Consider the following 72,089-nt stretch of genomic DNA (forward strand, 5'->3'; position numbering starts at 1 on the left):
TGGTTACAAAATGATTCAACGCATGGGGTACTCAAGTACTAGTCCTTTGGGCAAACAAAAAGAAGGTATTACTAAACCAATTCAGCTACAAACCAAATCCACACATGATAAAGCTGGACTGGGATACAATCCTAAAAAGACATCAGAACAAAAACATGTTTCTAAATCTAAAGGTTTGAAAAAAATATTGCCTTTAATATTACATGAAGCAAATGCTAAACAAACGAAAGAAGAGTGTAGAAAAGAGAGAGAGGAATCAACAGTCAAGAAAGAAGAAATAGTCAGTGCTCAAGCTTCGACGATATCAGCTACGATAATACAAGAAGTTGAGGTTCCTGAAGATATAAGAGGTGAATTTGTAAGAATCAGAGAATTGTTTGCACCATTAAAAGTTCCAATCACATATACTAGCAGGGAACAGGTAGATGATTCAGAGACTGATTCAAATGAGTATGAATGGGGTCTTGACTATCTTTTAGACACATCCGCTACAGAAACTCCAGAAGAATCTAGTGGTGTCATAGATGATACTCAAGAGTTGATGCGCCTAAAACTAGAGAAGGAAATACAAGAAATTAGACAAAAGAGGCAAGCAAATTATGAACAAGCATTGAAAGAAGGAACAATACCAGAAAGCTTCTCATCTATGTGTCTTTATCCTGAAACAAAACAAATCAGTTATAGCACTACACAGGCAGAGTTAGAAGCCGCAGAACAAGAACCAGTTGTCAGTCCAGAAGAAGCTGAATGGAGTAGACGACAGAAAGTCACAGAAACAATGAGACCATGTCAACAGGTGTGTCAGATACAAATGACAAATGAACTACAATATGAAGGAATTTGTAGCATTAAAGATGTTAGCATTGATACCATACATATGCTTACTAAATCACCTGAAAGAGACTTGGAAACTTCATCCGATAACTCTGATGATTCTGATGACTCTAATGACAGTCCTAATCATGATGATACCCACTCATCCTCAAATTCTAAATCATCTGATACAAACAATGAAAAATTGCCTACTAGTCTTATTGTTGTTAAACCACGACATGACGTCCAGTCTGACTTAGTCAATGATGTTATAAGTATGCCTATTGGATTAGATCGATTAAATATTAACGTGAACTTTAATAATCATGATCTAACTCTTCCTGGTCTCGAGATACTTACGCAAGGTATCATTTTGGAACTCGACTTTTTGATCCGCAGCTGTGATAACAATACCGTGAACGCTCTTGAACCTAGCCAAAATTTGTCCCTAATACATCCCGAATTGATTGACTGTACTTTACAGAATCAACCCATGGATATACCTATTTTTGTCAATGACTATACATTATCCTATTATCTCAATGCAGTTGAACCTATTAACTCTTCCACCAGTGAATGGAGTGAAAATATGACTGAAAAGGATATCAAGTATCTTAGTCGCAAAAATAGGAAAGATAAAAATAAAAGATCTGATGGCGAAAACCACATTGTGGCGGTGTCAGAATCTAAAAAAGAGAAAATAAAGGAAGTACCTAAAGGTGAAAACCTCTCTGAGGCACCTGAAGGTGAGATACTTGGTATACTGCTTAGTCATTTTCAAGAGCGGTCTTCCATATTGATCAAGCCAACTCAACCAGTGAATATCAGGAATCAAGACACACCACAAATTATTCACGTAGCTCAATCACTATCAGTAGAGGAATTGAAGGATTTCACTCAGCTATTCTTAGAGAAGAAAATAAATTTTGCATGGACATACTCTGATATGCCAAGCTTGGATCCTGATCTCATTATGCACCATCTCTCAATCACACCAAGAGTAAAACCAGTTAAACAAAAACTTTGTAAGATGCACCCGCATGTCACACTATTGGTCAAAGTTGAACTAGAGAAACTACTCAAAGCTGGATTTATCAGAGCAATAGATTATGCTGAATGGATTTCCAACATAGTACCTGTGTCAAAGGCAGATAAATCTATCAAAGTTTGTACATATTTTAGAGATCTCAATAAAGCATGTCCAAAAGATGACTTTCCATTGCCAAATATTGATATGATAGTTGACATGACAGCTAGCTATGAGATGTACTCACTAATGGATGGATTCTCCGGCTACAATCAGATTAAAATCGCTCCTGGAGATCAAGAAAAGACAGCTTTCACCTATGCATGAGGAACCTTTTGCTAGAACGTTATGCCATTTGGGTTAAAGAACGCAGGAGCGACCTATCAAAGAGCAGTTACAACTATCTTTCATGACAAGATGCATAAGAATATGGAAGATTATGTTGATGACACCTTAGTGAAGACTATGAAAAGATCAACACATATTCAAGAGTTAGGTCCTATACTTGACATAATGGAAAAGTTCAAGCTCTGATTAAATCTAAAGAAGTGTGCATTCGGAGTGACATCTGGTAAACTACTTGGCTACATCATTTCAAAGAAGGGCGTCGAGGTTGATCCTGAGAAGGTCTAGGCTATAATGGAAATGTCGCCTCCAAAGAACATCAGTCAAATGAGAAGTCTACAGGGACGTCTCCAATCCATTAAAAGATTTATTTCTCAACTAACAGACAAAGCTCAACCTTTTACAAAGGTACTAAGGAAAGGCGTATTATACAATTGGGATCAAGAATGTGAACAACATCTTCAGCAAATCAAAGAGTATCTGTCAAATCCACCGATATTGATGCCACCTATTCAAGGTAAACCATTAATCTTATACATATCAGCAACTGATTCATCATTGGGGGCACTTCTGGCACAACAGGATGACAACAAAAAGGAAAGAGCTATTTATTACATCAGTAGGACATTGGTGTCTTATGAAATGAACTACAATATAATAGAAAAAGCATGCTTGGCATTAGTCTTCGCATCACAGAAACTGAGGCACTATATGCTCACACATTTAGTCAAGTTGGTGGCCAAAATTGATCCACTCAAGTATCTTCTTAATAAAGCAACACTCACTGGATGATTGGCAAAGTGGGTAATGATCCTTATAGAGTTTGACATTGAATATGTGGAACGTAAAGCCATAAAAGGATAGGTAATTGCTGATCAACTTGCTAAAGCTCCACTTGAGGATACTCAACCACTACACATTGAGTTTCCAGATGAATCAATAATGCATCTTACTCAACAACCCTGGAAGATGTTCTTTGATGGGTTCTTTACTCAAAATGGTTCAAGTGCTGGCATACTATTCATTACTCCTCAGAAGTACTCAATTCCAAAGTCTTATAAGATTCTATTCCCTTGCACAAACAACATTGCAGAATATGAAGCATTGGTAAATGGAATAAAACTAGCCATTGAATGGAAGGTTGTTGAATTACATATTTATGGAGATTCTCAGTCGGTCATCAATCAAATCAACGATACATATCAGACTCGGGATGAGAAATTGATGCCTTACAAGAGGATGGTAGATGATTTCAAGAAGTATTTTCCTTTTGTATCATTCCAACAAATTCCTAGATCAGCGAATAGAGCAGCAGATGCTATGGCTACCTTGGCATCTATACTTGAGCTACAGGAGTCCAATTTTCGCTTTGATTTCCTAGTGGAAGAGTTATATTACCCTGCTTATGATTCTCCTGAGACCCAAATAGTCTGTTCTATTATTGGACATGATTCATCCCGATACAGCCACATCTATTCCTATCTTTGTGACCAAATTATCCCTAAAAACCTTACTCATAACGAGAAAAGAAACCTAACTCGAAATGCTTCGCGATATGTTATCATAGCTAATGATTTATTTAGATGAGGTTTGGACGGTACTTTGCTTAGATGTCTAGAAACTGAAGAATCAAAACGTGCATTATCGAAAGTCCATGAAGGTATTTGTGGATCTCATTCGAATGGTTTTACTTTAGCTCGAAAACTATTTCGGGCTGGCTACTACTGGCCAGATATGGAAAAAGACGCCATAAAATTTGCTAAGACTTGTGAGAAATGTTAGCTTCATGGAAATCTCATACATGCCCTAGCGAGGGATCTCATACCATTCATTACACACTAGCCTTTTCAGTAATGGGCCTTTGATCTCATTGGTCAAATATATCCTACTTCATCCAACGGACATAAATTGGTCATAACGGCCACTGCGTATTTCACCAAGTGGGTAGAGGCGATTCCGCTCATCAAAGCAACTAGTAAACAAGTCGCCTTACTCATCCTAAACTATATAATTTGCAGGTATGGGATACCTTCATCCATAGTGACTGATAATGGAGGACAGTTCAAGAATAAAGACCTGGATGAACTTTGTGAGAAATTCAAAATAAAGCAACACTGGTCATCAGTATATTACCCTCAAGGTAATGGACAAGCCGAGGCATTTAACAAAAACCTACTAACTATCTTGCACAGAACAGTGAACAAATCCGGGAAAGATTGGCATCTGCAGCTCAATCCTGCACTATGGGCTTACAGAACAAGTATCAGAACACCTACTGGGGATACACCTTTCTCTTTGGTGTATGGGTCTGAAGCAATATTACCTATTGAAGTAGAAATACCATCTCTAAGAGTTTCGTTGCAAGGTCTTGTTACTAATGAAGATTGTAGAATATCTGGATTGCAAAAACTCGAATTGCTAGATGAGTGTCGACAAGTGGCGTTTGATCATCTCAGAGTGTATCAGAAGAGAATGTCCAGAGGGTATAACAAGAAAGTTCGACAAAGAGAATTTCAAGTTGGTGACCTAGTTTTGAGAGAAAATCCAAAAAATCAACAGTTTCGAGACAACAAAGGGAAGTTTGAACCCAGTTGGCTAGGTCCCTATATCGTTACTACAGTCTTCGGCACTGGTGCCTATCAACTCTCAACATCGGAAGGAGAACCAATTAACACCATCCACCTGAAAAGATTCTTTACTTAGCATTATCTGCTCCACCAAACTGTACAGCTGAAAAAGTCCTGAAAAAAATCCTAAAAATTGGAAAAGTCTTGAAAAAAAAATTTAAAAATAATAATAATAATAAAAAAATAAAAAAAAATTAGAAAAAAGAAAAAAAAATGTAAAAGAGAAAATGCCTTGGTGAAAACCTAGTAAACATGCACCTTGGTAAAAATAATAAATGATGATGACTCTCTGCCAAACAGGTGAAAACCTGGCAAATAGGCGCCTCTTGTACTCAAGCGCTCCATCTATCAACGCAACGTTGGCATTTCCCGCTTTCAAGTATCTTTTGCTTTCGCTTGTACATATTTTCAGTCACTTTTGTGACATCCTGATTCGTTGGAACCCTCATGACTTGAAACAGATCAATGTCCTAGTCTTAGGTTACTCGACAGAGCACATTACATATCCTAATCAATGTCAACCAAGTCATTATTTCGTTAGTGAAACCTGGTCAGCCACTCCGAGTCAGTCACCTGTCTCCCGACTACTACAGAGTTTTTATCACTGAGTTCACAAGCAAAACAACATAATGAAGAACAATTACTAAACAGTTTGAGCTATGAATGGAAAAAAAAATTTGTATGTTGTCTTTTAGATTGGTTTTCGATTATTATCCCCTTGAGTAACTCGAGGAAGTTTGTATTGACTAAGAGGTGCAAGGATTGGGGGCATAATATTTTCTTTGTTTTCTGCTTGTAGGAATGATCCCGATGATCTGGAAACATATAAATTAGCTAGGTGTCTGTGATAAGAGCCTTCACATTAAGGTGAAATTGCCTCACATACCTCAACTCCGCTTATTTGTATGCTACAGGGAGGTCCATGTCATTTCTTTGTCTGTTTTGAGGGAATTTCTTTATGATGCAATTCGGGTCCCTGCAAAATCTGTTCAAGGATATGAACAAAAAAAAGGGTCATTGCGGACAAGATAATTAATATTGCACATTGAAAAAGAAAGGAACTCTACCTTGCCTATTGTGTTCGTTATGCTCAGTGATGAATCTTAAGTATTTTAAATCCAGTGACTAGGTTTAGGTTGCATTTTGCATATCATTTTGCATTTCATTCTACATTTTAGTGAATCTAGGGTGATTTTGGTGTGATAATAATAATCTCTTTATCTTCAGAATGAGAGCTGAAAGCATCATCATTTCTTACGCTAAGTGGTCTATTTATCATTATTTCTCTGATCGAGTACTTGTGTTTTGAGATGTTTAGCTGCATACATAACATTTCATATAGATTCACTCATTTTATTATTAATCATTTGTATTCATCTTATTACATAGAAAACAAAAAAAATTGCACTGCTTATTTTCATTCTTTTAAAAAAAAAAAAAACATAGACATCCATTATCATTTGTAATACATACATTCATGCTGAAAAAGAAATGCATACATATAGAATAAAGCATATAGAAACATCTCATAATCGAATTGACACAAGTATAATGAAGTCAAATCGGATCTCGTATATATAAAAATCATCTCAAGTCTAAGAGTACAAAATGATGTCCAATGACATGTACAAACTCCCATCGGAGCAAGAATCGTATAGGCTACAAAAAAATGGGTGTGTCTACAAAAAAATATCCGAGCTACAAAAAGAATTATCTAGCTAGGACCCTCTCCCTCATCGCCTGGTGGAGGAGGAGCCTGATGCCCGGGATCCTGTCGAGGTGCTCGCGCTCCCTCCAATCTGGCCATATACTGCGAATAAGGTTGCACCTATTGTACAACAAGAACTACAGCACTATACGCGGCTACATAATAAGATGTCCTACTGCTCTGGAGAAGGACCTCTTGTCATAAAGACTCTATCTCTGCTCTCATAGCCGCAATCTGGCAATCACGCTCAGTGCTCACCTTGGCCAGCTGTCGGTCTCGCTCCGCCAGCTGAGTCTACGCCACTAACAACTGTGACTATAGATTTGCAAGACGTGCTCTCATCGACCGACCCGTGTCAACCCCCTGCTCTCTCGCAGGCTCTCCGCCGCCATCTCCACCACCATCTCCACCTGTGGCTCCACCCTGCTCCTCTCGCCGCTGACGGACCTGCCTCGGAGCTGCTCGCTCCTCCTCTCCCCCACCCAACCTCACGCCTACTCTCCCAAGGGATCCACCCTCACCCCTCTGTTGTCCAATGTCATCTCGCACTCCGCTGCTACTGGCACCAGGATCACCACCAGTCTGTCGTGGAGCATCTGGTCTCTGGCCCTGTCCCTGCCTATGACCCTGTGTCTATGCCTGTCCCTGTGCCGGTGCAGGGGCATCATCCTCCACATCCTCAATATGAGGAGCATGCTCTCCAGGATCTGTAAACCGAGGGAATGGATGCTACTGCAAATAATCCCTGTACTGGGGCAATACCCCCACATCTGCTATATCCTCCAGGTAATCCCACCTCAGGCAGTGTAAACCTGTCAGCTCCTGCATAGCCAAGGCATAAGATAGCCTAGGTGCCCAACCCTGCCTCTCCTCATCAGCATACCTAGCATACATTGTAAACTCCTGTGAGATCCCCTGAGGTCGGCCATACTGCCTCATCACTCGTGAAATGACGAATTGCTCCACAACAGTCTACGATCTCCCAATCAGTGGGCGTGTGACAAATAGATCTCTGCGCACTGCCCACTAGTCATCCCATGGCTCTAAACCTCTATATGGTCGCCATACGACAACTATCAAGTCATCGAGCTGCCGTCTCCAGAAGTTTGTCTTGCCCAGATGGGGCTGCGTAATATATCCAGCATATCTAAAGATGACCGGCTGTCCTGTAAGGAAGTTAAGTAGCGGAAACAACTTCCTACACTAACCTTGAGAGGAGGGTAATGCAAAACTTTTTCAGATCATTACAACAGTTACAGAAAAATAGAAATAGATATAATAGCATTCATACCACAACACAGTGATTTACGTGGGGAAAACCCTTTCGGGAGAAAAACCCCACACTCTAAAAGCAGCTCAATATTTTATTCAGCAATCAAAAACAGATTACAACATACTTGCAGAGCAAGCTCTTCGCAGGAGTGCCACTAATCAGAGATTCAGAGGCAACTCAATAGCCATAAGACTCTTACGCACAACCTCTATCTCACACACCTCATAAATAGGAGATACAATACAAGAAACCGTCAAACGGTATTACAAAACCATGGGCTAAAACCACCCAATAAGGTGTAGCCGACCTTATATCCCTTCTAGATGCCCTATGACATGTTAAAGCACACATCAACACGTGTCGCTCCCTTTTACAGCTCATTTATGTATCCGATACAAATTATTTTTCCTATTTCAGGAGTACAAACTTCCGAAGGCCATAACTTGAGAACCGGGTGTCCGATTGACGAACCGTTTGAAGCGCTGGAAAGCTCGCGAAGTGCTCTATCACTTCGTAACCCGCTACGCCGGTTATGGCCACTTTTCAGGGCATTTCGGAGCCTCTAAAGCCCCCAAAATTAAGTTTAAACATTTTATCGCACCCCTCCAAGATGAAAACTTTAATATCTTCAAAACTAGCTGTGACCTTGCGATGCAACTTTACTGGAATGCTTATCTAGCCAACCAGAAGCTTCAGGGAGAGTTTCGCACCATTTCGTGCTCAAATGAAAACTTACTATAAATAGTAACCTCGCATAAATGCAAGGTTGAGACACCATTTTTCCCAACATGTCCTAGCTCCCTACTATCTGTCACTATCGACCGACGCACGGGAAGGTGCTCCCAAGTCCACACCTGCAAAATGTACACCCCAGCAGCCATGCTCCGCCCCTCTCTATAAACGATCTCATGCATCTCTCGATACATGTGGGCCAGTAAGCAAGAACCCCAGCCAAGTCTCTAAGGGGACTCTATCAATCGCTCGAGTATCCGACCCCATCCGCTCTGGAAACCCTACTGCCCTCGGTTACTGCCCTCGGTCTGGCATCAAAAAGCACCCAATAAAACCTGCTAAGACACATGCCAGCGGATACTCCTCACTGTACCTTCTCATCAATATATCCCAACTCATAGAACGAGTCAAGATATCTGGATCCCTGAATACATTCCTCAGTGCCTGCAGTCTAGATAACAATGTGGTATCATAGTCCACCTTATCCCAGCAAAAGGGATACGAAGAATCCTGTACACATCCTCAGGAATGATGGTCAACTCCCCAACTGGCAAATGAAAGGTATTATGCTCCGAATGAAATCGTTCTACCAACCCCGTGAGCATCCCGTGGTTCACACGGATATCAGGTAACCTCATCAAATGAGCCAAGCCGCATAAATCAACATGAGCCTGCTCAACCTCAGACAAATCCCGAACTAAAGCTATCGTGGGTGGATATACACATCTGAAGAGCACAGGAGGTAAACAAACCTGCAAAACCCAACAATGAACATCAGAAAACATTCCAAATTAGCCTACAAGAGAAGTTAAACATCACGCAAATCCAAATAAGTTAAATACAAAACCAAAATTTCATGTTTACACTTTCAAAAATTGTCACTGTTTTCCGAACGGAAAAACACAGTTAAACAGAATCTCGTACGAGTCAGGAATGGCTTTCGTATGAGAAAACAACCCCAAACGACAAAGTTTTATACATCACATGACAAAATGGTCTTTTAAATCGACCTATCGTACGACACAAGGGTTGCTCTCATACGACAATTCTAATGGGTTTAAACGATAAAACAAAAATTGTCAGTTTCTCGTACGAGACAGAATTCCGTCTCGCACGATAAACCCATCAAAAACGTGAAAAATACACCAAAAAAATTCAAATTTGGAAACATAAAGAGGCTAAAGATCGATCACTTACTGCTAGCTTGTAGTCTCGGGGTCGATTATGTCTTCTCTGGCGCTCAAATCGATGCTGACGAGTAGAGACCACCATTTTTCTTCACAGAAGGCTTTTTGAATTTTCAAACTTGGAGGGTTCAAATGAATTGAAAATGACACTTTTGTCCTATATATAACTTAAAACCTAATTTTTCAACTTGCTCCGATGGACACAAGAATTGTACCCTTGGCTAATGTGCCTGCTCTGATTCCATTTTCGGGATCAAAATTGAAATTCGAGATCGTCTTGCTAGTCAATTTCAAAATTTTGACCACTTAGCGCTTTTTTTATCAAATGCTCATTTTTTCTTCAAATTGTGCTCTATTCCAAAACACTGAATCTTATATCAATTTCAATTCTACCAATCAACTCTACACTCAATTTCTCATCAATCATTGTCAAATCTTCAGAAAAATCCTCAAATTCAATTTGTGCTCAAATAACTTATTTTCGCTAAACAATTGCCTATAATCAACTACCCTCGCTATCTTTCGATTTCACTCCCAAGGGGGTATACTCATGACCTTATGACTTCACATCTCACAAGTCGAGAATTTTTTTCAAATCTTCATCAAAAGTTGAGCAAAATCTTTCCAATTAAAGAAAAAAATCCTTATTGCTAAGGGGCATCTCAACTTCATTGCTTCACATCAAGTTGAGATCTCTCGATCATTTGAATCAATCAATCGCTAGGGGCACATTAGTTTCATCGCTTCAAATCAAGCTGATATTTGTCTTTCATCTGAATTAATTTCTTAACATTAATCAGTTTCATTGCTTCAAATCAAACTGATTATTCGTTTAAACTCAATCAAAAGTTTAAAGAGTTTCTTTGGTCATTCTAAATCTAAGCAGGTGTTCAGTATTCGTTTCTTGATCAAGCTGGATGGTTTATTCTTCGCTCATCGTGTCTTGATCAATCAAGTTCAAGATCAATTTTTATCATCATTCACTGTATCTAAGATCAATCAAGTTCTAGATCAGTAAGATCCGCTTCTTGATCAATCAAGTTCAAGTTTGGTATCTTTGTTTTCTATCGTTCCTCAGTTCAATCAAGTTCGGGATCGGTATCACTTTAATCAGACCTCATTTAGCTTTGTCGCTTCGAATCAAGCTAACACCTCGCTTTTTATCTAGTTCGTGATCAATCAAGTTCAGAACTGGCATCTCCTAGACATCACACATTCTTTGAATCAAAGCGCTGCTCGCACATTAATTCAAAGAGGGGCAAATGTAATACCCTAAAATTGGTCATCTAAACCATGGGCCCCTAATCTCAACAACATCACCAAGGTCCTAACCAAAGGCAATTAAATCAATCTTGAGCACATTATTAATTCTTTGATTATCAAAAATCACATGGCAAATCAACCACTCAATATTAATTAAATATTTATTTAATTAATTGAATTATTTCAAGAATAATCATTTTGATCAATTATCCCATTTTAATTTATTAAATATCTTTGCATATTTAATTAATTAATAAATTCGTCATTCAATCATGCGAAAGGATTAATTTATTACAAAAGATGAATTAATTTATTACAAAGAGTTGAATTGAAACAAAACAAAAGTCAAAAAAAAGAATTGAATTGAGAAAGAAATCAAACTTGAGATATTATTTCTTTTTTTTTAATTTAGAACTTGAAATCAGAAAAGCAATTTAATTGAATTGTTGACTTATTCTCTAAAATTGGAACTCAAAGCTTTTCAAAAAAAGAAGTTCAGTTGCATTAAGAAAACTCTTTTCTTGATTAAATTGAAGAATTATCTATTTTTATCAGATATGCATGGAACTAATTTATTATTATTTTCCAATGCAACTTGGACTTCTAATTTGAATACATTTCAATTAAACTATAATTGGAATCTATCTCAAGGTTAACTCAACCTGATTTCTCAATTATTTTCAATTAATCCTAAATTGAGTTTTTTTTGTAATTCTCTATAAATTCAATCTTCAGCTCTCATTCCAATTCACCCCAGAGATTTTTGAGAACACGCTTGGAAATTATTATCATGCTAATTTCGCTCTGGAGTCATTGAAATCATTGTGCTTTTTTAGATTACTTGCATCCATTTTACATTCATTATTGCTTGCATGCATTGTTGTTTGAATTTGCTTGAATTACTCATCCATCTTGCATCCATATAGCTTAATATCATATAGATTAAATCCTTCGTCTTGGTGTAGTCTAGTCACTGGTATTGCTTATAAAAATCTGAGAGCAATCTTATACTCGCATCTTTTAGAAGGCAATTAGTCGCTTTGCTATGGTTTATTTCTTATTGATTATTGATTACTAACCATGCATATAATGACTTAATTGAAGTGTTGTGCTTGCAATTACAGGTTCACTTTTTCACACACACAACATGTTGACAAAGTTACCCCTCACAACTACTGGTCCCTCTCCCTAATAGGGTATTTGCATGAAAACCTAAGTCCAGCTATGTCAAACCCGAGTTTGACTCCTTCAAACTCAAGTTAATCATTGGTCACATGTAGAACATGCAGTTGAAGACTTGAATGACCTTCCCTTCGAAGTATTTTCTTTTGGAAAAAAATTTTGCTTTCATGAAGTCACATGAATGTGCTTCTTTTCTAAAGTTTTTACAATATAATCATAAGAATATAGCCCTTCTTTTCATTTATAAGGTACATTTGAAACCTTTCGAATCCTTTTAATGAGATTTCCAAAACAACAAAGACCTAGGACCTTAGAAAAGACTAAAATAAGCTTCAAGATATTAAAATTTAGACTCAAAGCATGAAGATGCTAACAACAAAAAAACCCCTATTAAATGCAATTGACATATAAATGAAAATTGGATAACAAAAATAAATAGGGATATAACATTAGGTATTATAATAATATCATATGTGAAAACAACCAATAATAAAATCAAACCAAATGATATATAGGATTTGGTCATATATGTATATGTAGATATATAGATATATACATAATATGTATATGTATATGATGCTCTGCAACAAGAAGGATAGTTAGAAAAACCTATTTGATTGCCACACACACAAAGAGAAGCACAAGAAACAAATGTTAGTCATTAGGGTAGCAAATCAAAGATTAAACACTATCCTAATCAAGCATATCAAGAAAGACACTACACAACAAATAAAAAGTTTAATGAATCTAAGAAAAGCTGAACTCTGTGGTCTAACTACCAGAGATAGCAAGAAACTCTCCAACCAAAGCAAGGGAGACAAAACCAACAATCTCTACTTAGGGAGGAGCTCTAGACCCCAAATCCAAAGAAAGAAACAGAGCTAAAATAAGTGAATTGGATAACAACAAGAATGCAAAGTGCACCCCTGATTTGCTAACCAAAATGCTCAAAATTAAATGAAAATCTTTAATGAATACACAAAACTATATACATATGTAGGCGCACCATGGTTGAGATGGTCCAACTCCCTAGTCTCACTCTACAACTAAGCTCATGCCATATCTAAATCAAAGACACAAAATGCCATTTTCATACATAAATAAGACATACACAATTGGGCACAATCACCAAGAGAACAAAGTGTGTTTGAGATCATTGTCCTAATTGTGGTGTGGTCATGAAGAGGTTGACAAATTTACGGTGATCTCTTCGTGACCACACCACAATTAGGACAATGATCTCAAACACACTTTTTACTGTTCTCTTGGTGATTGTGCCCAATTGTGTATGTCTTGCTTATGTATGAAAATGGCATTTTGCAACTTTCCACCGACAATGTATTTGAGATGTCTTTGATTTAGATATAGCATGAGCTTAGTCGTAGAGTGAGACTAGGGAGTTGGACCATCTCAACCATGGTGCGCCTGATAATATTAGCTTGAAACCATGCACCTCATATTAGCCTCAAACCTATGCCCCTACTGGTAGGTGGTGGGGATAGAATATCATTCGCTGTACATATCAATGATTGGATAATAATTTATTTTTTTTGATAAAAATTATCATCGTCGGAATTACAACGAATACCAAGCTTTCGACCGACGAGGATGCTGTACACGCGACGGCACTTCATAGTCGGACGGCCGTCGATGTCTCCGAATGGACTGACGACACAAGCATCGGATAACGAGCATCACCGTCGGTGCGAAGTTCCAAATCGTCATCGGCTTTGCGACGAAATCTACTGATTCCAACGACTTCTTTGACATCAACAGAGTCCATTGGATTGTCGTATTTCCAACGAGCATGGCATTGTCGACCAATCCGACGCCGAGTTTTCGACGGTTGATTTTCTCGACACTCCAATGAAAATTCATTGCAAATCCGACAAACGGCCGTTGGAAATCAGCTCCGAATGTACTAGTGCCAGCTAGCAAGGTCTTTTTTAAATGGTATTTAAGCAATATTTAAAGGTCTCATTCCGAAAAGAAAATGTAGAGTGCCCCCAATGTCTAACGTGAGTAACAAACTTGCTGTCCCCTGGACATACTGCTAAGATCAATGTAGGACGTGTTAATCATTTGCCCTGGTTTTAGGTAATCAAGAAAGAAAGTTGATAGCGCATGAACTTTCCACATTAATCAAATGGGGAGACCTACACGTAAAGATCTAACAGTTTAGAAAACGAAAAAACAAATAAAAAAGCATTCACCAGTGGTATAGTACTTAAAAAAGAAAAACTCTTGAAATCTTTTTGAGAAAAAACTCATCTCAAAAATTCAAACCAATGTATTCACCTTCATTACATCAATAGACTCGATAACTTTGTCCATCCAGCACTTATATTGTAGCATTGATTGTGTTCAATAATTAATGACTTCAAAAACTTTACTCCATGAACTTTATTAAGTGGTCCCTCTAGTCCATTTCATGCCTAAAGAATTATGTATATAGGAAAAGGAAACAAGAGGAACAATTCGTATGGAGATTTTGGTGCTGTTTTTAGCGTATGAGTGTATCTCTTGATTTTAGAAACTAACGATGATTTCCAATTTTGGATCTTGCTTATAGATATATTGGGTCATAGTTTGGAGAAGCATATTTTTTATGATTATATGATTTTACAAAAGGTCATGCAGGCAACTTTTCCCTGGATTTATATTGTTCTTCCCTTTTAAAGGCTCTCGAGTCTGTCAATGTCTATCCAGCACCCATATTATTAAACACGGTCAATGGGACAATATGGGTGCTGGATAGACATTGCCTAACGTATATTAAAGTCAAAGCTATAATAAGTGCAATTACACATCAAAAGTGGATCTGCATCATCATCAACTACCTATTTGATATAAGCATATGGCCGATGTATTATAATTGCTACTTGGATAAGGCTGGCAACGGCGTCTACCAAAACAATTAATAAAGGTGGTGACTCGTTGGCCGGAATTTGAATATGGAATGTTGGCAGCTCAAGGTTTGCAAATCTCGCGAGGATAAGTGACTGGGAAAGCGAAATTTTGCCTACATCAAGAGATTCTTGATTGGCAAGAAGGCAGCGGCGGCGACAGAAGCAGGTAATATTTTTCTAAGGTGTCGAAGGTTTGTAGCAGTAATATACGGATGAGCTTGAGGGAATAATTATTTGCATGCTTGATCTATTGCCTGCTGCTGTTTATATTTATTTAAAGCGTATTCAGTTATTTGTAGATTGAAGACAACAAAGAAAAGCTTAAGCAGAAATAACGTTTACACTCCCGTTATTGTCTTCTAGAACAAATTTGGTCAAAATCTGTGTCTTTCTGAAAATGATTATTTACCAAGTTTTAATCCTCCTTACAATATCATCAAAAGTTCTTTTCATACACTTAAATGATTGTTTACCTTGTATGCTAGTTCAGATTACTTGTATACTATTAAATGGTGTTCTGAAACCACAACTCCTTACTTATTAATTTGATATTATAATTGCCTGCATACATACAAAAATATTAATATTAATTTGTTATGAATATTGAAGTAGCATGCATACAAAAATGAGAATAGGCTGCAATCAAAAATATTAATCTACATATCGTCTTTATCAACAGTCCTATCTCCAGTTTCAAAATGAACTAATAACAAGCATATAAAATAATAACACAACAATGAAAAATGTTAGCACGGGAAAAATCGAGGAGACTTTCAACTTGAAGTAAAATAAAATGGATCCATGCGAGCAGTAATTTACCAGTGTGACATATTACAGCATAAAGATAATCAATCAAATCAGGGCTGCGCTGACAAAGATCATCAGATCCAATCTTCCAAAGAGTGGAAGGTTGAATGTATGTGCATGCCATCATTGCTAGTGATTACTACGTGGTAATAATTTTATTCCTTTCAAAAAAGATTACATTCACAGGCACTGAGCTAAAACATGAATGAAAAATTGTCATGTTGAAGACAATAATTCTCTAAAGAAATGCAAAGATGAGCAATGCAATTTAGTTGACTCATCAATGAAAATAATAAAGAGGAAAGGAACTGTCAGCCTACAGAGCTCCAATTATAAGACCACCATCTCTTATAAAATATTTGCAAGTTCTTCTAGTCGTTATTCAAAAGACAATTGTAGGCAGCTTCCAGTAACAACCTTTCCTTGTTTCAGGAAAAATAAATATATCATCTAATAACGGAGCCAATATGTGCGGCGGCGGAACCAGTTATAGTCAGGAAGGGTCTGAATGGGTCCCATTGCTGCAATGGCCACATCCTGCAGGAACAACAAGATTAATGCTCAAAATTTTGTTTTTTTTTTAAATCATTTGGAAGATATAATTCCATTCCTACAGAACAAATTCTGTACAGTTAACTCTACCAGGACAAAATACATGCTCCCCGTAAACATACCCTATCAAAGATGAATCGGTTTGCTACTCGATTCACTGTAGCCACATTAACTGCATCTATTCTAGCAAACAGTTCTGCAGCTGGGATCCTCCGGCCATATGTCAGCAACTGCAACAGGGAAAAATATATATATATTATAAGAAAAAAAAATTATTAAAAAATATCATTTTTCAAAAGATTAAGATACCACTCTATAGATAAGCTATGGATATAATTTAGTAACTACAATGAAATGTTTACCTGCCGACCAATATCTTCTGCAACAGGACTGGTGCCATCAATGTGAAGCTGTAAAGATGATTTCAACTGCAGATAAAAGAAGTTTTCTTACGATTAGCTAAAACTTGATATTGATATGAAAAAAGATGAAATTGCTGAGTGATCTCCAGCAGGACAAGGCATAGCAAGCGAACAAATGACAACCAACTCTCATCAGATGATTTTATAATTATATTCAAGTTGTACTTATACAGGAGCACTGCAAAAGGGTAAAAGATGCATTTGAAATACACACTTAACAAATGATATAAACCCTTAAAAACAATCCAATAAACAATAAATACTAGCTTTGATGTCCTACCCACCAGTTAAATCATTTCTATATTCAGACCGCATTTATCAATCCTTCAACAAAGAAAGCAAGAGTATTCTAGGAACATAGAGATATGCAATTGCATAAAGCAAAGAAATCAGTTTATCAAATTAAACAACTTGCTTGGATATCAAGCATCATAACATGCAACCTGACAAATTAAACTAAGCCAGCAAAAGAGGTACCTGATTGCATGCCCGAGTAACATCATCTTCTGTAACTCGATATATCAGCTTACAGATCTCGTGCATTATAACATGGGATAAATCATCCAAACCATCTGGCTGCAATCATAAAAAGCTCACGATAAGTTTTTAAAAATACCATTAAAAGTCATTTACTCGTATATAGCAGCTACAACACAATATAGTGAAGTTAAGACATCAGAATTCCATAATAAATATCATCAACACTCTTTCAATAAATTCAAAATAAAATCGTATTTTCTCTTGTATAGATGATAAAACATGATAATGCCTCTTGATGAGTTAAATAAATATATAACAGTAGGCCTGACACTAATCAAGTTAATGGCTTACAATACAATCCAATATCCAAGTTTTCAAAATTGAAAATATGCAATCAAGCATTTTCCTACTTACAATGTTACTCTTAGGGTAGGAGTAATAAGAACAGAGAGAAATTGTCAATATTAAAAAGGAGTACGAAGCTTTCTAGTACAAGTAGGTGTATCACCATGTATGTAACATCTCTAAGAGGGTGGTGCAACTTGAGCGAGCCTAATGGTGAAGATGTGTGTATACTCTAAAATACTGAAGGTCACGTTTTTTAATCCAGCGAAGGGTGAGATAGTTAACTTGAATGAACAATATTGATGATGACGACTCTCCCCTAACACACTTTATTTCTCAATAAAATGAAAATTCACATACATGCTCTTCTATTTCAATAAAACAAAACACATTCTTCAATTACAAATGTTAGCCACTTAGGCTTTACAACTTTGCAAGATGGAGCTACGAGCTATTCTTCTACACCCCTTACTACTCTTTATCTATAAAAAGAATAACTCAACTCTGAAAGAATAACCTCTAGCCCAAGCCTCCCTTTTGTAGCATCCTTGTGCCCCTTTGAAATCCTGCTCCCCCTCTTGATGAACAACACATGGCTATCAATAAAACCTACGCATAGCCAATAAATGACCTTTCAACTTCCCTAGAAGGGCTCCTAAAAGGTGTCTTTTCAATTTTCCACAGTGGGTTCCTAAAAAGGTGTATTTTCCCATTTTTATGTAACTATACAATAATTATGAGTGCATGACTCTTCCACTTCCTCGTTCCCACATCAAGAAGGGTACTTTAATGATTTTAGCATTATAAACGATAGAAAAAGGTGTCCCTTCCTGAAAATTACAATTTCCATTGAACATAGGCCACAAATATTAAATAATTTCAACTTCTGTGTCCTCTGGGGCACTTTCGTAGATACATGGAGACCTATAAATGCTTGCATTTATTTTTAACCATGTAACCATAATAGAAAATTAAAATAACACTATTTTTAGGAGATGCAGGATTTCCCTACACCCCTGGATGCTCCTACATATAAGGTAAATGAAGGAATGCTTGCATAAGGGAGTCTCATGCTCCAATACTAGGGTTTCATCCAACAATTTATTGTCTCACTTGGAAATGACTTAAAAAAATTGTTTTTATCTTTAACCTATATAATACTCTAAACATGAAAACAAGAAAGATGTAACTAGTATCTTAACCCTAACCCTCTTGCCACGCCTGATTTATAAATATAACATTTAAGCACAATCAACAAGACAATGCTGGAAAATAAACATTTACATCTCTCAACAATATAGGAAAAATATCTCACAAATTTTGGGAAAAGAAAAATTTTGATAGAATTATAAAATTCAAAATTGCATATCCTACGATGTTTATCTTACTAAAAATTGGAGCACATGCAGTACCATTATATTATGCCACTATATATGCGCTGGCAGCCTGTTAAAGCAAACAAAAACAATGAAACAATATACTAACAAGCTTTTGATTTAGGCATAACAAGTTCCCTATAATTAAGCCAACTCAAACGACTATGTTGCTTAACTTTTCTAACTTTATATCATCTTGCAGTTCACTTTATTGACTAAACCAAATTCAATCCCAAATTTATCTCAACCAAGTGATTTATTCATTATGTCAGCAAACTAATCTTTTGTAGAACTATAATAAAGACAAACATCTTCATTATTGACCAACTAAAGGATGTAATGTAAATTATTATTTAGTATGCTTTTCAACTAAAGAATTATTATTATTTAGCATGATAGACTGGATTCTTCACTGCATTGATCACACTTTGATTGTTAGATAGTTGTTTAATCAGTTGAAAATCAACTGATACCTTCTGCATCCACATCGCCTCACAACTTGTATTGACAGCAGCCTTATATCTTAATCCCACCGAAGATAAGGGAACAGTATGTTATGACTCCAAGCTTTGTTTTATTTTCACACAAGAAACTATTCCAGAATTATTAGTAGAAACTATTCCAGAATTATAGCATTACCATTATCCATGAAGGACATTTTCTCATCAACATCTTTACTGACAACAATTTTGTTTATAGAAACGTCAAGTAATCTAATGCAGCTTCAGCGTGCTCGATATAGTCAACAAGCATATATAGTCTGTGTTGGAGATTGTGATCCAAAGTTTTGATTTGTTTTATTTATTAAATCATTTTCATGTTTGTTTTGTGTGCATGGCTGTTGGTGGTTAGTCATAGGTAGTATGGGTGGCTTTTAAACCTGTGCATTGACTCATTCAAATATAATCTATATCTTGTGTTCACATTTATCCTCTGCAATGCAAAAGAACACAAGTTTTCTTCATTTTGCCCTTCTCCTCAGTGATCATTCAGGTCTTGATTAGCCCATTCTTCTGTCATTCCAGTAGGCTAATTTGGAGATATAAGGGATGAGAGGCTGGCATTGTCAATTATTTTGATGGAGAAATAAATAATATTATTTTGAGCCCATAAAGTAATATTGAGTCCAAAAGCGGTTTAGAAAATCTATTTAAGGGGTTTCCATCTTTCTCCAAGCATTATGATATGTTGATTTGATACTTGATAATTTCTCCATTGTTGCTGGTTTGACAGTAGCAGCCATATCTGAGGACAGAAACCCTTGGATATTCGTAGGTTGGACGGAAACCCAACACTACTTTAGAGGTGGGCTCACTCAGGGTTCATCATTGAGCAGATTGGCATCATTTTAATCAGGTTTAAAAAGGAGATTTTCCAGCTAGGGTGATTGTGTAGTAGCAGCTTCTCCAATTTTGGACAGTATTCATTCTTCATATTGCAGCAATTATTTGTAGGCTTGGTTGATATTGATTCCTCCTTGCATGTTGGTATTGTGGCATCTCTACAGCACTAGCTACACATTGCATAGGTCTCTCTTCTTGCATGTCATTCAATCTTCTTCTATATGTTTCAAATGATCATGCATGTTTTATATCAGAATCATTATCAATAGATTTGTCTTTGTAACATGCTTATTTCCTTGGAAATCTATATCGGTTCCTTGCATGTTTAGTTTGCATGTTTGAATGTTGTTACTTTGCAATGAAATGAAGCAAAACATGAGCAAAAACGAAAACCCATATCAGATTTGAAGCAATATACGAGTCTGGGATAATTCACATAGGCAGTTTGGGTGGCTTTTAAAACCTGTGCATTGACCCATTCAAATATGATCTATATCTTGTGTTCACATTTATCCTGTGCAATGCAGAAGAACACAAGTTTTCTTGATTTTTTCTCTCTCCAATCTAACATGTGGCATCAGAGCAGTTGATAGAAAGATCAACACACTGCAATTTGGCCAACTCTCTGTTACATGTCTATGATGGAGAGATCAAGGTGTTGCAATTTCTCTGTTACACGTATGTTTATGGTATACTGAATAATATATGATTTCCATATCTGCAATGGATGTTCCTAGTTGATTTGATATTCATTTGCATACAAAATTTGTTTAGTATTGCACCAATGCTCAAGTAATCAGGCAATGTAAAGTCTAGATTCATATTTGTTTAATACCGCACCAATGCTCAAATTTGGAGTGCACGTTTTCTGCCCTGTACACCAGTTAATTGAGACACTTTTGGGAATTTTGAGTGCTTAACTTGAATACAGCTAAATTTGGTTCAATGGCTGCAACTAGTAACCACTTTTCTAACTTCGCAGATAACTTCATTCGTGTCGGATTGTCATGATCTCAGTTGCATTCAACACTAATCACATTCATAATATTACACAGCAAATGTGACACCCACAGTAATAATATTACTCAGCAAATGTGATACCTGGCATGCCATTTGGGACTGCAGTCAGCAAGTTGTATTGCATGGTACAGCATTTGAATTGCTGTCACATACAACTTTGCAGTTCTTAGACAAAGATATGCCTGCTACAACAACATTTCTTCTTTGATATTATTGCAGTTTGATATTTTTATTGCTGTTGAATGGTCACTAGTTGGAATGGTTATACAATGTTATTTGGAAAAGGCAATTGAAAAATGGCAATAGTCTTCGATAGGGTCATTCAATCTGAAAGGGTACATTATGCAGAAAACTGAAGGGCCATCGAATAAATTTTTAAATAAAAAAACAAAGGCACAGGTTGCTAAAATGTTGGTTTTGAATTCATGTTTTATGAAGTAATAAGGTGTATTTCATATTCTCTAACGGATGCATTTTCAAGCAATACAACACCCTACTTATCTCATACCATGTCAAAAATAGTTGGTTTGATTGCCAATACAAGTAAACTAACTCCAAAGAACTGTGATAACATAAAGTTCAACAGATCTCTCACCAAAAACATATTCCAAAAAATGTGCAACAGATCTCTGAAATTTTCCAACTAGAAGTTACAACAACAACCACTCCCAAGTGAAACCAAGATTTCATTCAGACATCCTACCAAACCTCATGCCTCTGGAAATATGAGAATTCCAAGTAGCTCACTCTTTGGACCTTTCATTTTCTAAATAAGGGCTGCCAATTCAAGCTTACACACATCAATACTACCATTAAGTTAAAGTTGACTTATCACTCTGGTAATAGTCCAGCATTTTAACATAACTGACCTTTTGCCTACTGATGTGCATGCATGGGTTAAATAATAATATCTAGCAAACACCAAAAGTCAAGTTAATTTTAGACTAGTATCTTGAAGAAACTTGGGATTTCCCTTATATTGTGAAATATTAAATATTTCTGTCTGGATTCTTAAAGCACAAGTTATTTCCAAAGAAACTTAAAACGAGTATTTTTGAATTACATAATAAAAAGGATCAATTATATAACCACTATAACTCAATCTCATATCCAAATATTGTTCAATTGCAAGAGCCCATGGACTACATGCCTTAGGATGGGAATATCTAAATTAAAATTCTGAAATTCGCAATTAAGTTTATAAGTTCAAATGAGACGAAGTCCACAACTTGAAATTGCTTGCAAAAACTAAGTTCTCAATATTAGTGGCTTAAATAATACTGAAGCACAGCCCTCCATGTAAAAAGCATTCTACTTTGCATTTAACACCAATTCTCCCAATCAATCTATTTTTAACCCCATGATAAGAATTTCATATTAATAGGTAACACAAAAATTGGACAGAACAACTTTCTATAATATGAAATGCTAAAAAAAAAGAGATAGTGAACTTTGCATATGCATGAAAACGGATATGGTACCTTAGCTATGGCATAAACACCAAATAATCCAGTGTCTTTATAGTTAGTGTTGAAAGCCATTATACTCTCAGCCATGTCATTTATTGCAACCTTCTGAGCAAGGACTGACCTGTATTTTCCAAAAACAAGTATTTCTGAAAGTTTGTTTACCAAAAACCAATAATACTCCAAACAAAACTAAATAAGCAATCTAAAATATTTCTAATTACTACCATCTTAAACCACGTAGTAGCAATAATTCTCAACATATGGCTTGGCATGAATATGAATTCAGACTTCAAAAGAACCCACCCCATGTGCTTGCCACCTCCAGCACTCTTGTTCCAAGACCCCAATATTGTTTGCATAACCATCAATGCAATTGAATCTGGATCTGTCCATGAAGCTCCATTAAATGCTACCGCAAATTGTGCTAAAGGGACATCATCATCTATCATGCGAACCTGAATGAGATGAAACAATAAATTAGAATGGATACTTGAATTTTAGAAGTTAAAAAACCCTCATTGAAATGAAAAAGTGATTTTAATATAAATAAGTCCAAATCAATAGAATCATACTAACCTCTGATCCAGTGAAGATGGATGACTCTTTCTCTACCAGCTGATTTGTAGTTATCCCACTTGATGGTAGATTACTAAACAATTTCTTAACTAGTTCCACAATTTCTTCATGTTTCACAGCACCAGCTGCAGAAATGACCTATACAATCCATCATAATTAACATTGTGATCACTGAAAGGCTCAGGCCCAAGTCTCAACACTGATTTTAGATTAATCTTAAACCACAATAGACGTCATGCAAACATAGCTAGCTTGATTTTGAGAAGTATGATTTTATTCAAGCCATTAATCTTGGTGGTTTACTGCCTCTATTGAATTAATCACAAGAAAATAAAGAGAAAACAGCAGGAGACAATGATAAAATCAAAACCATCTTACCATTCTAGGAGCCGTGTAATGGGTGGAAATGTACTGCTGCAGATGAGATTTTGTAATTGTCTTGATATTTTTTGCAGGTCCTAAAATTGTTCTTCCCAAAGGACTATATTGAAACGCAGTTGCATGTAAATGGTCAAATACAACTTCTTCCCCTTGGCCCTCTACCTGTACACAACTAAAAAGAGTCATTCAACCATACAATTATATCCCAGCAAAAGCATAACTAACAACCAAAGGAGAAAATCAAAAACATCTTAACATCGCCCAACATAAAAATAATTAACTGTAAACTGGTGTTTCAAAATGAGTTAAACATCAAACTCTAAAGAGCATTTATATTTGTCCAAAATAGCAAACAGAAAACTGTAGCCACAATACATATTGGTTAAATACTTAAATTCAATATTGAAAAGAAAAAGAACTCAAATAATTTTTGCATTATTCATGTCTCAACCACAGGCCAAAACAGATAACTGCCAAATATTTTTGCATACCGGACCTAAGAAGGTGTAAACAAATTGCATTTGCCACAGACATGACATAGCATTGTTGAATGTGTATTGTACAATTTCCTTTTAGACTGTACACTCATCCACCATTAGAGGGGCCCTGTTTCAAGGTGGTTTTTTGGCCTATTGTTTAATATGCATTGTATTAAAATACTACTTAGCAGTTTCCATAGCGATATGCCTATAATAATAGCACATGGATTAAGGTTACACACAAGCAAAATCTAATTGTATTATAACAGTTGTATCAATACAGTGAGTTTGAGTTAATATAGTGAGTGCTGTTCTTATTGGGATTTTTCCAAAAGGTTTCTCAGGGTAAATAATTGTGATATATAATCATATTGTGAATGTGCAATTGTTTTCTTTCTATCAATTTTAGGATTCTGTTAGCATTACTTCTCCTGTATTGATTTATCAGTATTAATTGTCTTCAAGTATATGAGGTGTGCAAAGTTTTCTTCCAAAAATTGTGTACAAGCAGCATAGATCTTTAACTCAAAACTGCTCTCTTTTGTTCTTATGTACGAAGCTTCAAGAGTAATGTCTTAAATAATAGATTATATCCCGATAACTCGAAGATACATTATCATAGCATTTGAGGTGAAAATAATACTTGCCAAAAATTCTAGAAAAAGTTTAATCAATCTACAAACACCCTGTAACTCCCAGTGCACTCCCTATAGCTTCTTGGGGGACAATGATGTTAGTAATTAATAACGACAACAGCAAAATGTTCCAAAGTATAAATGGAAATTTAGAATAATGCCAAGAAGTTCCCTGATTCCCAAGGCACACATTTTTTTAATTCCTTATTATTGATTGTTGTTTCTCTTTTATAATAGCTTTTACCTTCTGAGACCCTGACTTATTTTGGTCATTGGTGACCATTCATATAATTTTCATTCACTTACTAGCACCACGGATTAGGCCAGTTTGGCACGGCACTTTGCATTAAATAGAGCAGACTGCAGTTGTCCCATCATGAATACCAGTAAAATAAAATTAAGAGAGAGCAGAGCTTCAACAGGAATTGGTGATGGAATATCCAGTCTCGCCCCTTTGACAGAGTAGAGGCAATTCCAATAGTTGGCAGGCCGCCAGCTTCTTATAATCACTTTCAAAGGATAAGAACATTTACACTGTTTTGCTACTTCGCATCTGTTGCAGTTCTTCAGTTCAACATTGTACGGCGAACTAATTTTAGGCTGCTTTCTGTGGTATCCATATCTTAATGTCATAAAGTGTTGACATCTTACGTATGTAACTGAGTGAAGTTTTTATGATATATATATCTTATGTAATGTGGTTAAGTGAGAAATGAATCGCAAAAGGACAGGGTGCTGAGATTGAGGGCAAGCATTGTAATTTTGTACATACATCCTGATAAGATCTCCGTGACAACCACATGGAGTTAAGCACCAAGTGGAGTGAACCCAAGTGTTTCCTTGCTTCATTCTTTTACAAATGCCTAATTTTTCTGATTTAAAAAAGAAAAGAAAAAATAAAGCAGAGTTGCATGATATGTGAATCTGCATGGTAGATACTGCATAGATACCTTTTCTTGCTCGATTCTTTTACAATTGCCTAATTTATCTGATTTAAAAAATAAAAAAATAAAAAAATAAAGCAGAGTTGCATGATATGTGTACTCCCAGAAACTGTAAAAACGCACACGCACATAAAAAGAAAAAGAAAAGAAAAAATAAAGCAGAGTTGCATGATATGTGAATCTGCATGGCAGATACTGCACAGACACCTTATCAGCCCATTGGAACATTTCCATATATGCACCCATATTTGGGTCACACTCTATACATGAACGTTTGCAACCAGAAATCCCGTGTTTGCTACAATCATGTTTTGTAGTATTTTTATTTATTCACATGATGTGTTCTGGGTAATTTTCTTTAATTTATAAAATGTACACACATCAAGCCTTAAAAAGTTGCAAATGATACAAAGTTCATAGAACATCTATCTTCCAGATCTCTTGACTCTTGATTCCTACTAAACCCCAGAAACTCCTGCATTTACTATATATTGCACCACTGTAAATCATATGGCATTCAGCAAGCAGAAGCAATAGAGCACAAACATTTAGATCTCAATTTTTTAATTTGATCACGTAAAATCCTCTATGTTAAAGCTACTAAGATACTTGCAGTTGAATGATAGTTAACGGGTTTTTCTTGTGTCCAATGTCAGCATGACAAAATTGTGCTTCATACCTATTAGCCATGCAAAACAGCTAAAACCTTGTCAGTGGATCTGCAGAGATCAGAGCAATCTTTTTTTTTGGTCGCTGGAAAAAAGGAGATGGCCAGCCACCTCTGGGACAGTCGGGGACATCTCAGACATTATCGTCGTGTACCAGGGATGTCAAGCCATCCCCATTCTGTTTCCCTGCCGTCCCACCACTTCAGGAACATCCCCGCAGGTTTGGTGATTTTGGGGAGACAGCTGGCAAACATCCCCAAGCCATCCCATGTCCCTGGGATGGGGACACGGGCAGAAAATCCCGGACACACATACTATAACAAAATAAATAGTAAAAACAAAAAAATCTAACCCAAAATATATGTGATATCATAAAGTATGATGAAATTATGAACAATCACAAATTGCATAATTGTGTATGAAATTATTTTTTGATCTATGAAATTATGAATAAATGAAAAACTACTTCGTCGATTAGTACTTATCACTTGCAAGTCCTCTAAAATCAGTTTTATGATTTATTATGCAGATTTTTAAGATTATTTCATAGAAATATATGTTTTGCATATTCAGAAAAATTTGGCTCTGCCAAGTTTTACCAAGTCACGAGTTTTTAATCTTTGGTTTAGTATTTTTCTTTTTCTTTCTTTACTAGAATCATTCATCTATCAGAGAAAGGCAGGGATGTGAGTGATTCACATTTTAGTTCAATTCCAGATTTAAGTTAAAGCATTGTAAATTTTCTTTCACATTTAAATTTTTAATAGAAGATTGATCCAGTATTGAGAACAGATCTGAGTATTTGCTGTTTATTATTTGCAGTGTGTATACATAGATTAACAAACTCAGATCTCCTGCTTTAATTGGATCTTTTTATTTTACGCTACTGTGTAACTAGGGTTATTTTTCTAACTGCAGAATCTGCCTATTGTCCTCTGAATATTTAACATGGTATCAGAGTGAAGAATCTAAAATCTTCCAGATTCACAGCTATTTGTGAGAGGTAATTTGAGAGGTAGTTACCAGGAGGGTTTCACTGGGTAGGATAACCCAAGTTTCAGTTGTTGTAAAAGATCCATGCTCGTGAGAGGTACAAGGACCTATGATAGGATTGTTGAGTGTAATGCCTAGAATCCTCCAAAACTTGAGATAGCTGGCTTATTTATTTCAGTGGGTGTGATGTCCAAGCTTCAATAATGGACATTGATCCTTGCTTGTGAGAAGCACAAGGACTTGTGATAGGTTGTAAAATGTGATGCCCAGATCTTCCAATGATCGAAAGGTTGATTTTAACCTGAAACAGGTGATTCATTTATTTCGATGTGTGTGATACCCAAGAGTCTTCAATGTTTAAACAGTCTTCAAAGTTATTCCAGTTTGACCTGTTTGGTTTTAGCATGCTCCAAGAGCTGCAGGTATGACTAGTCTCAATCTCAAAAAGTAAGACTACCTAGAGGGCGCTTCCAACTTTACACCTCAAAAGTGCAGATCACATATATTACTGATGTTTGGAGTTTTGTAGAGATAAAAAAAGGTTGCAACTCCTACTGACCATGTTCAGTTGGCCAGACAACAAAAGTCAGACAAGGTGAAGCAAATCATCACATTGTACAAAAAAGACAATGAAGATGTATGATACCTTGACTTGATCACTCTATACCAGTCTGAAGTTTTAACATTTCTTGCAAGATGTTGCTGAAGAACAAATGGACATAACCATGTACTCGAATGAACATTTCTTAAGATGCTGCTAAAAAACAAGCTCTATGCCATACACTCAGTGGCCAATCACCTTTAAAGATCATTGAACTTCTAGATTAGCTCACTGCTATCTAGGTAAAGGTGGAGGATGATGAGTTGGTGCTCATAGCTATAAATGGGTTCTTTACATGCTAGGACCCCCTTGGTTGAGGTGTCTGTGCAAGTAAGAAGCTTTGGGATGCTTTATCCAAGAAGTGACCCAACTTGATACTGTTTCAAGCAATGTGGACAAGGAGGACATGAGAATGATCAAAAGGTCATGCAGAAAAGAGTTCAGTCATGTAAAATGTTTCAAGCACCAAAAGGAGGGCCACTATGCATCTCAATGTCCTAAGGGGAAGAAAACCAAGCAGCAACAGCAGGAGTTTGTAAGGAGTGCAAAAACATCAACCAGAGCAAAAGAAGTAGCATCCCAATTTGAGCTAGCTTTATCCATGGCATCATGCCTATCCACTAAGACCATTTCTAGTGGAGGGTGGCATGTGGACAGCTGAGCATCCAAACACATGATCTTGAATAAGGTGGTGTTCAAAAACAAGAGGATTTCGTATGGATCAAAGTGGGCAATGATGCCAGTTGTCCAATACCAGATTGGGATTTTTCTCTTTCTACATGCCTTCAAGTGATGTTATTAAGCTAGATGATGCCTTGTATGTTCCTAGTTTAATGAAGGGTCTTCTTTCAAATTCCATGCATGACAAATCTACAAGTTCAATGGTCAACAAATGACCATTAGAATACAAAGCCCTGAACCTACTTAATTTTTGGTGAGAGGAGCTCAAGATGGGAGTCTTTGCAAGCTACTTGCTGATCTAATCAAGTAGGTATGGCAAGATGCCATGATGTAGAAGTGCCCTTTCAGCTTTGTGGAGACAGTTCTAAAACTATCGTGGAATCAGTGATTGATACCATCACCATGCATTCAACTAACAGAAGCATTGATGAGTACCAAGATCAACTTATTGCCAAATGATTCTATCAAAAAAAGTGACTTCAGCCAAGAGACTCTTACCCTAAATGCTAAAGGATTCTCTCAAAAGGCAGGTGTTGATCTTGTTTAGATTTTTGGTTCAGTTGCAGAAGATTCTGAAGTGCATTGGCGAGGTGCCCATCAAATCAATTTGAAGAAGGCCCTGAATGGGCTAATGCATGCACCACAAATGAATTTATTATTGTAGGAAGTCCTAAACAACTCATGACATGGTGTGAGAAGAATTTGGCCCGTAAGCTTTCAAGAAGGATAGAGGAGGCTGGTGAGTTGCTGATGAAGTTTTCCTTGTATAGGAGATTTTACAGTTTAAAAATTCGGAAGAGATCTAAGCATACAGAGGGGAGCAATTATCCACAATTATAATTCTTCAATTCCATGGACGGTCAACATGATGACAACACCACTAGCAGAAAGGAGTTTCAAGATATTGTGATAGTATCTTCACTTGGTAAAAGCCACTTTCCTCACAAGGAGGTATTGTTAAGAGTTTTTACCTAGTGCCTCAATTTGTATTCTTCTCAGCAAAAACACACTTCAGCAGATCCAGATGTATGCAATAGATAAATTGGCATGGAAAGGGCACGTGCATAAAGAAATTAATGCCTAGTAATGTAGGAGAGGGCACATGTATGCATACATGCACCGACCTTGTCCTCTCATAGAATTACAAAGCTTTTCCAGTTTTCATAATTTTTGTTATTTTTTGGTCAAAAAATGTGTAGTTTATGGATTTTCCTGCAGCAATTTTATTCTGATCTTTTCCCTAATCCAAAACCAATTCTTTCTCAAATTTTCCTAATTAATTATAAAAATATTATTCTTCTAATTTGTTGATTAATTCCCATGAAAGATTTTTGCTACCATTCGCCAAACATAATTGCAGTAACAATTTAATCACAACAAATAAACTTCTGGGACAATTCCCAAATTTATCAATCCAAAAATTGCAATTTTGCGCTAAAATCAGGTCAACAAATCTTTGACTGATTAAATCGTAATTTTATTATTATAAAATCTGGGAAAAAAATGCAGTCACAGTTATACCGCCATAAAACCTGTAAAAATTGCAGTCACAATTTTCCATGATTTTTTTGGCTTTTGGTGGGGGGAAGGTCTAGAAAATTTAGGGTTTCTTTTTTTCCTGATTCCTTTAGTGACTTTTTCTCATTTTTCCTAATCCAAGCCCAATTTTTCCCAATTAATTGTAAAAATCTTTTTTTAGATTTGACAATTTATTGCCAATAAAAACTTTTGCTACTATGAGCAAAGTTTGACCCCAAAAAATTGTACTCCAAAGGGTTTCAAAAGTGATACAAAAATGTTAAAAATCCTAAAAACTTCTAAAAGCTAAAATTTTGTATATTTAGGAATTTCATGTTATGACAAATCCCCTCACAATTTATTGTAGGAATGTGTGTAATGCAGCTCTTCAGACTCCAAGGTGAATTATTTCATTTTCTTTTTTAGACCTCAGTCCTTGCTAAAAACAAACACACCAATATTGTCATAGAAATGTAAAAAAATAGTATTGTAGCTCCACATCTCTTCCCAAAGACTGCTACCTTCTTCTAAAATACTCTTTGGCTTCAATACAGCTCCATTTGCTATCATATATTTTCTTTGTAACCTGAGCACATGTCTATTAATATTGATGCATCTTGGGAACGTGGGAACAAGTTGGAAACATGCCATCTCCAATTTGCAGAAATTTTACAAAACATCCCCAGGGTATCTTTTTTTCAAAGGACAACATCGGATGAGGAATGGCTAGGGGATGTCTTGGCCATCCCAAGTATGGCTAACCGTCCCCTATGGCCCTGTCAAAGAAGCAAAAACAGAAAATTGAAAACAAGGACATATGATTGACTTTGTTTTAACCCTGTCATCTAAGGATGAAACAATAATGTCACCTTATCAATAACTCGTGATATAGATGACACTTTCTTGTAGCACTCAATGTTTTACCCAAATTTAATGAAGCTTCGCTATCAACATGTCTAATACCCAATATTTGGTAAAAATGGGTAATACAAACAATTCCAATGTAGATTCTTTTAAAAGCAGATGATTGTCAATCAGCCTGCCACAATTCTTGATTCAAAAAAAGTTTTTAAGTTTCAATGAGAACACCAGTTGCTTCAGCCAAAGAGAGTTGTCAGCAATGTGAAGGAAACTACTATTTCAGTGGACCCATTGATTATCAACTCATTAGATGTACACCCTATAACTGGAAAATTTCAGTATTTTTAATTTTATTAAAATACAATCTATATGCTTGACAACTATGCATTGCTTTTGATGGTGTGTTAATTATATTTAAGTGCCATTTATACAATCTTGAAATTCAAGGCTAGTATGGTGTACAAAGCATTTCCCAGTTCAAATATATTTTCAAATCAAAATTGCCCCAAGCCTAGCTGTAATCAGATAAGATGATGGCGAAGGCAGAAAGAATCCAATCAAACTGTCATATCAATTGTGTGAATATTTAAAATACAAGAGCACTGCAAAAGCTTGAGGTATTTATACAAAAGCTACTACTTGAATATGAATGGACAAAAAATTGACTATTCCAAGTGGTAAGCACATTCAGCTTTCTATATATATACAAAAAGTTAATAAGTAGGAATGAATATTTGACTGGTCCAAGTGGCGAGGGCATTCAAATTAATATATAGCTGCCACTTATTAATATGGGCTAATATATATCCACGGGAAAGTAATGAAATTTTGTTAATTTAATAATAAAATTTGAAAGTAATGAAATTTTGTTAATTTAATAATAAAATTTGAAAGTAATGAAATTTTGTCAACTCATGTGAAATCTCAACTCAGCTCTAAACTTATGTATCAAGGTTCTTTAACGTATATGATGAAAGCCTTATTAATGTAATCATATGAATATTTGAAATTTCATATACTTCTATAATTTCCCTTTTTTACTAGTCAATCCCCTATCATCCCCTTAAAAATAGCCTCCCAAAAACCCATCCCAAAAAATTGGTGTAACATAGTATATTTGTTGTGTCCATTTTCTTGATCTAGTCCATAACACATTAAACTTCAGCAATTTAGTGAGTTGTCCAGATGTGAGAGTAGGCATCAATTGCCATACATATCACCTTAAGTGAATCCCTAGTTGAGATGTGCAACTTTGTAATATGATAGAACTAGAGAAGAAGATTGTCCTTGCTTCATACAAGGAAAAGAAAATAGGAAAGAGTGCAGATGATGCAATTACAGCTATAATCAATTCCCTTCTGACTCAAAGAGCAATGCAAGGGTTCTTATCTCGGCCTGTAGATACAAGGCTTGTTCACTAGAGGTAATTCTAGCTAAACACAATCACAAGGGTTCTTTCTTCCTCACAATACTCCTGACATGTGGACAGCAAACACCAGACTCAACCATTAGAGATAACTCTAGCCAAACACAGTCATAGGGGTTCTTTCTTCCTAATAATACTCCTAAGCTGCAGCTATTGCTCAAAGCTACTATGTGGAACCAATAGAAGTATCATAAGGCAAGGATAGCATGTGCCAATTTTTAGTAGTATAAGATACAATTCTTTGTTGTTGGGAACCATATTGGAGTCATTGGCCAATGCATTGGCCATTGCTAAAAAAATTTAAAATGGTTTGAGGCACCTAATCCAGATATTGTGCATGCACATATTTTGAAAACCATGATTAAAGAAGTTAGAAAAATAACCAAACATATCTACAACCACCCTCGGGTGCTCACCCTAATGAGAAAGCACGCCAAGGGAAAGGACCATGTGCTACATGGCAAAATTAATTGAGTTAAAAGGAGCTATGCATTTGAATCCAATGTTGAGGTTGGAGAGAATAAATCGAAAACCTTTAGATTGGAAAGAGAACCTCAATGAAGTTCAAGAAAGGAAGCAAAAGCACTTTAAAAAAATACTAAAGAACACCACAGTTGAGTTGGCCTGGAATTTTTGTATTAGTCTATAATATATTTTCAAAAAGTAAAATCTGAAAAGGCCTCATTTTAGAAAGATGGATTGAAGACAAGAATGTAAATTTGAAATGCACTTACAATGCATTTGAAAAACTGTAAATGGAATTCACTGAAAAAAAATCTAAGAAAACCCCACACATACTTTTGTAAATGACATACAAAGAAAAAAGTGAAAGAAATCTTTGCATGCAATTTAAAAGCACAATAATTGTGCTGCATGCATGCTTTGAATTCAAATTATTTTGTACAATGAAAGAATTTGTTTTGCCCAACAGAAGTCATTTTATAATGCCTTCCTATTGTAGAAATGTTTTTATGAACACGAAACACAGGCAAAGGCGGAAGCCGCTGCAGATTGGCACAATTTTAAGAGTATTTTATGTCTAGACAGGAGGGTAATAACAAAAACATAGAAGTCACGTGTTAGAATATGCCACAAAAACAAGAGCCTGATGTGAATGAACACTACTGAATATCACAGGAAGCCACCTTCCTAAGTCTCTCTGAGAAAGTAACAGCCTGTCATGCCCCCCCATTTGATGCACCATAATCAGTGACTCACATTCCTAAATCGGCAGGATCCAAATGATGAAATGTGTTACATCATTGATTAACTGCAGTCAGACTTCTATGGATTAAAGGCAATAAGACTCCTTGTTGATTGACCCTTTTACCATTTGTCACTAGCAGTTTCCTCTATAATGGTGATTAGTTAGAAGAAATGATGAAGTATTAAAGGTATGTAATAACATGAAGGGGCATGTGGTTTGCAAAGAAGAGACGTCATCGTTTGAAAGGAAGAGACACCACCACTCCAGCAGCCACTTCTTGATGAAAGGTCACCACTCTCCACCAGATAAAGGGATAAGAAGAGCACGCCCAGCAGTCAAAAGAGGCATCAAACCAATCACTTGATATTGGATAAGACATTAAACATTCAGCAGTTGAACCGAGTATTACTGTTTGGTATGAGTTTCCTTGTGCATAACAGAACAAAATAATAAATGCTGCATTAATAAACACACCTCTGCACACTAATGATTGAATAATACACTGCCATTATACATATATCACAGTAAACATTAACTGCATCTGATTTATGAATTTCTGAAATTTATTTATTATATGTAAAATATATGCATGATACTAGAATCATGTTTTGAATGTTTCCAGCCATGGAAGAGGATATAATGATTACAAGAGGGGTATGGTGATGGGGCACTCTCCTAGGTACGCCACCTCACGGTGGGGACCAGATAGTCCCATGAGGCCAAGGGGGTACAGAGGGTACTGCCTTTGGGCTTAAGAGAGATGGGCTTCCAGGGCACCCAGTTGTAACCTCATCCCCCTTTCATGGTGAATCAACACAAGAAGTTCAATCATAAGGAGAGGGAAATGGTTGGCAAGATGAGAGGGAACGAAAAGTGGACACCTCACTGGGTAGACCACCTCATATGGATGGCATGGGCCACATGAGGCCAAGCGGGATGATATATCCACTCTTGGGCCTAGGGTAGAGGATCCGAGACACCCCATCCAAATCACTTTCTCCCATGCCCTCCTATGGTTGAGCCTTCCATATATATATTTAAATGCTTTATGATTGAATTGATAATTCTGCCATGAATTTAATAATGCTTAATTATGATAATCTACTTATTGAGATTATTGTTGTAAATTGTTTCTAATATGTTTGCAGGGTTTCAATCAGGTGAAAGGTATTTTCTAACCCCACTTATTTATTTGAAAATTGAGAATCGGGGCAAACTTATGGCATTCCAATTAGGGGACATTACACAGCCAAATTTTGTCAAATATTTATGAGTATTGCATCCTTACATCCAACAAAGTTACTGTTCCTTTTTAATATTCAACACCTAGATGACAATTGCACAAAAGTCACGTGAATTGAGATAACAGAAATAAAAGCAAGTGAGAATAAATCATTTTATGTGGCACACTAAAGGAGGAATTTTGAACATTGTAGACACTGCACAAAGAATAGCCACAATTAAGAAGTCATCTAGAAGTCATTCTACATAATAATATTGGTCGTAGTATACAAACTTGCCCAGTACTCATCAGTTTTGAGTTCTTTTTGCTGCCAAGTACTCCTAGTGAAAAATCATAAGTCTCTATGGGCCAGGTTTTCAGTGAGCCGGAGCATCAAAATCAAGCAACTACTTGCCCATACTCGGAAAGTCAATGCAGGAAGCTCACTGATGCACAGAAGATGCAGGGAAAACACTGAAAAAACACACATATTGTTTGCCTATTCAAACTTATATACCCATAGCTAAAGCTCATACAACAATTATGCATCCTTGAGAGCAATTTGAAAGAATTTTATAGTGGATTTGAAGATCAGATTTGAGGAATTTCAGGTTCCAAGTTAGTATTTCTTTTATTTTATTTTTCTTCCAAGCATGTAAGTTACTTCTAGCATGTTAATAATGGATTTACAAACATTACTTGAAATTTTTAAAAAATTTAGAGCTGATTTACACTAGTTTTTTGAATGAAAACACTGTTTTCCCCTTTAAACAAAGGGTTTTACAACTTTTGACTTCTGAGTTGAAAAAATGATTTTTCAGACAAATTAATTAATGGATTCCACCTTGCTATTCAATTACCATATTACATTTCTAACGCATCTTATATATGAATTTTATTTGAATTTTAATATTCAAATTGCAGTTTTTTTTTAACATTTTGAATTTTTCTTATATATTTAAAAATGTTGCAGGTTAGATATGATGGCATTTGGTTTTGTATCAAGCTCAGCATCAATTAGTAGAAGTCATCCCACTATAACCAAAGACCCCACTTGGAAATATATCATAATGGGACCAGTATTGGGGAGTGCGATTTGCATCTTATACATGAAGAAGGTTAACAGCTCCAATAATCACTTCAAATACTATATCGCAGGCATTCCTCATTGTTGGTTTTGGAAATAAGCCACACCTGGACCGACGATGGACTGGTCCAAGAGGGGCCAGTAGCTCAGTGGTAGAGCACTCCAGCAGCGTATGGAAGGTCCTAGGTTCGAGTCCTAGCTGGTCCATGTCTCAACATGGTATCAGAGCCAGGTCCAGGCTAGGAGCCCCAAGCAAACAAGAGGTGTGGCTTAAGGGGGGGTGTTGGTGTTGGAAATAAGCCACACCCAGACCGACAATGGACTGGTCCAAGAGGGGCCAGTAGCTCAGTGGTAGAGCAATCCAGCAGTGTATGGAAGGTCCTAGGTTCGAGTCCTAGCTGGTCCATGTCTCAACACTCATAATGCCAAGCCATGTCCAAATGCTAAAAAAGAGGACAAACAAGAGATGCAAGCACTCCATGCATTGATGGATGAGAACAAACTAGAGAGGCAAAAGACACAAGCAGCCATAGCAACAACCATTACTCCTGACATAAATGGTCAAGATATTGCAAGCATCGTGAGCTCTAATCGTGGTCCCCACTTCAAAGCACATCTAATTCGCAAGTAAAGTCCAAACACAAGAATTTTTTGTACCTAGCACACATCTTTTGTTGCAAGGTACAAGTTGGAACAAGGAGGTGCGCCAAGAACAGATAAGACATGCGAGTTTTAAATTTTAGAACAACCTTCACTTAAATGTTGTGAAGAACTTGTACTAAAAGAATTTGGTGACAACATTAACAATTACAAGGCTATAAAGCATCCTCTCCAAGAGGCTTAAGTGGGAAGTTTCTCCAAGATGCTATTGAAGATACCAAGTTAATTCAAGAACCATAGAAAAGGCAATAACACAAGTCTGGATGCACTATTCTTTCAATGAGTGGATGAATGAATAGAACCACCCCCTTATCAACTTTTTATCAGCTTCGAATAGTGAGATGATTTTCTTGAAGTCAATTATTCTTCTAACAAAGCAAAAAATGCAGAAACTTTGAGTCTAATGTTGAAGCAAGTTGTCTTAGAGGTAGGTACAAAATATGTGTAAATTTTCAGTGAAATGAAACGGCATATGTAGAAGTTGAGAACTGCTTTAGGGGGGGCATACATCACTCTTTTGGCCCCCTTGCACAACACATTGTGTTCACACTCCTTTGGAATACAATAGAAAATTTTATTAAATGAGACCAATTGCAAAAGATGCAAAGAACATCACAAAATATAAATATAATCACCCTTTGGTTCTTAGCTTGAAAAGAAATCATGCCAAGGAGAAAGAGCTTGTGCAGCCTAGTGTCACAAGGTTTGCAACTAACTTCCTAACCTTGCAAAGCATTACTACTTTGCTGACATCATTAAAACAAATTTTTGCAAGTCAAATATGATTAGACTCACCATATTCAAATAAGGCTAATTAAGAGAGGAACACAAAGATAAATTTAGATTAAAAGTTTTGCAAAAGACTTTGTATAAATTGCAAAGGTAACCTCAAGCTTCAATTCGGCTTTCAAATTAAATCCTTTAATTTTAAACTTAAAAGCGAGATTGCCAAGAAACCAGTACTGGTACGTGTCCAGGAAACCGATACCAATACGTCTTTTTTTGAAAAATAGGAGACAAGTACTTGGAAACGCCACTTTTTTTTAATATAATTATTAATTTATTAATTTTCTAACAGTATTAACTGAAAATATTAGTATCTCAAAACAAAATCACATATAGTGTTAATTTCCAATATTCCAAGATGTCTCTAATACATGAGACACGTCCCAATCCTAGAGACGCATCTAACTACAACTATGTTTAAAAGTATTTACTTTTATTGTAAATTTATAGCTTTAATTTGTTTGTACTTAGGTGTCGAAACCTTTGGTGAGAGTATTGCATTTGGTTGACAAAATAAGAACCTAATAAGGTACATTTACAAGGCCATGGATAGGGCCAAAGAAGCCATCCAAAACCATTATAAAGGAGATATGAATAAATTTTATCTCATTTGGAAGTATTGATCGAAGATGGAACAATCAACTCCACTAACCCATTTATGCAATGGGTACCACCTTGAACCCAAATTTTTCTTCTATGTTAGTTCCACAAATTCTAATGGTGAGGTTAAGGAGGACCTCTCAACATGCATTGAGAGGATGATACTTGAGGTTGAGGTGAGGAACATCAAGATTTCAAAGTTATAAAAATTACAAGCAAGGTATAGGAAAACTCTTTTCTTCGACACTAGTTATTCAAAAGAAATCCATCCAAACTCCAAGTAAAAAAAAATTGGAATATTTACTTACATCTTACAAGTTACAAATTCATTAAAAATATTGCTTGCTTACAAATATGTGAATACCTTATTTGCTAATTTACCAGTTCGGGTTCAGATTTAGGTACGGATTCGCGGATTCAGCAAAAAAAAAAAAAAAAAAAAAACTTGGGTACAGGTACGGGTTCGTCCGTATATATATATATATATATATGTTCATAGTTCAAACTTTATATATATATATATATATATATATATGTTCATAGTTCAAACTTCAAACATACAATGTAACTTTCCCATACAATGATACATAAATGATAACAGATAAATCATAAATCATAAATCCATAATTGCCAATGCCAATAAATAATCTGATATTCATATATTGTAAATGTAGTATCATATTCATAATTTGCAAAAGAGATAATATTCAATTTTCAAGTTTCAAACTGGTTCAAGTTTGTTTATACATTTTTTACTTTTTTGACCTATAATTTTCATGTTTGGTTATACTTTTTTGACTTGTATGACCCGTGGGCCCCGTTTTGGAGAACCGACGGGCCTTGGTTTGTCCGTACACACACACGTGTGTGTGTATATATATATGTGTGTGTGTGTGTGTGTCATATATTATATATATGTTCACTGTTCAAACTTCAAACATACAATGTAACTTTCCCATACAATGATACATAAATGATAACAGATAAATCATAAATCATAAATCCATAATTGCCAATGTCAATAAATAATCTGATATTCATATATCGTAAATGTAATATCATATTCATAATTTGCAAAATAGATGATATTCAAGTTTCAAGTTTCAAATTGATTCAAGTTTGTTTATACATTTTTTACTTTTTTGACCTATAATTTTCATGTTTGGTTATACTTTTTTGACTTGTATGACCCGTGGGCCCCGTTTTTGGGAACCCACAAGCCTTGGTTCTCTCGGGTCCACCTGGGTTCCACCCGGGTCTTGCCACGTAGGACCCATAGAGAACCCAGCCACCTGGGCAGGACCCAGGTGGAACCTAGGGAGAACCATGCTCGAACCACGACCGAGCAAGAACCAGGACCCAAACCCAGCCTTTTTCCCCAAGAACCGGTATTTGAGCTTATTTTAAATTCCTAGAGGGAAGATTGGGGTGGAAATACGCCAGACCTACAAAAGTTCTAGCTCCAAACTTTTTCTCAACCTTATAGCAGTTCTAGCTCCAAACTTTTTCTCAACCTTATAGCAGTTCTAGCTTGTCTGTAAACAACTTTGCACAAATTTCAATGTGACTCACCCGACAAGTGGTGACAAATATCCCAGCAATTGGATAAGTTGTTACTATACTAAAAAATCCCTTTGCAATTGAGAGGGCCAACTCCCACATTTGATTGGGATTTTAAAGGTTTTTTGTGTACTTTTAACCTAAAAATACAAAAAGGACAAGGGAAAAGCTAAAGAAAATGATTTACTAAAACCCTAACAGTAGACACACGATTACCAACTTTGGATTTCACAAACTTATTGTAAATTATGAAAGGGTTTAACAACCAAAGCAAGATACCACGCCATTAAACTTCTATGATGAAAGGTTTTTAATATGCAACCATGACGAAAGAAATTTAATAAATTTCAACACACAAGAGATACAGCAAATTTACACATTAGAATCAAGGTGCCAACAAATGATTGTATTTTTTTACACCACTTGCACAATTTATATAAGTTTCAATGGATAACTTACGGTTCAGACAATGACACAAAAGGATTACCAACATATGTGAAATCAAAAGTGATAAAACAAAAGGACATCCAAAACATACGATTCAAATGCTTTCTCTATTATCTTTGTGAAATCATACAACTCCATAAATCATTATGTACAAAGTGTGAACACAAAGTCCTCCAAAAATATCTTCATAAGTCCCCATCTAAAATTCCCTCCTCCAACCTTTAAGAGTCTCCCTTTACAATATAAATAGCCTTCTAATTATAGGTTTCCTTTTGACAACCACTTGTAACTACCTCATAGCTACTTTTTGAGAGATTTTGATTTTAAAATTATGTTTTACAAAACTTTTTTGGAATAAGGCTCATTTTCTAATTTTTAGTTACAATAAGTAACATAAGTCACTTTTCCAAAAAAGCAACTTGGAACCTATAACTTCGGGCAAAAGAAAACAAGAAGTTATCCTCCCAATCCATGAGTTACATATTCACCAACAACTTGGACTTGAAGGAAATACACTCCAATTGCATTTGCAAAGCATCATTTCCTTCTACAAACCTATATTGGTATATTTCTTTACAATAATATTCAATGGCATCTCCATACTCAAGAGTGGTTGACTAACAAAATTGTGCACGCCATCTAAAGATGTCTTCATATGCCTTTCCATAGTCCACAACAAAGAAAATGACATTTATTGTAATTCTTGCCTCTATCATGTTTGTAGCAAGTACAATCTTTTGTACATTAAAAGGTGTTGCTTTAAAATCAGTCTTTGTTCAAAAGTAGCCATGGATCACACACTCACAGAGTACTCGGCGAGTTTCAAAAACTCGCCGAGTTTTTGAGCTATGCGAGTTTTTCTGACTTTAACTCGCAGCAAAAACTAAAAAAAGAGGCCGAAACATGCGAAAAAATTTGGTCTCTCCGTCAGGATTCATATATGGAATATAACATTTAAGTATCCTTATATCTTTCTTCTTTCTTATACTTTAAGTTATATTCCATATATACTGTCAGGATGTTTGAGAGTGGTTTCGAACCTATAGGAGTTATAATGCAAAATCTAGTTTTTGGAGGATTCTTCAATTTTCCAGACTTAGTCAAATTTCAGGATCCTTTAGCGATGCCCCTTGACCCCAACTTGGGGGCGTTGCCCCCAAACCGCCGTCGAAAAATATAGGGGGAAACTGCGCTGATAGAAGTAGGGAAAATTTAACCTCCGAGTCTGATTAGGCTCCATATAACAACATAATTAGCATTGAAGAAATCCTGGTATTATACATTTTTGAGTTGAAATTTCAAATATGATGAAAGTTTGAAACTAGTTTTAGCTAGAGCTGGGAAGAGGAAGTTGTATTTACTTTTGGTTTTACAAAAACTATTTACTATTTTGCTTCCAGCCATCAGCATTTCTCATGAGGATGCAATTTTGTAGACACTTTGTATTTAAATATATCTAGAATCAGCTTGTTTCTTTTGTGTTATCATTTATTGACTCATTGGATGCATCTTCTCATTAAATTTTGCAAAAAAAATGCATTTTTTATTCAAATTAAGCATGTTTTTATGTTGCCGAGTTTTTCGCTGAGTTTTTCCCGAGTTTTTGCCGAGTTTTTTTCTCAAGGGATTGGCGAGTCGCGAGTAGTTCAACTATGCGTCATAGTATTGATATCATCCCAACCTGTCATGAATATCAGCATCACTTTGGAGAGTAATTCAGAACTGTTATTCAATGTCTACCAATGTCTTCCTTAATCATTTGCTGTCTCTATCAACCCAATACTAACTTGTCACATTCTCAACAATTTCTTCTTTCTCCCAACAAATATTAAGATAATGCAGAGCCTTCCTGTATTTTCCCAATGCCATCTTGTAATCCTTGTGAGCTCATGTCTCGAGATAAAAGTTTCATTCTCAAATTTCAGTCCATAAATCAACTCACACATCTTGGTACTTCAGACTATGCAATTTAGTTTCAAAAAAAGATAGAAATTGTTTGTGTCTAGATTGCTTTCTTTGGATTATCGAGCACAATGAAAGCTAGTAGTCATTTCCTACTCAAAACATCTCTTACACAATGCTTCAAACTCTCTTCATATTAATGACCATCTGCAAAGATCAACAAGTTGTTGGATTTCACTTATCTTCCTCAATCCAAGCCAAGTCACAAGTAGTTAACACATAATTTGTGTGTAAAATTTTATGTTCACGTTGTTTTTCAGTAGATAGAAAACGTCTTGATGGAACTATTCCTTGATTTTTATGATCTGCATCCATGTCAAAATTGACATTTTTAAAAGACCACATAATCGTCTGCCTTCATTTTATTTCTGGTATTTTTAACATTCTGCTCTAAAATAGGGTTACCATCTACTATTATTTCTTTGGTATCAGTTGCAAAATGTGCATTCTCAATCACACCAACACCTTCTTCAATCATTGTTAAATTGTTCATACTTAGGTTTTGACCAAGCATTACTCTATTATCTTTTGCACAAATTTGAAATTCCTCTCTACCATAAAAATCTTTGATATTTAAAGATAAGAATGTATATCTACATATCACCAAGATAAAGCAGCCTTATTACAAATGTTGTTAAGAATGGGTACTAGTAGCAACTTCTATAACTCTGTTGGAAGTCTCAGGCAAATTGGCTACTAGATTCATATCTTCCTCTTTCAATTGACAAAGAGCTGAGTTCTTTCCCATTAATTGGAGAACCAATGCCAAAAGCCACCAAGACTAAATTATCTTTTTCTCTATCATTGCTTCACACTTCTCTAGTCCTCTTGACTTGACAGTTTTGACGCTTTCCACTTTATCAATCTTAGGTCCCTTCTCATAGCCTTTCATCTCCTACAGACATGTCCACGTCCTTAATATCATCAGTCAACAAGTTCGGGTATTTTCTTCAAATTTAGATCTGCTAACAATTAAATCTTTATAATTTGAGATATCAAGAAAAATAATGGCAAGGTGATTTCCTATTAATCTTGAAAAGTGGCAATGGCATGTTGAAAGTGCATCAAACATTTTAAGGGAGCAAAGAACTTGAATACTTCTTATGTACAACTTTCAACTTCCTCTCCTGTATTTTGATAGAAAATAACAATCCAGTGTGCACAATCCTTAAGATCTGCTTCAAAGTATTCTGTGTGAAGGTTAAGTGTTTTAGTCCAACACGGTTCCTTTTACAAAGTGCCCCTGGCATTGTATATAGAAGCAATGGCAAGCATAGATGGGCTATATTTGATCATAACATACTGACACAAACAAAGCTCAACAAAGAAGAATGTCAGGGTTTCCATCTCTTTGTCAGCATTACCTGCCCTGAGAAATCAATTAGGAAAACATAGGGAGTCGAAACAATGAAATTCAATTTCAACCAATTTAACACGCTATGCTCCATGGCCACCATATGCTACCTTGTTTACTCTTTAGCTGACATACTAACAAAGTCATCAATCTAGATAGTCGCCCAATTTCTTCATATTTACAAGCTATGATCATTGTGGTGAGTCACTAACTGCAATTTACTCCTCGTAACACTTTCAATAGAAAGATATCTTTCAATCACATTCACAATGAGATATAATGTATCAGGCATTGGTTCAAAGTTCAAATGCACCTCTACCAACCAATCTTTAACAATTGCCCTTGTCTTATCATTTATTTATGCCTGCTTTGACATATAATTTGGAGGTACGCAGCTCAAGTTTTCAATCTTCTGGTAGAACTTGAATATATATTCAACATACTCAACAACGTCCAATTGGTTTTGGAGGTCTCCACCATCAATGTTAGGAGGAAGGCCATTCAATTCATTGCAGGCACACTCACCTGTAGCTTTTAGAGATTTTGTAAGGCATAGTCCTCTAAATTTTCCCTAAAGCTGTTCTAAATACTTATTATTTGGCAACTAAGTTTATGTTGCTACACATACCATTACTCTCTTCTGCAATTATGGCATATTGTCCCCTCCTTTTATGAGTGTGCTTCTGTTGTCTTCCCAAACTGTTCCAATGCTTCCATTTTTCCACAAACCAAGAGTATGCTGGCAAATGTTGTGTAGTTTGGCTTTACACCAGCCAATACATTTTCTTTGAGTTCCTAACACCTTCACAGCAAATTCATTTCATGCAGGTATTAGGTAGTTATAAAAACTACTTCCCTTTTTCATCATCGACAATTTAAGGGTACTTCACAACCTTCGAATTCACAACTTTTTAAACTCAAAACCTTTAAATTCACAACTTGTTAAAAATCATAACTTCCTCTTTTTAAAAAGAGTCATAAGCTTTGAAAATACTTTCATCAATACTTTGCTTGCCATTCACAATCTTTTAGTTTCACAACCTCTAAACAACTTTCAAGTTGTGAGTTGTGAGTTGTGTTTCTTCCTCTTTGAAAAATATTGCTCATGAAAATTTTATAACACTTGTCCAACAAATTGCAAACCAATTGAAAGAGGATAATGACATAACTTTTGACTGGTTTAATATTTTCTCTTGAAAACTTGCCATATCATCAATACTGTTTCACTCCAGCTCCTATAAAATTCCCAAATTAATTGTTTCCGCAAACTGCCAAAAAATAATGAGAATTTAATATCTCCCAACTGAAAAGTGATATCGCCCTGAAACTTTGCTACATTGTGCACAAAGGAGACATAATCATTCTTATAAAACAATTTTGTTCCAGCATTTATGCATTGTTAGATTTAATTGTTTTCATACGTTGCACTACTGCCACAGTTTCGATTGAATCAATGGAGATCATCCTTCAAACTGGCAAGCAACTTGGCACTTGAGATTTATTGGGGAATTTCTGAATAAGAACAATTCAACATAGGAATTTTAATATAAAAAAAATGAAATTGGCAAGTTACAAATGAGACCAACAGAGCTATGAGCACAACTAGGGTTTGTTTGATGCCATTCACATAAAGAGGCACAACCAATTGACTCAACAATGCCTCGATGACCTAATTTATGTGGAAAACAAAATTTGCTTCACACAAAGAAGGTGGAGGACAAATCATAGGAATTTATTGTTTTGGATAAGATTGATCCCTACAGTGATTAAACCGCACAAGATGAGAAGCCCTTCTTGTTTAATGAGAACAATACAGTTCATTTTAAAAGTCAAGTTATTAGGGATGTGGCCGCAACAAAAGTAGGAGATATTGAATTGGATGACATTGATGTGGAAAAGGAGTCATTGCCATCTAGTAGTTAGGTGAAGCCGCAGATGTAGCCTTCTAGGCCAAGTGAGGAGTCGCAGCCAAGTGTAAGGACAAGACCTTCTCCCCAATGTTTCACTAGAACATGCCAACATGGAAGCGGAAATTGTAAAACCTTGTAATTTGTAACTTGCCTAGATATACAATTTATGATGATGATTTTCAAAGACAATCGGCATAAATTCATAATTGCTATCAGCTAGCTACTGTATTTGTACGATGATGCAATTTTGTACTCTATTTGTATCCAAATCTAGTAGAAAACACTTCCCAACAATTTACAGACTCATTTGATACATTTTCAAACTAAATTTTGCATAAAATTGGTATTTTTAGAGAAATTTAAGTAATTTGTTAAGTTGTCAAGTTTTGGTCAAGCAATTTTTGTTCTATCAAATACATGTTGAATCCAAGTATGTGAACTAATCAATTCTTAATTGTACAGATTGCATAGGAGAAATAAAGGCATATGGAGCAAAACAATATAGCATTTAAATGGTTCAGATGGAGATCTAAACCTAGAACTTAGAAGATGATTAAAAACCTTTTAATATTGAAAGAAGCCAAGGCCTCAAGTTGACAGCGACCTAAATCAACATATAAGGCAAGTTGTCAGCATTCACAATGGCCCTAGATTCCATGTTGACACAAATAGGCCTAAACTGTTAGGAGCAGTTCCCTAAAGCAAAATTTGAATGCTAATTGCACTGAAGAGTTGTTTATTTAAATGTTAAAACCTCTTCTTGTGTCTGGCCATCAGCAGGACCCTTTATGGGGCCTCTGTGGCTATAAAGTAGAGAGACGAAGAGAGAAACATGTGTGCAGTGCAGCACAAGGACCTCTGCATTTGGTCTGTATGTGAAAATTTTGTTGTTGAAGTTATTGGTAAAGTCTGTTAATCTATTGATGCAGTGAAGTTTAGATGGAATTAAAGACAAAGCAGTTTCAGTTCCCTGTTCTCCAATTCTTGTTTCATGTTTATCCTGGTTTTATGGAACTACTATTCTGTGTAGTAACATCTCAATAAACTTGTCAACCAATTATGAGTTATAAAACATTTAAAGCACTTATTTTACGCTTGTAATTTCAAATGTGAAGAATAATCACAAACAAATGGTAAATAAGAAGAAAATATATAATAATAAATTACAATTTGTGATGAGAAGACCCAGACCTCTTCCATTTCTCTGAGAATTACATCTCTCTCCCTGGCAATTCGGTCCTCAGCAAAACATGAATTCTGCAAAATATCTGCCAAAATATCGAGGGCTTTGGGCACGTCATTCTTCAAAACCTTGGCATAATAAGTAGTCTGCTCCCTGAAATTTTTAAAAACAAATAAAGATGCAACATTTTTTAAATTCAAAATCTTTTGATTAAAAATGTTTTAATTACAATATTACATATATATGTATATTACATTTTTCATTTTCTGGCTAAATATTTTTAAAATATATCCAAAACTCTTGAGACCTCCTGGGAACAAAGAATTCACAATGTACATGAAACTGAAGATGAAATACATTTTCTTTTAACATGTGAAATCTACAGATATTTCCAGTCATAACCTAGTTATGAAATCCACACCTGATATATAATGCAGCTGAGCACAATTTGCATATACTTCCAGAGATAAACTCATAAATAAATCTCTACTAGATATATAATGATAATGATTTCAGACACAACTACATAGATCTCACAGATCTTTGCACTCATATCTTGGGATTAAAAATCTCCCTCTGCTTAATAACAGTATGTAACGACCTTTGGTCCTTTACAAAATGCTCAAATAACAGACAGAAATACTGATGCCACTGTGAAGACCCTTAATAAATACACAAATAACAAACAAAGAAATAGTCCAACAACTAACATTTCTTTTGTATTTTATTTTTCAATAATTTCTATTGATAACATACATTCAAATGGAAATCTAGCAAACCAATATGACTCATTAAACACTCCAGCATTCAAACTGTATGCACCTCATGATTCTATCGACACTCTAGAACTCATACTGGACCCTGACAGATCCTCACAATGATTAACATTGCTGCCTGAAGGACTTCATCTCCAAGTCACATCTGCTAAAATTCACATCCAGCCCAGGGAAAGAAAATGCTTTTTGTTTGCAACATTTCGATGATACCTTTTTTTCCTTCCCATCACTACATATATTCTTTGACTCGAGTGATCCTAAATAGTGGCAGTCAGTTCCACAATTGCTGGTTTCTACCTGATAATCAACTCCCCACAATTTGCTGGCAGCTAACTGACCCATCACAGCCCCTTTTTTCTGAGAATAACTACAGGTACATACAATCATGAGATAACTACAAATGCAGCATCCTTATTTTAATTGACAATTAGTATTACCTTCCTGTTACACCAGGCCATCACAACAGGAAGACTCATTTGCCCTGCTCTAACTGAAGGACTCCTCCTTTCTATTGCCAACAGGGACTCGGTCAAAACTCACCTGTCTAACTACTTACAAACTCAGTGCTGCGGACCAAGTCAAAAGGGGACATTACAGACTCACATAGAAGCAACGGTCTGAAAAAAATCGTAATTATACCCAATTAATCCTGAATCCTGGAGCCAGCCGATTTATTACCCACAAAAATCCCAATTCACGAAAAAAATCACTGACTCGATTTTCAATGATTTTTTGCATTTAAATCATGTTAAAGAACAAAAAAAAAAATTAAAAATGGCAAAAAATAGTGAAAAAAAATAAAAAATCATTGTAAAAGCTTGCAAAACCCTAGAAAAACTTGTGAAATTACTGAATTGCTTATAAATAGAGTTGATCCAAGACGGAATCAGAGTCAATATGGAATCAACGATGAAAAAGTATGTTATTTTGTCCCTTTTTTGGGGGGCAGGGGGGGGGGGGGTGTCATCATTCCCCACACTTGTTCAAACCCACAAGCTCAACGACCCAACAAAGGCAGAAAGCCTGCAAGCTCAGTGGTCCAACAGGAGTTTGAACCTTGGTGGCTGCCTCACGAATGGAGTGTTTCTACCACAACACTAAACGTCCGAAGACATATATAATATATATAGATATAGATATATGATATTTAATTTATAATTGATATAGTTAATTTTTGCTCAAACAAAGACATACAATTCATTAAGTGAGCAATATATCCAAAGTGCTCCATGAAATAAATCTGAATGACAACAAACAAGTTTGCATAGTTGTAATAAAAGAGCCTCCAACACACAATCATTAAAATTTGTCTCTACCTAAAATAGTAGTTGCAAGCTAGATGTTGCCAAAACCAGTGGCTTGCTAATCTTTTGCTTAAGCTAAACATATGCCTTTTGTTGAATTCTACCCCATATAAAAGACTTACCAATTGCCATCAGGGAATATAAAGCATTGCACCTGTGGAATATGATTTGATAAGATTTCTCAAATATTGAACTACCCCTAGAAAACTCCTTGCCTCAAACACAATGAAAGTCTTGGATCACTTCAAAATGGCTTCCACTTTTACTAAATTCCTAACAATCGCTGGATCTCTGTCTGATAAATTTTGTTCTCAGCTACTTCATAGATTTAGCTAATTTTTTATCTCAAACTTAGACAACAATTTGGTGCATTTGGTGACTGCCCTTTTAAAAAGTTAAATGAATATTTGCCTATGTAATCAGCAATATGAATATAAACAACAAAAATCCATTTTTTACAATCATGGGTTAAACTCTATTTTATTTACTCTATATATCTCTATGCTATGGAAATGCCCTTAAGTTTTAAAAAAAAGTAGTTGTGTCTATTTTTCTACAATTTTTTACATTTTTTATAAAATCCAGTTTTTTACCCACTTTTTCAAAACTTCTTGTACTTTTGGTTTGCTGATTTTTTCCCCAAACGATTTTTGTTGGTATGATATAAAGCATTGCAATTGTCGAATATATTTTGATAAGCTTTCTAAAATATTGAATTAACCCTACAAAACTCCTTGCCTCAATCACAATGAAATTCTTGGATCACTTCAAAATGGCTTCCACTTTTACTATTTGTCTGTTAACTTTTGATCTCAATTACTTCATAGACTTGGCTCATATTTGATCTCAGACTTAGACAACTATTTGATGTATTTGGTGACTGCTCTCTTAAAAAGTTAACTGATTATTTGCCTATGTAATCAGCAATATGAATATAAACAACAAAAAAATATTTTCTACAATTCATGGGTTAAACTCTATTTTACTTGCTCTTTATATCTCTATGCTATGGAAATGCCCTTAAGTTAAAAAAAAAAATAGTTTTTGTCTCTTTTCTACAATTTTTTATATTTTTTTTTTAAATCCGATTTTTTGCCAAATTTTTCCCAATTTTTTCAAAAAATCTTATACTTTTGGTTTGCCGATTTTTCCCCAAATGATTTTTGCTACTAATTATTACAGAGTATCAAGCAAATTTAATATTTATTTGTAGCCATGATCTATTTGTAAAATTTCTACCATATAGCAATATCAGCACAACTGTGCAAACACTTGCAGCCTCCAGTACAAGGTTGCCCATGCTGGGTAATAGTACCAATACAGTATGCATTTGTGTTCAACGCAAATTTACTGCCCTCCACATGTCCTTTCATCCCCAGTTCAAAAGAAACAAACCCAGGACATACCCAGGCAGGACCCACAAGACCCTGGCCAAAACCAGATTGTATATGTTGCCAAATCCACAGCCGTCAACCAAAAAAATTATAAATGAGAACACAGAAATTTCGTGGATTGTTTGACAAATTTGGTTGATTTTTCCTCTAACATGTTTATTGCACAGTTTGATCACCTAGTTGTTTTATAGTTTGTAGCTTTACTAGCACACTATGACATTATCACTTGAATAGTTTGTGGCTTTGTGCTATTAGTCAACTTCTTTTTTCACGGGTTGACAGATTTGAGTAATTGAGGACTGTTTGCCACTTAGCATATTTAGCTCGTTAGTAGTTTGCAGTTCGGAACTTGGTTGATTTGTTTAAGGCTTTATTCAAAAAATTGGATGCCTATTCCATGCATTCTACACAGAATTTCACCTTAAAGTTTAATAGTAAGCCCATACTATTACCTAATTTACTTCCCAAATAACTTCTTCATAGGGTACAGATACATGGATATCTTTGGGAGAAAACACATAATTTCTTTTGCAAGATATAGGTATTTGGGATGTCAATCAAAATATTTTTTCTGCCAGAGTATGATGACCAGTTTACAATTATAAATTGAGCTTCTGGAGAGAAATTGTGTATAGAGGTTTAAAAAAATGCCTCTGATTACTTGTTATTGCCCATCATCAAGAGAAGAACATTTTTCAGGGAGTAGACTTTCATAGTTCGCAGTGAGCACAGAGCACACATAGTGTTTGAAAATGGTACCTTTTTTTACTTCACAGATGTCATGAGATGCTCCTCGAGCATTCTGTTTGAAAATGTGCCATAAATATAAACTGTTTGGATTAATCCTTAATATTTTCCATTGAATTATCAATTACCAGTTGCTTTTTGTGTTTAATTTTGTATATTTGGTGTAAATTATGGCTTCTATAATCTAATAATTTACATAAATATTGTACAACCTTATCCAAACCAGAACCAACAACATAGCTTGCAGTTGCAACTCAGTACATAAAACTCATAAAACATTAAATCAAGACAATTGAAGTTTAGTGAGATTTAGTCCCAAAATTTTCTACTGCCTGGAGGAGTTAATAATCTAGAGCCCTATAAAAGTATTATTCTCCAAACAATCTAATATACATTTCCGAATTCCTTAAGAATTTATATTTTTTTAAAAGAAAATCTTAAGTTCTAAATGATCTACAAACATTTTCCAATTTCCTTGAGATTTAATTTTTTTGATACAAAATAAATCTTTTGCTATATGTCTGCCACGAATCCATTTCCAGTTTCTTTAAGATTTCTTTATAATACCGATGAATGCATTCCAGTACATATGAATGAGAATTATGCATGACGAACTGACTGAAACAGAGAATCTAGATGTCTGTATTGACTTTGCCGAAAGATGTGCAAGAAAATGTAATTGCATATCGCCTATACTTGAGAATGAAATGAAATTGAAAGTAACAGAGCAAATTGGTAATCTCCTCCGCGTGTTAGTGGGAGGAGTGATGGAGAGGAGGTTCCCCAATCTTAACTCCTGCACTTGGTCAAAATTACTTATGTTTTCTATCTTCCGATTTGAAAAACGAGAACCGCTTAAATAAACGCGAGCGAATTGAATTGGATCTTCTATTTAAATTTCTATGATTTTGATCACTGATGAGATAGTGAGGGAGAGTATTAGAGCGATGAAAGAGAGCAGACTACATGTTGATGCAAAATTAAATTCCAACCACACCTGGAAGTGTAAGCATTGAGGTGGCCTCCCATGTTCTCGATCTCCTCCTCGAGAACCCTAGCGGAACGCTTCTTGGTCCCCTTGAAGATCATGTGCTCCAGGAAGTGCGCTGTCCCGTTGGTCTCATCCGTCTCAAAGCGGCTTCCAGCGTCGATCCATACCCCAACCGTCGCCGTCTGCGCGGCGAGGTCGGACTCTGTGGCCACCCTCAGTCCATTTTCCAGAACCGTTACGCGCGTCGCGGGGGCTGCCAGAATCGATCCGTGGTCGACCAACTTGGGCACGGGGTTGTTGTATTGGAGAAACCTCGGGTCGAGATTTTTCAGCTTTTTCAGCTTCTGTTTCACTTCTTCCGCCAGCTGGTCGTAGAGCGGGAAAGGAGGAGAAGCAGGTAGGGTTTCTGATGAATCTTCTACGGTGATAGCGGGGGCGTGGATGGAGGCGCTCGAACGATAACGCCATGGGGGAATTTTCCTTTCGGGACATCTGCGAGCTAGGGTTTGAAGAATCCTGCTCGCCATTATCAGTTTTGATGGTAATGCTGTGTCCAAAGGACTCGAACCCTTGACCTTCAATTGATGCAAATCAGAGCAGGGCCGTTATTGAGGTTTTGCTCAATTGGAGCGCAGGTTACATGTTTTCCCTTTTGTTGACAATCCGACCAACGATTAGTGGTTAGGGTTTCAGGTCATGGTCCTGTGGGACTCTCCAGCTTACCAGTACTTATTTTCAGTTATCTAATGGAAAAAAAAAATTCAATTCGTCAGTTTTACTTTTTAATAGGAATTTATCTTAATTTTTATTTTTTATTTTTTTAAAATCATTAGTAAAAATATTTAAGGTGTTGTTAGATGGTTGATGGGTGCATACATAAATAGTTTGTTTAGCAATGTGTAGAATGAATTTAACAAAAAGTATAAAATGTACAATGTTATTTATTATCAATCTACTAATGCTTTTAGATGTTTTACTAGTTTATACAAGAGACGTATTTGTATCAAATTCTTGTCGATGATGTAGTTGATAGTATGTGTTGTTATTGCAAATGTTTAGCGTAATTGTGTGAATCGTTTAATAGGCAAAGTTTTATTATGATATTAAAATATGTAGTTGTTGCAAAATACTAATTTAGTCAATTATCAAGAATGGTAAAATTGCAAAAATCTTTTAACAACGACAATAGTAACAATAGATAATATGCAGTCAAAAAATAAGAAGCTTTTAGCAATCTATTAAGAGATCCATGAATATTGAAAGTGTTTAAATAATTATTTAAATCTAAGTAATTTGTAGCAATGATGGCAGACACGAGCATAAGTAAATGATGTAGCAATAGCTAATGAAACAAAGTTTGATAAATAGTTATGCAACTAAAGTTTGTAGTCGGTCCAATAACAAATCGTGCCCACAAACACTACATTCATATCACATTATTTGAGATAAGAAATAGTGGCAGTTGAGGTTGTAGAGATCCATCATTGTTTATGTTTGTTTCCCTCTTGCTTCCTACAAAATTTTTGTTCAGGTAGTTGTCATAAACATTATTCAATTATGTAGGCAATTGTAAAAAGTAGAAACAAAGAAGTAGTGATCTAGACCAATAGTAAATACCATATATACCTTGTTCATCTGATGTTTCGATTATTGTTGAATGGAAGTGGCCTTGACAATAACATTATTCTGATTTAATATGAAATGTCCTACTACTAAGTAATCTCGCAACATAAAAATGATTGTTGATTTGTCTTCAACATAGTCTTCGTATTTAATATTTTGTAGACTAGGCAGCAACAACTAAATAATAGATTTGTCAATAGAACAATGTATTGTTTGTTTATTGTCAACTATTAAAAAGGTTTTGAGATATAAGGAACATATGTAGCTAACTTGTTCATTGCATCTAGCACAGTGGCGAGTTTTCCCTTAAGTGTGCTAGTTGTCAATTTTTTAGTTGAATTTTGGACAAAATACATGAAATGGATTAGATAGTGCATTGACCACTTTTAGAGTTCCATCAACCTATAGCATATGTTAAAATATCATTGTTATTGGAAGGGATATTTTGTTTAAATGTAATTTTTGAAATTTAACAATTTTTAAATGATTGCCTTGAATGTTGATTGCAATATTCGATTTAATTTTTATAGTGTTCTTTTTATTTTGTCCGAAGAATGTCATTTGCATCTGTATGTTTTACAATATTTTTTAATAAAATTGTTGGAAATTCATTTATGCGCACTTGGTCCTCCATTGTTGTAAAATGGTGCACCAAAGTCGGATGCAGTTGTGACTATTTGTTATTGGTAAGGGAAAGATTTTTTTTCTTAAGTTATAAGAATGAAAAAAAAAAAATTGAAATGAAGTAAATTAAGATAAAGGGTTAGAGAGATATTTGCATCTGTGCTTTGTCCATGTCAGATTCTCCATCTTTGATATCAATTAAATATTAGAAAGTTGTTTTGTGGTGGTCATCACCAATGCACCATTTGTTCCAAAAGCATAAGCATTTGTGCTTGCAAGTAGTTTATTTATAGTTGTGATAGGAATAAATTTGTATTATTCACAAAGATGAGGTATATTGTCAATAGTGCTTGTTTCTTTCAATATGATAATACAATCACAATCTTCACGATCATAATCAGTTTTTGGAGCAATTTGAAAATCTAATATAGAAATTGTTGATCTTGGTACTAGTTTATCTTCAAAGCTTTGGACAAGTTGATCATTGACATTTAAGGTAATTGTCATTTCACCTCACATTCGTTAGATCAGCACATAGCACTTCACGTGTTTTGGTTTTATCTAGTATGTAATTTTGTAGACTACCATGATATCACCTTTGAAAATATTTTCAACTTTTCAAGCATTTAGATCTTCAATGGATATAGAATTTTGGTTTTTAATCTTTGATCTCTATAGAACATATTATAATTATTTCAATATTTAAGAATTGAATCGGTATGGCTTCAGTGCAAGTAGAATATTGTTATTACCTTTTGGATGGCTCCTCTTGTTTAGGTTGTGTTTGTTTTGTTAATCTTTTGTTGCTTTCCATTATGTTGTTGTAAGACAATTATACAATATCTAATTAAGTATTTTGAAATGGTACAAAAATTACATATTGCAAACTTATTGACTATTTTGATTCATATGTAAAATTAAATCATTTCGCATAGTTTTGATAATTTCTATTGAAATGTCTACAGAGTGTTCTTGTTCTAGTCACCTCCTTGTTTCAATGCTTCTACATGATACTAAAGTTTTCTATATTAAGAGATTGTAATAAAGTTTGTTTTATTATGAAAGGAACAAAATTGGAGGGAATTCATTAATACTATTTCATATAATAAAAAAATTGTGTTTTAAACAAAGAACATAGAGCATATATTTTAGTGGCGTGAGAAATTATTATCGTAAAGTGTAAAATATAGTGCATAGGCAAATAGAGAGTTATTTATTAATAACAATATATTGATACATATTGAACTAGATTTATTTTGATCAATAATTTAAAAAGTGATTAAGCTACAATGAGTTTCAAGAGGCCTCCTATTAGGGTTTCGGATGCTTTTACATTTTCATGGCACTCTTCTTCAGGCAAGGTGATGTCTAGTCACTTTAGCTCTCGTGGGATTGGGAGATTTGTTGCTTTAGTCTAGGATGCTACGGTAGCTTTTATTCATTTTGGATTTGGGTTGCACAGGCACGACCCAAATACTCTCGATGGTGTTTCAACAACTTTCTCAGCTGGGGTGGAACGACTAGTGTAAGGGGCATTTTTTCCAAGAGGAGGTACTGCAAAGGGATATACAGTATGCAAGGGGCGGTAGGAGTGAAGTCAGCAACATTGAAGATGTTGCTTCTATTAGACCTAGGGTTTGTTTTGGAGAAGCAATAGCAAAGGAATTTATTGATAATGAAGAGCATTTTGCGTCTCTTGGTCTGATAGGAAGATTCAATGGTTTTTGGCCAAGTTTAGGGGAGCTTAGTAAGTGGATTGCAAAGTTTTGGAGCCATATTTTAGAAGGGGATGTTTAGATTTTTCTTGGGGCTCAAGGATTTTTTGTTGTTGTCTTTGATACTATTCAAAATAGGAATAATATTCTTTATGAATGTCAATGGAGCGAGTAGGATAAACATTTGCTATATTTGAAACCTTAGTATCTAGCATTCAATCCTATTTTGAAATCATTTGACAAGATTCATGTTTGGGTAAGGCTTTCAAATTTACCATTGCAATGCCGATTTGAAGCGTGCTTTGAGGCTATAGGCGACACTTTGGGGAAGTTTCTGGTGGTGGATGAGGGCTCTCTTAGCTTCCTCCATACCACATATACTCGAGTTTTGATCGAGATGGACATGAAGAAAAGTCTCCCTGCTAATATATCTTTGCAGTCTACCACGGGTTATTGGGTGCAATCTGTGGATTATGAGGGTTTTCATTTTAGATGTCATAAGTGTTTTCAAACAAGACATGTATTGCTACAAACTGTGCTAAGTGAAAAAGTAATAAACAAGATACCTAGTGGAGGGAGGTTTCCCCACAACATTACTTGGTGGAAAAAAGGAGGTGATCCATGGTGTACCCCTTAAGGAAATTGATAAGGGAGTGGAAAAGGAAGAGAGGGGTATGGTTTCAACTTCAAGATGATTTTATTATCCAATGAATAATAGTGGTATTATTGGATAGGATTCTTGTGTAGAGAAGGATGGGAGACATGCTGGTAAACAAAGTTCAAAGGGGGAGAATGTTGGGGGAAAATTTGGACATAAAAACATGAAAGGGGAAATGGGGCTCTCCAATGGTGATTCCATAGGTGAAGTGCAAGGTGATGCAGAGCAGGAGGAAGGCTGGAAAGTGGTGAAGGGAAAGAAGGACAAAAAGTTTAAGAAGGTGGGCTCATGCAATATGCTTCTTATATCTCATTCCAAAGGGGAAGCAAACTTGCTAGTGTAGTCTTATTGGCATATTCATGGGTCTTGGTTTTTTGTCTATCTAGGGAGGTGGCTCCGTGTTTGTAGCCCCACCTAGTTTGGGCTAGACCAAAATCCCAGTTTCTACAAAGTTCATGATTATCGAGAATGGAGATTGAATGCTCAATTTATAGATTTTTGGAGAAGATTGATTGAAAGGTGGAACAAATTGATCAAGAGGTGGAACTCAGGTGAGCTCACATGAAAATTGATAGTTGAACTGCTAATTGTAGGAGTGAAACTCAATAGATTGAATAGATTAATTGAGTCAACTGATTGAGAAAAAGCTGATTGAAGGAAGAAAAAGAATGATTGGAGGAAATAAAGAAGATGACATAGAAAGCTTAATTTAGAAAAAGCTAACTAAAAGATGGAAATAGAGATTGAAGAGACAATGATTTAATTAATTATTTGATTTAATTAATTAATTTAGCATGTGCTTGCATTTAGATTTAGATTTTCAATTTAATCTTTGCATGAGATTTATTCAAATAATTGAATTTATTTTAATTCAATTTAGCATTTGAATATATTTAGAACTTGACTTTGATTTTCAATTTGGTTTTTGAAATCATGCACATGTAATTGAAATTAGAAGAATATGAAATTAAATGAAATTAGAATTTGAAGAACTAGAAGAATCAATTAGTTAATTAAATAACTTAAAGAAACTATTTAATTATGTAGAAATGAAATTTAATTAAATAATAAAGATTATTTAAATTAAAGGAATTAAATCATAAATAATTAAATACTAAATATTTAATTAATATTTAGAAGAGAGTTGAATGATTAGTTGATCAGAGAGAAATTGAGAATAATTAGTTTATTTATTTAAATAATGAAGATTATTTAAATTGAGGAATTAACCATAATTAATTAAATATTAAATATTTAATTAATATTTGGAAAATGATTAAAATGATTAAATGATTTTTGACAAAAGGGTAAAAACTTTATTGAGAATCAGAAATAGGCATTACAAAAAGAATTAAAGCCCCGAGGCCCTAGAGAAGGACAACCAACCCAACCACATTTCAACCAGCTTCTAAGCCACCCATGTCCTTGGTGAGAATCTTCTTCAATTCCTAACAGTAATCCCCAAAGAGATGCTCCCAGCCCTCCACTTTCCACTCATTGTCATGTTCTGATGCCCACTTGGCCAAACAATCAGCCCCTCCATTCCATTCACGAGGAATATGGTTGAAGGACACATGCTCCATTAAAGAGCTAATATGAAGAATCTGCTGAACAATCCCTGCCAACTGCCCCTAAATCCCACTCACCTTCTGATCAGACAACAAGTTAACAACAATTTGTGAATCCAATTCACAAATCACCTTCCTAAAACCCCTCGCCAAAGCCCGCTCAAGTGCATAAAGAATCGCAAAACCCTCCATCAAATTATTAGATTGATATCCTTTATGCACCGAAAAGAAGAAAACAACCTCCCCCTGCTATTCCTGCCAACACCCCCAACACCAGCAGGCCCTGGATTGCCCCTAGATGAGCCATTAGTGTTGATCTTGATATACTCATCCTGAGGGGGTGTCCACCTTCGTCTACCTTTCTGGACACAAGCTGAGCCAGGAGACAACTCCTGCAATCCAAGCCTACTCACAATATCCGCCTCATCTCTACCTAATGGGAAATTCACCTCACATTTAGCTTCCACTGTCTCCCAAATCATAGCAATGATCCTATTCCAAACTTGTTGAACAAACAATTTGGCCTCCCGAAAGATCCTCCTATTCCATTCGAGCCAAATCTGCCATAGAATGAAGATAGGCCCAATATACCAGACCATCTGGAGGAAGGAGGACGGAATAGGAGGTCTGCCCAAACTGCTCCAAAACTCCACTAGAGAGTCCGTATGGACACAAGGATGCTTCCACACCCACCATCAATAGCGCCAGATCAACATAGAGAAGGGGCATCTGAAGAACAGGTGTGAGGAGTCTTCCTCTCCGTTACCACATAAAACACAGATAGAGGGCCCCAAGAATCCCCGGTTGTGGATATTGTCCCAAGTAAGACATTTATTCCATGCCAAAGTCTAGGCAAAGCAGTTACACTTTGGCCAAGAAGCATTATTCCACACCTGTTTCCACCAATTCACTTCTCCTCCCTCAAGTCTTTGACTCAACAACTCCCAGTAACCACTAGCCACAGAAAAAATGCCCTTAGGATTTGGAGACCAAGCAAGCCTATCCCTACCCTTCAGGGAGCTACAGTGTCTATTCGCCAAAATGCCCTGCAACTCTGCACATTCTTCCTCCATCCCAACCACCGGCCATTCATTAGGAGTCTTCCATCATTCCAATTCCAGCCGACCGCACCTGTAGACAGCCTTAAAGTCACTCACCCTTGACCATCCAGCTTCCAAGAACCTCTGGCCCAGGTTTCCAAGGTTAGGAAACTGATCAAGAATGGGAGGGTAACCATCCCAAGAATCATTCCAAAAAAGAACCTCTTCCCCCCTTCTGCAGATCCAAAAAAGCCTTGCCTTAATGAGAGAGGCCCCCTTCTTGAGAGTGTACCAGATCGATGTGCCCTTTCCTTCAAGTGGATATCTGGGGATTTCCTCCATTGGGATCCTCTGCATATATTTGTTGGCCAAAATCCTGGCCCAACCTCAGTCCTGCTCAACACACCACCTCCAATACAATTTAGCAGCTAGAGCTTCCCCAAAAAGACTAAACTGCCTTAACCCAAGCCCCCCAGACTGCTTCGGCCTACAAACCAGGTCCCAATTGACCAGACTCCATTTGGAAGAGGTGAGATTACCAACCCATAATAATTTCCTAGCCAGAGAGTCCAAACCGTTCAAGAACCACTTAGAAGCCACCTGAAGCATACATCGATAGGTCGGCAAAGCCTGAACCACCAACTAAATCAGAAGAACCCTCCCCATAAAGGATAACCATCTATGAGTCCAGTGATCAACCTTGGAGCAAAATTTATCCAAGATCCCCTACCACAACTCCCTAGGGGGGTTGCCAGGAGAAATAGGAATACCCAAATACATCAAGGGCAGGGAGCTAACTTGGAATCTCAATATAAGAGCAATCCTCCTCTAAATAGACTCGGGAGTGTTGAAGAAAAGGATGGAAGATTTATCCTCATTGACAATCTGGCTAGATGCTGCAAGATAAACATGCAGGACCTTACGCAGATTCGAAGCTTCGTTGATCCAAGCAAGCCCCATTAGGGTTGTATCATCCACAAACTGCAGGTGAGACTGCGGCAGCAAGTCATTCCCCCATCTCCAACCCTGAATAGAACCTCGGCCCACATTATGCTTAATCAGCCTCCCCAGACCCTCAACAAGAAGAATGAATAAATAAGGGGAGAGAGGATCTCCCTGTCGTAGACCCCTAAAAGTACAAAACAACTCAGTATGGTCTCCATTGATAAGCATAGAGAAAGAAGTGGACGTAACACAACTCATAACCCACTGGACCCACTCGTCCGCAAAACCAAAAGCCCTGATGATCTTCTGAATGAAGGACCACCAAACTCTATCATACGCCTTAGCCATATCCAGCTTGATAAACATAGCTTTTTTCTTGGAAGTTGCCATAGAATGAATGGTCTCCGTAGCAATTACCACCCCATCCAGAATTTGGCACCCTTCCACAAACCCACTCTGCTCCTCAGAAATAACATTCCCCAAGCCCTTCTTCAATCTATCCGCTATCAGCTTAGAGATAATCTTATAAATCACATTGCAGAGGGAGATCGGACGGAACTGGCCTAACCGGTCGACCCCTTCACACTTGGGGATTAGGGCAATGAAGGTCGCATTCAATGCCCTAAGCATCTGTTTATTCCTCTAGGACTCCTGGACTACTTCCAATAAATCCAGCTTAATTATAGCCCAGAACTCTTGAAAGAACTCAACCGGGAACCCATCCGGTCTAGGAGCCTTTCCTTTCCTCATGTGGAAGACAATTCTCTCCAATTCTTCCAGTAAAATAGGACCCAAAAGCTGCTCATTCATCTCCTTGGAGATAAGAGAAGGGATGCAATCCATAACCAGATTCTCCTCCACTGTTTCCCCCTGAGAGTCCTCCCTAAAGAGGGACTGGAAAAATTGGAGAGACTCCCTAGACATCTCCTGCAAGGATAAGCACTACTCACCTCTGTCGTTAACCAGTACAGGAATGGAATTTCCATGGCTTCTTGCTTTCACTGAGTTGAAGAAGAAAGCAGTGTTCTTGTCCCCCTCCTTCAGGCAGTCAATGCGAGCTCTTTGCTTCCAATATATTTCTTCCCGAAGCTCCCATTCCTCAAACACCTTGACAGCCCTGTCTTCCTCTCTAAGCAGTTCCTCAGACAACCCATGCTCCCTAATTTTACTGGTGATCTCATTCAGCGCAATTTGAGCAACTTTCTTCTCATGAAAAATGTTCCCGAAACCTTGACGATTCCACTGTTTAAGCTGAAGCTTAACAAATTGCAGCTTCTTGGCAAAAGAGTACATGGCAGTGCCAAAAGCCGGTCTCCCTTTCCTCCACCAGTCCGCAACAAGAACCTGCAAAGACGGGTCCCAAAGCCACATAAGTTGGAATTTAAATGCAGGTGAATGGGCTACCCGAGCCGAAGACGAAACTAGCTTGATGGGCCAGTGATCTGACCCTCTCCAGTCAAGAATCTCAAAACTTGTGGACCACCCCCCGTTGATCCAAAAATAGGAAACCAGAAAATGATCTAATCGTTCAGCAATCCAATTCTCTCCCACCCTCCTATTGTTCCAAGTGAACAAACCATTGCTAGGCCTGACGTCAACTAGTTGCATCAAGGAGATACTATCCTGGAAAAGGAAAGAAGAAGGTTCCAACCGCATAACACCCCCCTTCTTCTCACTCAACTCCAGGATGGCATTGAAGTCTCCTGCCATAATCCAAGGATGAAAAGGGGCCAACCTTCGCATACCTAAAACATGTGACCATAAGCTTTGCTTACCCTGAAAATCAGTGGGAGCATAGATATTCGAAAACAAAATGAATTCCCCAGTCTCAAAACTAGCCAGCACCCCGGATAAAGAGGATTTGGAGGCAACCCACTAGATAGGGCAGAGCCTTAAAGGGTTCCAAAGACAGGCCACCCCTCCCGAGGAACCAGTTGCCCCAATACACTGACACTCGCCTTGCCCCCACAACTTTGGTATGAGACCCATCATACTATCCACTGTAAGTTTAGTTTCTTGCAAGAAAAGGATTTCAGGAGAGTGATTCCTAATCAAATCCCGAACAACTTTTTGTCTAGGGCCATTGTTCAAGTCCCTTACATTCCATGAGAGCACAATCATTTAGGAGGGTTGGAAAAGTGTGAATTCAAATTCTTCACTGACCTTGACTCAACCAAATTCTCCCCCATCAATTTGATCTTATCCAGATCCTTCTTTCTGCCAACCTTTGAGCTTTTCTCTGAAGTACTTTTCTTAATATCTCTCTGATGTAGGCCCAGGTGAACGACTGACTTATTACTTTTAGCCCCAACCAGTTCCAATTTTGAAGCTATCAGAGAACCCTCCCCCTTAGCCAGGTTCACCTCAATACCAAGAGCCAGGCCCAACTAAGCCCCAACTGTCTGGTCCATCTCCATCTGCTGGCTTCCAACCACTAGCAAGGTCTAGGAAGATTCCTCCATTACACTTTCCAGCACCCCTCCCGATGCACCCTGATCGAGAGGGGTTAACCTTGGGTTAACTTCCTGATGGCTCAGGTCATCCAGGGCCTCAAATCTGTTAAAGGTATCCTCCTCATGTCTTTCCTGTAAGGGTCTCTTTTGTCCTCTGTTCATGTTCTTTGTCTTAACTGAAACAAAACCATCAGCACCCTCCACCACATCCGACATGACAGCTTTCCCCGTCTCAGCCCTATCAAGGCTTAGATTTGACTGCTGAGGTTGTCTCACTATCGGTTGGAATCTAGGACACTTACGTTGTAAATGACCATACTCATGACACAGACGACAGCAAAACGGTAAAGTCTCGTAATCTAGTTGTTGAACCCATGAATAAGAGCCTACACACATATCTATAACATCTGGCAAGGGTTTACTAAGATCTATTTCAACACAGATACATGCAAAGGTCATTACCTTTCTCCCCAGAGTTTGTGATGAGGATCCCACTGGCCTCCCAAGCAGAGCAGCGAGCATCCAAAGCACATCCTCTCGACAGCATTCCACTGGAAGACATGGTAACCGAACCCACACCGGAACTCTATTTGGGAGCTCCTCTGAAGGATTAAACCCCACATGCCAAGGTTTGATGAATAATCCCACCTGGTTGTAAAAATACAGACCTCCTTCAAAGACCCTATTCTGATCCTCCATGCAGTTGAACGTAACCATGAAATAGTTATTTGCCAACAACATGATCTCCATGTCCCCTTCTGGTGCCCATGTCCTCTACGCTCAGTTTTCCAAGAACTACAAGGAAACCCTCATTCCCAAAAATTTGCAATAAAGCGAGTGGTTTAAAAAGTACTCTACGTCTTCAGCTATCATCTCAGGTGGAATAACCAGCTTCGACCTTTCACTGTAACGCTCAAGACACCCATTAATCTTCATGAGGCGAGAGCTGCCAGCACTTCCAGACCCCGTATCTGAGGCGAAAAGATTATTGGAAAATGTCTTCATATTTTGAAGTGGGGGTTTTGATCCCACCGCAGCATGAAAGTCCATGGTTGGGGCCACCTGTGAGGCCTCACCACCAAAGCCTGTCATTGGATCACAAGAAGAATTATAGGGCAACAAAAGATCACCAACGATCAAACCCCAAAACCCCTTGAGAAAGTGCAGCCCTTCAAGAAACACCCCTACCAAATTGCTCTACCCAAGAGGCCGAATGAGCCCCCCCAACCCCCCAGGAGACCCACGGGGAACCCACTGCACACGGTTGGCCGAAACCCAGCACCCCCATAGACCCAAAACTCCCCCTGGAGACCACCGCAAAAGCCCCTCCTCCCGCAGCCGCTCCCCCCTTTGTTCTCCCTCGACACCCTTCACCGCCCTCTCCCTTTGCGACGACTGCAACTATGCCCGCGAGCTAGGGCGTCAAAACCCTAGCTCAGCCATCGCAACTCCCTACACTCGGGCCATAAATCAAAATGATTAAATGATGATAGAATAGGAAAATATAATAATTAATAAGATGATGAAGAAATATGAAATGAGAAGAAATAGATTAATTAAATTAATTAAATAATAAAGATTATTTAACCAATTAGAGGAATAATTAGTACATGGTCAATGAGACATTTTTAGGTGTCTACATTTGCCCCTCTTTGAGACAAAGTCGGAACGATGTTGTTTCAAAGAAAACAAAAATTTTTGCCCCAGTATGCCTTGGTGATATTGTTGTATAGTGTAAATATGCCCCCTCGAGAGATTGTTTATGCATTAAAGATATGAATGATCTCTCGAAAAAAAAGAATGTGAGATGAAAGAATAGTTAGTTGATTGCAGATAGAGATAGGTGATGTGAAGATGATATTGAGACAGAATATGAGAGAATAGATTGATGAAATAGAATAATCAAAGATGATAGAAACTGATTTAGAAAGAGATGATGAGAAAAGAATCAACAAACTAGCAAAAGCAAATGAGAGGAAATGAGAATGAAATTGAATGAATCATGAACTTGTGTCATTATTTATTGCGCCAATATATATTCATCACTGAGCCTTATTATTGAACAATGAAGCTTAGCACATCAGGGTATAAGGAACCAAGATACAAAGATATCTCATTGTAGAAACAAACACGTAGCAGACAAGGAGTGAACCCTCCATTCTGGGAATTACGCTAGGGGTCGAGGTATGTGTGGCGATTTCACCTTGATGTGAAGGCTCTTATCACAGACACCCACTAGAGCAATTTCCCTAGAATTTCATCGGTTCACACCACAAACAGCAAACAAAGAAAAAGATAATGCCCATCATAGCTCCTCTAGTCACTTGTGGACATCCTTGAGTAGCATAGGAACAATATCTGTCGCCAAATGATAAAAGATAAAGACTGACCCAGACAAAATTCAGCAGCTATATTGACCTTGTGCCTTCATTCTCAGTTGCTTGATGTGATAGTTGATAATGTCTGATCTCAGAAAGTTGCGGACCTCATTTAAGACTGACCTATCTGATTTCGAGTGTATCCTCTTCTGTTTAAGACGAGATAATGATCACTTTGATATGGATATGATACGATTGATAAGATAGTTTGATCAGTTGATTGCAAATGTTTGATTGGATAGTCGTATCCTTTGTTAACTTCATGCGAAGTGTTTGTTGGATATTTGCTAGGGTATTTGTTTCTCACAAGACATTTTATTGCAAGTTTTTTTGATTGATTGATTTTCGATTTTTTAGTTATTTTCCAAGAGCTTTTTTGATGTTTTTGGATTATGTAGAATTGTTATTTGAATGTTTTTGAATGATTTTTTTCAGGACGTTATTTGAATGTTTTTGGTTGATTTTTTTTCAGGACATTATATGGATGTTTTTTATTGTTATGTTTTTTCATTGTTTTTGAATTTTGAGTTTTTCATTGTTTTTGAATTTTGTGTTTTTCAATGTTTTGTATTTTTTCAGGACTTTATCTGAATGTTTTTGTATTTTTTCAGTTATGCCCCCAGTGTGCAGACCTGTACGACATGATGATCTGCAGAATGTATGTGGAGACAAATGAACTTTTGACATGACCTATGTGAATGCAATATGCAGGATGAAGATGCATTTCCTATTCAAACAAGGTTGACTATGTTTGTTTTTGCATTTGTAATACACCAATTGAAATGGAGGTGCAAAACCTTTCATAGATAAGTGGTCAATCAATCCCTAAGGTCCCTTGGATCATTCAAATCAACACACTTAGTGAATAGGACTTACAAATGGAGACGCGAAAAACTTCCCCATTGGTTCTCAAAACTTTGATCTTCTTTTGCCCATGTGTGTGCAGATGAGTTAATTCCTGCTCTCGTGTTCACTAAAGATCCTTAGCATCCTATATGACTAGCTATATGGTTTATTCTAACTTCAAAAGCATCCCGAATAGAGCTTCACTGCTAGCAAGCCTTGAGAGCTTCGACGAGGTTATAGATTGTAATTTCTCAAATATTGCTCCATTGTCAGTAGGCGTTCATAGCCCTGATGGAGTTACTTGCATGTTCCCATAGTCAATCTTTTTTATTGCACTTTGTATACATGTGTAAAGCGGAAAATCGCGATCGAACCCTAGTTGCTCTCCCCTCTTCCAACTCCAAGGAGAGAGAAGGGAGATTCACTAGGGTTGATGGTTTTCACTTAGGGGAGAGACTTTACATTCAAAAGAGGGGTTGAAACCCACAAGATCCAATCCCACACAATGCAAGATTGGATGCTAAATGTGTTTCAAGGGTTAAGAAAGCAAGGCTACCCTCTTTTGTAAAGAATGTGCATAGAAGAATTAAGCTAGGAATGCATAGAAAGTGACAAAGATTCGCTTATAAACTGAGATAGGGGTATAGGATGAAGCTGCGGACCTGGAATTAGCAGTAAAATGTTGATACGGCGCTGTCCTGCAAATTTGAGCAAAAGTTGTCGGGACGATGGCGCCCGACGCCACGGTCCTCCGAAAAATCCGCGAAACGAAGGGGGATCTGTTCGTCTCTGCACAAGGATTCCAAATCTTCAATTTCAGCCGCGTACCTGCAACCTACACACAGAAAAGTGAAGACGATTGGGGGGTTAGGGATTAGGGGTTTGCCTTTAGGTCAAACCCCGGTTTTGGAATTAACCAAGAAATGAGCAAGTGCTGTAAATGTAAATGACTGTAAAACAAGTACTAATACCTTGTTCTAAGGATGTTTGTATCCTTATGTGCGAAGGTATAGATGTTGTATGTTGTTGTAAGATGTTGTAAGTGATCTCCTCTTCAATGGTTGAATCCTTGTCTTGAATGCAACACTTAGCCTTGAATGGAGACTTAGAAGGAATGCTTGAATGTTTGAATGCTTGAATGCTTGAGTATAGTTTCCACGCCTTTTCCCTCATATGTGTCTCTCTTTCCAAATGAGAGAGGAAAATGTAGTTTATATACTTGTCATTTAGGGCTGATAGACTGATTTTCCCGACCTTAGGCTGACCAGGAAAGATAATTTTCCAATTTGCAAACATAAAGACCCGAAGTCCAAAAGAGACCGGGCCCAAAATAGGACCCAGGGACTAGGGCGCTGGGCGCTCTGGTCCCACCTCCCGGGACAGCAGGGTGCAAAGGAGGTTCAGGCCAGGGTGCAAGAAAATGCAGTTTTTAGTGTCATAATCAGGTTTCGGGGTCTCCATTCAGGTTGTGTGTTGCGTCGCCATCGTGAAGACCGAAATGAAGTTGAAATTGCAAGTGTCGCAATTTTAGGACGCTACATTTAGCCCCCACTTTAGCGGGAGTATGTATGCTCATACTTCCGGTAAAGTACAAGGAAACAATATTGAAAGACTTTCACCACGTCAAGGAGGCAAGACACACCAAGCCCCTAGTGGACTAAGGATCTTACAACTTTGATTGACAAAGTAAAAGGGAAGATCACGAGGGAGAACCATGACTGTCAGTAGTAAGGTTCCCTCACTATGAGTCATGCAAGAAAGATATCAAAAATTTTCAAGGCAAGGCTAAATTTGCCAAGAAATTTTCAAGTATCTTGAAAAGATATGAACGGGATGTATGCCCCCCTACATTAAAGCGATCGCACACGCCTCACCGGGGGTGATTGCTTTAAGGTAGTGACACATATAAGAAATGAGAAAGGAGCACGTTATCGCAAGGATTTAGCCCCCAAGTGTGAGATAAGCCCAAGGATAAGAGACACAAAACACAAAGCACAAGGTGACTTCGCTTTCCTCAGGGTCAATATGTTGTATGATAATTCATGTATATCATATGTATGTATGCATAATTGTTCTTCATTCCCCAATCAAGGAAGGTCACCTAGAAGAAGGGAACACATGTGTCTTTTGAGTCAACATGAGAGAGATCGAGAGATCTCAATGCTTTGCATCGTCCTCAAGTAGACAACACTAAGGACAACAAATAGAAGAATGAGAATAACATATAGAAGAAGTAACACAAGAGAGGAGGAGAGAATCTGCTATGCTAATGCAACTAGTCTAGCACGTCATCTACCCCCCGATCTTGTTGATCGATGTTTTGGGAAGGCAGGGAACACGCTAGAGGAGGAACGTCCAACACAGCAGATGGAGCTATCACAAGATCCAAACAAGGGCTATGTTCATATCCCAAGCCGCGGTGTTCTTGTCTAGGAGCTAGGATAAGTGCTTTAGAAAATTCATTAGATAAATGGTTATCAATATCAACAAGTTCATATTCACTATCAGAAGCAAGAGAAGTAACATTTTCATCATGAATAACATTTTCATCTATATCATCATCAAGATTTATAAAAATAGGATCTTTAACTCACACAGGATCAAAACCATCATGCATCTTATGTTTAGGAGATTTAGGCTCAATTTCCGACTGAGGAGAAAATGGAATAATGCTTGTTGAAGGTGTTTTTGGAGATTGGAAAGTTTGAGAAGCAGCTGCTTGAGCCCTAAGACGACGCTTTCGTCGGCGTTCACGTGCAGAACGATTTCGTCTAGTCTTAGTAAAAAGTTGAGAAGATCGAGGAGGAGGAATGTTCTCATCCTTATCACTTGGGTGTTTAGGTTGTGGTCTCTTAGGCTGGATAATAGGAGAAGAAGAAGGTCTCTTCTCTCTATAAAAGGAAGGAGGAGGAACTGCTCCATATAAAGGAGGAATTTTTGGTTTAGGAAGGAGACCAAGTCCATCATGACGAGGAGGTATAGGTCTACTTTTAGGAAGTTTATTAGGCACAGACATAATCACATCCATGGGAACGGGTTGGGAATCTTCTTGAGGAAAGATATTAGTTTTATCTTTCAAAGGAAGAACTTCCTTCTCAAGAATGATAGGAATATCAAGTTTAGGTGTTCTAGGTTCACTTAGAGATAGGATCATATCTGTTTTCCACTTTTGATAAGATTTGAAAAGATGATCACTTCACGGAGGAAGAGATTGGAATTGTTTAGGCCAAAAGTAATCAATAGGAAAGCTAGAGGTTCTTTCAGCTGGTTTAAAGAGACTATGATTGACAGTAACAACTTCACCATTATGGGGAAATTTCAAACACTTATGAATAGGAGAAGCAATAGCTTTCATGGAAGATAGCCAAGGATAGCCAAGCTTCACACAAAATTGTTCGGAAGATGGAATAATAGCAAAGTTCACATCAAGGGATTTGTTATGGACCTCAATAGGTAATGTAATAGAACCAATTGCAGGAGAAGAAAATGCATCAAATAATTTCACAATCACATCTGTTTTGTCATATATCACTTGATTCAATTGCAAAGTAAAAAGAAATTTTTCAGTAATAACATTAATCATGCACGAAGGATCAATAAGCACTCCACGACAAGGTGTATTCTTGACTTTTGCAACTATGTATAAAGGACCATCAGGTGCCCTAATGGTTTCACTAGAATCAAATGTGATGGAAGGTTCTTTAGGGTTTTCTTGCTACTCTACAAAGTTAATCACATTCGGAGTCATAGACACGAGATCATCAGGTGAGAAAGAGGAATCAGTAGTATCAATCGCATTAGAGGTATGAGAAGGCAATGGATCAGTGAAAATCTGAAGATTTTGGTTAGGAGGAGCTACAGATGTGTTGCCTTTATCATTCACTCCAGAAACAGAGATAGTATTATTATCAATCAAATCTTGAATTTTACCCTTTAAAGAAAAACATTTTTCAGTATCATGCCCAGGCTGACGATGAAATTGACAAAAAGCTTTGTTATCAAAATAAGGTGAAGTAATCTTTGCAGGATCAATTTGTCTTATAGGAGGAAGAGTAAGCACATTTTGTTCCAATAACTTATTCATAATACTATGCAATGATTCATTCAAAGGAGTATACTTTCTTTCTTTCTTGAAAAATTTAGAAATAGGAGGCACACCTGATGCTGCATTCACATTGTTGTTGATGATGTTTTCATTGAATTTGATGGAATCTCTGTTCGGTTTAAACTTCCCAAATGGTTGTTGACTGCTATCACCCTTATCACTCAGAGCCATAGGATGTGATTGTTCCATTTGACTCACAGTCAGTTGATAATTGTGAAGAGTTGCACACAACTGTTGGAAAGAAGTAAACTCAGAAAACAGAAGTTTGTCTCGAATATCTTTTTGTAAATTAGAAATAAAGATTCTTTGAATATCATTGTCAGGCACTGGAAAAGAAATTTGAGCATACAAATGCTTATATCTACCAATGAAATCAGTCACTTTTTCTTTAACACCTTGTTTACAATGCATTAAATCAATCAAAGTAACTTTAGGACTTAAATTGTTTTGAAATTGTTGAATGAAAGCATTTGCAAGTTGTTCGAAAGAAGTAATAGAATAGGAAGGCAACGAGCAATACCATTGCAGGGCTTTATCTCTTAATGTTCTAGTAAACAATTTTGCAAGCAACCTTTGGTCATAAGCAAAATCAGTACATATTGTTTGAAATGTCTTAACATGTGTTAGAGGATCACCTTTACCATTATAAAGCTCCAAATGCGGGATTTCAACATGTTTAGGGGGAATAGCTCGAACAATGTCAAGAGAAAGTGGGCTCGCAACATCAAATGTGGGCACACTAAACTTAGATTGATTCATAGAGGCAATTTGTTGCTGTAAAGAAGAGACAGTTTGTGCAAGATTGTTAATGGTCGCTTCAGTCGAAGAATTCATATTAGACGTGTTGGATTGTGATGGAGGTGTTATGTTATTGAAAGAAGGTAGAGAGTAAGGTAGTGGGACTCTATGATAATTAGTCATAGGAGATGATTGGACAGGAGGAACACTACAAGGAGGAATGGAATGGTTAAATGAATTGCCCCCTTGCGCCATGTTCATTTGTGAAGATGTAATAGGAACACTTATTGAAGGAATGGATGAAGAAGTCGGATTAAATGAAGGAAGAGGGTTAATTGAAGAAGAAGGGTTGCTCCCATGACTGGTGATCACAGGAGGAATGTCTTGTGTAGAAGTAGCCATTATGTTTGATGTAAAGGTAGGTATGCTAGCAATAGAAGTCATCAAAGGAATAGAATGATTGACTTGAGTAGGAGGTTGTGTATAACCTAAGGTTTCGGCACAACTTTTCATAGGCATCACATTCGAATCCACAATGTGTGCAATACCACGCAAAATATCAATTCCATTCTTATCACTTTGAAGCATACGTTTTAGACCCTCAATTAAAGGAAGAGCTTGACTATCAGGGTATTCTTGAGACATCCATTGTCGAAAATCGTCAAATTGGTTATCCAATTTCGAAAGTTGTTCTACAGAAACCTCATGGAGAGTTTCTTCATCATTAGGAGGATTAGAGGAATTACCCATGTCCTCGTTAAAAAGGCTATTCAAATTAGGTTCCATCTCCTCAGTAGTTAAACCTCAGAAATACTTAATTATATGGCTTCGTCTAACGGGAATAGTGTAAGTAGGGCTTATTGTTGTAAAACTCATGCACTAGAGAGAGAGAGAAAGTTTTGAATTTTAGAGGTAGCAATTTTCAGTAAAATCAGCCAATCTTCTGGATTTAAGCTGTTAAATGCAATCACGACAGTCTCCCGAAATTTCGGAAAAAATGTCTGGGACCGTGGCGCTCGGAGTGCAACACGGTCCTTGCAACTTTTTTCGAAATTTGCAGGGATGAAAGGTATGATGATTTTAGAGCTAATCTGAAAAATTGAGTAATTTTACGATCTGTAGATAGGCCAAATTAAAGTTGCAATCTCGAAATTGAACCCTACCAAGATTGTCGAAAAATGCAAAAATTTGAATTTTGAAAAAGAGAGGGAAACTGAAATTTTGAATGTTATGATTTTAAAGGGAATGTCAAGAGCAATGCAAATTTTGAAATTTAAAAATTGACTCAATTTCACGCAAAATTCAATTTTGAAAGCGGAAATTAAAGTTGTTGTAATTAAGCACTTAATTTCAAAAGTCACAAATTGTAAGAATTTGAATAAAGCACTGAAATTTCGAATGAATGATAACACACTTTTCAGATTTAGGACAGTAAGAACACAATTTTGACACAAAATTTCAGTTTCGATGATTTTTGAATGTTTAGAAGCCTTAATCCAAGCAATCACAAGACCAACTTTGACTGTAATTTTGAAAGTGTTAGATTTGATAAAATCAGCCAAA

General features: G+C 36.6%; 1 protein-coding gene across 1 annotated transcript; it reads right to left on the bottom strand.

Annotated features, from left to right (window-relative positions):
* Window positions 1-16,009: 16,009 nt before the first annotated feature.
* LOC131073650 (probable mitochondrial-processing peptidase subunit beta, mitochondrial) lies at window positions 16,010-52,578 on the bottom strand. Its single transcript, XM_058010148.2, has 10 exons — window positions 51,840-52,578; window positions 46,630-46,774; window positions 23,835-23,999; window positions 23,457-23,594; window positions 23,184-23,335; window positions 22,893-23,001; window positions 17,325-17,423; window positions 16,788-16,853; window positions 16,548-16,655; window positions 16,010-16,410 (listed from the first exon to the last, which is right to left on the bottom strand). Exons 1-10 carry the CDS (start codon window positions 52,358-52,360, stop codon window positions 16,324-16,326), a joined length of 1,590 nt encoding a protein of 529 aa, XP_057866131.2. The 5' UTR covers window positions 52,361-52,578; the 3' UTR covers window positions 16,010-16,323.
* Between the last annotated feature and the right edge of the window lie 19,511 nt (window positions 52,579-72,089).

The sequence above is a fragment of the Cryptomeria japonica genome, chromosome 11, assembly GCF_030272615.1.
Source record: "Cryptomeria japonica chromosome 11, Sugi_1.0, whole genome shotgun sequence".
Lineage (NCBI taxonomy): Eukaryota > Viridiplantae > Streptophyta > Pinopsida > Cupressales > Cupressaceae > Cryptomeria > Cryptomeria japonica.

Coding starts and splice junctions, on each gene's coding strand:
- LOC131073650 (XM_058010148.2), bottom strand. CDS start 52,360: ATGGCGAGCAGGATTCTTCAAACCCTAGCTCGCAGATGTCCCGAAAGG. Junction 17,424..22,892: donor GTGTTTATGCCATAGCTAAG/GTACCATATCCG, acceptor TTATGATTGCAG/CCAGATGGTTTGGATGATTT. Junction 16,656..16,787: donor CAGAAGATATTGGTCGGCAG/GTAAACATTTCA, acceptor TCCCTGTTGCAG/TTGCTGACATATGGCCGGAG.